General features: G+C 46.2%; 2 protein-coding genes and 2 pseudogenes across 2 annotated transcripts in view; 3 read left to right on the forward strand and 1 right to left on the reverse strand.

Annotated features, from left to right (window-relative positions):
• The first annotated feature begins 3,621 nt into the window (after nucleotides 1–3,621).
• Nucleotides 3,622–22,057, forward strand: CKAP2L (cytoskeleton associated protein 2L). The gene is made up of 9 exons (XM_016201822.2): nucleotides 3,622–3,677; nucleotides 5,055–5,121; nucleotides 6,741–6,792; nucleotides 9,377–10,617; nucleotides 12,558–12,765; nucleotides 16,655–16,810; nucleotides 18,430–18,493; nucleotides 19,866–20,058; nucleotides 20,806–22,057. The coding sequence occupies exons 1-9, from the start codon at nucleotides 3,647–3,649 to the stop codon at nucleotides 21,029–21,031; spliced, it is 2,238 nt and encodes a 745-aa protein (XP_016057308.2). The 5' UTR covers nucleotides 3,622–3,646; the 3' UTR covers nucleotides 21,032–22,057.
• A 3,095-nt stretch (nucleotides 22,058–25,152) lies between these two features.
• Nucleotides 25,153–28,688, forward strand: LOC107528632 (MYG1 exonuclease pseudogene; annotated as a pseudogene).
• A 9,197-nt stretch (nucleotides 28,689–37,885) lies between these two features.
• On the forward strand, nucleotides 37,886–40,473 carry LOC148091687 (U1 small nuclear ribonucleoprotein C pseudogene; annotated as a pseudogene).
• An 18,165-nt stretch (nucleotides 40,474–58,638) lies between these two features.
• The window catches only part of SLC20A1 (solute carrier family 20 member 1), a 13,907-nt gene continuing 1,329 nt past the window's right edge, over nucleotides 58,639–71,216 (reverse strand). Inside the window, exons 4-11 of the mRNA XM_016201823.2 lie at nucleotides 71,032–71,117; nucleotides 66,577–66,673; nucleotides 64,102–64,221; nucleotides 62,395–62,664; nucleotides 61,724–62,282; nucleotides 60,972–61,157; nucleotides 60,343–60,427; nucleotides 58,639–59,559 (exon numbers count right to left, since the gene is read on the reverse strand). Coding sequence (XP_016057309.1) covers nucleotides 59,404–59,559; nucleotides 60,343–60,427; nucleotides 60,972–61,157; nucleotides 61,724–62,282; nucleotides 62,395–62,664; nucleotides 64,102–64,221; nucleotides 66,577–66,673; nucleotides 71,032–71,117 — 1,559 coding nt within the window. The 3' untranslated portion in view covers nucleotides 58,639–59,403. The remainder of the gene's footprint in view (nucleotides 59,560–60,342; nucleotides 60,428–60,971; nucleotides 61,158–61,723; nucleotides 62,283–62,394; nucleotides 62,665–64,101; nucleotides 64,222–66,576; nucleotides 66,674–71,031; nucleotides 71,118–71,216) is intronic.

A 71,216-nucleotide genomic window follows, 5' to 3' on the forward strand; every position in this document is an offset into this window, starting at 1 on the left:
AGTCTTGGCACTGAACTTGTTGGACTCTTTCTCTTATGATGGTCTTTATACATCAGTTTCCAAATTAATTAGAGAGAAGCCAAATCTCCACCTTTAAGTCCAAGGTACAGAAGGAAAAAGCCAAAGGATATTTCCCTAGTCCTCTTCCCACTAAGTCATCCCCTTGACACTTAAAAATACCTACACTCAAACTTTTTGGGGTGACAAGTAGTTGGGATAGGAATAATTATTGTGGTAGATGTAAATATGCTTGCGTATCTAGATCTGTTCCTTGATTGCATGGTGGTTTTATGACTAGATAAAATTGCCAAAATTGTCCTCTTGAGTCTTGACTGACGTTGTCAATGTGTTTTTTTATAAAATTTGTTAGCCATGCCCTGGCCATGTGGCTCACTTGGTTGGGTGTTGTCCCATGCACCAAGAAGCCACCAGTTTGAGTCCCAGTCAAGGTACATGCTTGGGCTGTGGGCTCAATCCCTAGAGGAGGGTGTGCAGGAGACAGCCGATTGACATTTCTCTCCCTCATCAGTGTATCTCTCCCTCTCTCTTTCCCTTCTTCTCTCTCTAAAATCAATAAAAACATTTTGTTTTTAATTTTGTTGGCCAGAATTAAGTATAGTACTCAGGGTATGGTCAGAGCAGCAGAACCCAGAGTAAGAACTTGTCCTTCCTATTTTAGACACCATGCTTTTGTTAGAAAGTGACATTAGCTTTTTGAAAGCAAGCGACATTGTTGATTCAGATAGTCTTTGTAGGCAGTTAAGATCTAGACCAACTATGAACCTAAGTTCAAACTTTAAATGTATCCTTGTTAAATTTAATCTTGTTAATTCGGCCCCAGATCTTTTTAGCTTATTCCAGATTCTGATTTTTTTATATATACTGGCTTTTCCTCTCCTCAGCTTCTTGACATCTGTAATTGGGTAAGCATATTTTCATTTTGTTCACAGTATATTGTCCAGTATAAAGAATAGATTACAAACATTTCACCGTATGACCCTGTTTTTATTTAAAATACCTACATTTATCTTTAAATAATTATAGAAAGGTATACATCAAAATATTAACAGTCCTGACCTCTGAGTGATTGAATGATTTATAAGCATTTTGGGTATATATTTTTCTGAATTTTTAAATGAATGTATGATTGCACAACAAAATACGAATTTATACAGATTTTTTTATGAGTTTGACTTGTATTTAAATTCAACATATAAGTGATACCATGCAGTATTTATCTTTCTGTGTCTGGCTTATTTCTCTTAGCATAATGTCCTCAAGGTCCATCCATATTGTCAAAAACATCAGGATTTCTCTCTTTCTCGTGGCTGAATAATACTCCATTGTATATGCATATTTTATTACATATATATATATTTTATTTATCCATTCATCCACTCATGAACACTTAAGTTGTTTCCCTAGCTTGCCTATTGTAAGTAATGCTGCAATAAACATGAGCATGCAGGTATCTTTTCAATATCTTGTTTTCATCTCCTTTGGATGTATACCTAGAAGTGTAAATCCTGAGTTACATAGTAGTTCTATTATTAATTTTTTGAGGACTCTCCATACTATTTTCCATAGTTGCTTCACCAATTTACATTCCTACCTACAGTACATGAGGGTTCCCTTTTCCCCACATCCTCACCGACACTTGTTTTCCTTTGTCTTTCTTATGACAGCCATTCTAACAAGTGTGAGGTGATACCTCATTGCAGTTTTGATTTGCATTTCCCTGATGATTAGCGATGTTGAGCATCTTTACATGGACCTGTTGGCCATATGCATGGTTTTCTTTGAAAAATATCTATTCAGTTTCTCGGCCCATTTTTTAATTGGATTGGGTTTTTTTTATTTGTTTGGTTGGTTAATTGTGCTTTTTGTTTTGTTTTTGTTTTTTGTTTTTTGCTATTGAGATGTGTGAGTTCTCCCTATATTTTGGATATCAACCCTTTAACAGATAGATAGTTTGAAAAGATTTTCTCCCATTTCATTAGTTGCCCTTTTATTTTGTTAATGGTTTCTTTACCTATGAAGACATTTTTTTAGTGTGATGTGGTCTCACTTGTTTATTTTTGCTTGTTGCCTCCGTCTTAGTGCCAAATCCCCCAAAAAAATCATTTCCAAGACCAGTGTCAAGGAGCTTTACAGCTTCAGGTCTTAAGTTTAATTCATTTGAGTTGATTTTTGTATGCAGTGTAAGATAGGGGTAGAGCTTCATTCTTTTGCATGTGGCTGAGACTATCCTTTCTCCATTGTATCGTCTTGACTCCTGTGTCAAAAATTAATTGGCCATATATGCATGGGTTTATTTCTGCATTGATCTATGTGTCTTTTATGCCAATACCATAGTGTTTTAATTACTGTAGTTTTTAATATAGTCTAAAATTAGAAAGTGTGATGACTCCAGCTTTGTTCTTCTTTATCAAGAGTTCTTTGGCAAATTTATATGCATATATGCACAATCCAAAGACACGGACAATGGTGGGGAGAGGGGCTGAGGAGGGGGATGGGACGGGGTGGAACGGGTCATTGGGGATATAAAGGGACATCTGTAATATTTTAAACAAAAATAAAATTTAAAAATTATATTAAAAAAAAAAGAGTTCTTTGGCAATTTGGAGTCTTTTGTGTTTGCATACAAATTTTAGGGTTGTTTGTTCTACTTCTGTGAAAATGCCATTGGAATTTTGATGAGGATTGCATTGAATTGTGGATCACTTAGGGTCGTATGGACATTTTAACAATATTAATTCTTCCAATCGTTGAGCAAGATTATCTTTCCATTTATTTATGGTTTTCAGTGTACAGGTCTTTCATTTCCTTGGTTCACTTCATTCCTAAGTATTTTATTCTTTTTTGATGTAACTGTAAATGGAGTTCTTTTCTTAATTTTTTATTTCTGATAGTTTGTTGTTAGTGTATAAAATACAACTGATTTTTGAAAATTGTTTTCCTATTCTGCTAATTTACTGAAACTAATAGTGGGAGGGGCGCGTGTTTGTTTTGGGGGTCTTTAGAGTTTTCTATCTATAATATCATGACATCTGCAAATAGAGACAATTTTACTTTTTCCTTTGTATTTGGTTGCCTTTTATTTATGCGTTATTGCTCTGGCTAGAAGGTCCAGTGCTATGTTGGGTAAAAATGATGAGGCTGGACACCTTCGTCTTGCTCCTGACGGTAGAGGGAAAGCTTTTCGCTTTTCGCGGTTGAGCCGGTGTCGGCGGCGGGCTTGTCATTTATGGCCTCCATTAGGTTGGTGGACATGCCTTCTATACCCACTCCGTTGGGAGTTTTTGTCGTGAATAGATATTGAATTTTGTCAAATGCTGTTTCTGCCTCTACGTGGGGTTTATTTCCGTCTCCGCGGGGGTCGGAAGTCCCCCCGCGCTGCGGCTGCGGAGCTCGGGCAGCACCGCGCCCTCCACCCGCTGCCCGGAGCGGCGGCGCGCGGGCAGCCCCTCCTGTCAAAAGGAGCAGAGTCCGGCGCAAAGCTACTATTTCCTTTTGTCCCGCCCTCCCCCGCTTCCTATTGGCGGGTTTCAAACCCTTGCGAGCCAATGAGAGCTGGCGCCGGCGCGCAGCCGGTCCTCCACTGCGGGCGCGGCCTTTGAAGAGCAACTGTCGCGGAGGAGACGTTATGGTGGGGCCGGGGCTCTCCGCGGCTGCCGGTGAGTGCTCTGGGCGGCGGGGCGCGGCGGGCTGTCCCGCCCGCGGTCCTTGTCGCCTTCCTCGGTGTCAGCAGGGAGACTTCCGCGCGCGGGGAGTCCCGGGACCCCGCAGGCGCTTTCCCAGCGGGTCCCGCAGCAGCCCTGCCAGGGCCTCGCGGTCCCCCCGTGGGTTGGCCGGGGTTGCGCGTCCAGGAGGAGCCAGGCGCCCCCAACATCCCCTACCCCCGGCCAGAGCGGCCCCCGCGGGCCCCGAGCCTGCGCGGCGGGCACACAGGCCCGCACGGGCCCGCCTCCGCCTCGAGGGCGTGGGTTCTGGCCCCCACCTCCCGGGTGGGCCGGCGTTTGGATGGTGTCGGCGATGACACCTGGTGACCTGGGCGCTTCACTGAACGACCGGACCCGTAAGGTTGGGCACCTCTGTCCCCATGTTATGGCTCAGCAGAGGCATTTTTGTTAAAGCGCTGGACGACCCAGAACTGGGGTCCCAGCCGGCCTGTCAGACCCCACGGCCCCTCCCCCACTCACTACCTGGCGCGGCTCGGGCTCCCAGGGGTGCCTCGGAGTCGTAAGGGGACGCGGAGGTTAGGTGAGGCGAGAGTCGATTTGCGAGAGCAGATTTGCACCCCGCAGTGTTCTGTTTTGTTTGGTTAGCCATTACTGAATTTTAGCCTTTTCCAACCACTTTAGTCCTTGCCTCTGAACTCCCATAATTCTTTCTTGACACCCAGATTTTGCCTTGTGTTGTATGTAATTATTTTGTGTATTTTATCTCCACTACTACATTGGAATTTGAAAACAGAAATAGTGACTTTCATCCCCTCACAGATGCAGTGCTTAGAAAATCACCATGTGGATGTTTGCCATGAACCCCCTGACCTGGCCTATTTTGTCCTTAGTCCCAAAGGAAACCAGGAAGGGTTTGTAGGCAAAAATCATCATTCCTGTTGGAAAAAAATATAATAAGGCCAGGCCTGGCTCACCAGCTCTGGTGGGACAGTAACAGGATTTCTTCATGCAAAGCATATATTGTGGCCAACAACAGTGCCTGTGAGCAAGGGCTCTGGAGTTGGATAAAACTGCCTTCAGATCCTGGTGTTGCCACTTATTAGCTGGGTAACTTTGGGCATATCATTTGCCCTCTTTAAATTTCAGGCTGTAAAATACCTCATAGGCTTGGAGTGCAGATTAAAGTACATAATGTAAGTGTGGAGAGCTTAATATAGGGCCTGACATATAAATGATATAGTTAATGTTGCTATTAACTTGGAGGCATCGTCCAAAGCTAAGACCATTACTCAAAATGTCATCCTTTAGAATATAAATGAACTGGTTAAAATCCCAAGCTGAGGTTCTGTTGTTTGCTTGCCTGTTTTGCAGAAGAGCGGCAGAGAAAGCTCCAGGAGTACCTGGCAGCCAAGGGAAAACTGAAGTGCCAAAACAGCAAGTGAGTCCGTCTCCCACGGTTATAAGACTTGTTGGTGTGGTTGCTAATAGCAACTTAAAGCCCTTTCAAACATAGCCCTTTTGCTTGTGCTCTACTCTAACTGCATTGACATCCCAGGGTGACTCAAAAAGGGCGTTTCAGTTCAAGCATGACAAAAACCTCTGGGCGGTATCTAGTACATTGGCAAAGATTTAAGCATTGTTATTGTGACAGTCTCCAAAAGAAACGAGAGAAGGAGCTACGATATTACCTACCATGCTGGAAGCTTTCCCTGTCCCTGCTTTTTTCCTGGGAGAGTAACGCTTGTGACGGCAATGTTTGGCCAAGGAGTTGAATGACCCTGGTTCAGTCCTCCATGCTGCACATTAACATCCTTCTGCCTGATGGTGCTCTTTGGTCACTCTCTTGGCACAGCAATTTTCAATCTTCTTCATCTCATGCACGCATAAACTAATTACTAAAATTCTGCAGCACACCAAAAATATATATATTTTGCCCATCTGACAAAAAAATAGGTATAATTTTGATTCATTCACACGGATGGCTCTTGTGTTGGCTGTGGCACACCAATTGAAGTCCCAGTCTTAGCTCTTATTCTCGAGGTGGACATGATATGACTGATTCATTTTTATCTTTTGTCAACATCTTGCCATCTTAGTGATGTCATTGATCCCTTTTCTAAGCACTGATCAATTTTCTGCTTACTTCCTCTACTGTACTTTTTTTTTACAAAATGAATTTTTACAAAGTTAGCTTTCACACTTTATCTTAGTTTCTTTTTACTTTGGGTTTTTATTCAACTCTATTTCCTTGATTAAACCTAGTGCATTTATTCAACAGATATTTAATACTTGTGTGATGTATCCCTCTTGGTTCTGAAGACATGGTGCTTAACAAGACAGAGCAGTCTGGCCGTTCCAGGCCTTAAATTCAAGATGGGAGAAACAAATACCAAGTTACGATCAAAGTCCCTATTAGCCTAGCAATTGCTTTTGATCCATGGAGATTAAATCCTTCTAAATTCTCCTCTACTTTCCTATCCTTTTTTGCATTTTCTGTCTCACTAGCTAGATTTTATAGGCGCCTGTTTTTTTAATTGAATCACTTTTTCCCCTGAAAATGCACTATTTGAAGACACTTAAGTCTTTTTAAACTTGTTTGGCACTGTATCTCCAGTGCCTGTGTTCCTGGGACATTGTGGTGTTCCAGGGATGATGCTGGCATGAATAAGACTGTGCAACTACAAAGAAAAGACATAATTCGTTACTGTTGTTAGAATATTATGTGTATGCGTAGGACATCTCTGAAGGGATCACAGGTAAGTGGGCAACTTTGGGCATGTCATTTACCCTCTTTAAATTTCAGGCTGTAAAATACCTCATAGAATTGGTGTGCAGATTAAATGTGAAGAGCTTAATATAGGGCCTGGCATGTAAATGATATGGTTAATATTGATATTAATTTGGAAGCATGGTCCAAAGCCAAAATCATTACTGAAAGTGTCATCCTTTAGAATATAAATGAACTGGTTGAAATCCCAAGCTGCACACCAATGCCATACTTCCCAAGCCTTGTTGATCTTTCTGTACTAAGAATTAATTGTATTTTGTCTTTTATAGGCCTTATCTAAAAGCCAAGAATAATTGCCCAAATCCTCCACCTTCTAAATCTGTAAGTAGAAATTAGTCTTTTTAAAAAATATCCATTTTGAGTGATTAGTAATAAAAATAATAAAGATATGTTAGCAACCTAAAGAAAATGTTTCACACAAATATTTCTTTTTTTAAATATGTTTCTGTTGATTTTAGAGAGAGAGGAAGGGAGGGAGAGAGAGAAACACTGATGTGAGAGAGAAACATCAATTGATTACCTCCACCCGCACCCCGACCAGGGACCGAACCTGCAACCTGGTCATGTGATCTGACTGGGAATCGAACTGCAACCTCTTGGTGCATGGAACAGTGTTCAGCCAATTGAGCCACACCAGCCAGGGCCACAGAAATATTTCTCATAAATAAGGAACAGTTTATAAGGGACAGAATTGTTTTTGAAAAGTATAACATATTGTAGTTCAATTTTATTAACCAAAAAGAATCTTTAAGTGCACTTTGGTCTCTTCATAGCTAACATTTATTGAACACCTACTATGTGTTTGTACTTTTCTCACTTGCATTAGCTCATTGAGTCCTTACAGCCTCATGAGGTAGGTACTGTTATTATCCCCATTTTACAGATGAGGGAACTGAGTCACAGGACACCTATTAAATGACAGAGCTGAGAGCCTGTGGTCTCAAGCACTTTGGGATGCTGCTTAACTGGTGCTTAATCAGTTCCATTCAGCTAGATCGTGGATACAATGGAAAAGGATCCCAGCATACTTCGGGTTTAATGGAATATCTACTCGGCCATAAAAAATAATGAAGTGCAGTGAAGGCCTGGCAGGGGGAGGGGGTCAATGGGAAAAAAGGGGGACATCTAATACTTTCAACAATAAAGATAAATTTTAAAAAAATAATGAAATTTTAAAAATTATGTGGGCATAATGAGTCTATGGGGACTCTGTAGTTTTCACTCAATTTGGATTTGAACCTAAAACTGCTCTTAAAAATTAAAATTTATTAATTTAAAAAATGAAGTATTTATACATGCTACGACGTGAGTGAATCTCAAAAATGTAATGCTAAGTGAAAGAAGCCAGACACAAAAGAATCAGACACTGTATGATTCCATTTATATGAAATGTCTAGAATAGGCAACTATAGAAACAAAGTAGATTAGTCATTGCCAGGGTCTGAGGGGAGTGAGAAATAGGGAGTAACTTCTAACAATTATGACATTCTTTTTTTTTTAAACATATCTTTATTGATTTCAGAGAGAGGAAAGGAGGGGGAGAGAGAGAGATAGAAACATCAATGATGAGAGAGTCATTGATCGGCTGCCTAGCCTGCATCCTGGGCATGTGCCCTGACTGGGAATTGAACCCTGATCTGCTGGATCCTAGGTTGATGCTCAACCGCTGAGCCATGCCCAGCTGGGCGAGATTCTTTCTGGGGTGATGAAAATATTCTGGAGTTAGTGGCAATGGTTGTACAACTTTGTGAGTATGCTAAAACCCACTGAATTGTACGCTTTACATTTTTATGGGATGCAAATTATATTTCAATGTTTTTTAATGTACAAAAAAGAATAACTAAAGAACAGCACACTTTGATACCAACCTCCATGCCTCAGCAGTAAGCCATAATGGAGAGGTAAGGGGTGGATATAAATGTTGGGGCTCAAGGAGTAACCCAGCTGTAGCCATGTTGGTGCGCCATCTATCTCTGCCCCAACCCCAACAACACCATACATGCCCGTACAATGCTAAGAGTAGACATCGCCTCGCCCTTAATGCCAAGTGGCTCTGGTTACTGACTTCCTTACATACTCATAAAGTTTACATAGTAACTCTTGATAATATTATTAACTGAAAAAGAGTGGTAGCACTCCCAGATCTTCCCCTGAAAGCCTGTGCTTTACAAATCTCTGCCCAATTCACCTTTCTGAGTAATTGCTTTCAGTATTGATGCTCCTGTTCTCTACCATATCAATTCTAACTCCCCTCCCTACTTTCCAAAGTTCTCTCTAACCTAGTCCTACCTTATGCAAAATTAAATCACATGACTGAAACATTTACTTGTTAATAACATAGAATCTAACCTTAAAATCCATCCTGAGTTCATAAATATGACTAACTTCTGTGATGTTAGATGCTTATGGAGAGCTAGCTGTTCCAAAGTCTCAGGCCTCCCAGCACCTACCACCTGTCCTTGCAACTGGTTCTTGAGTGACACTGTGACCTTTACAAAGGCATTGTTGTCTTTAAAATCTTAATGTAGCTGTACAAAGGACTAGGAGGAACTTGGGTGGTACCCTAACATAAGTGTACCATGTATATATCTTTCCAGGGTCTCTTGAAGGGACACTTCAGTGGGACATAATGGACATTCAGCAAATACTCGTTCAGTTGAGGCAAATTTATTTTTTAAACAGCAAGTTTTGTATGGTTACTGTATCTCTGCTTAATTCTGTCAAGCTAAAAGATTCTAATGTATTTCTAATAAGAACTCATAAAAATCCTCTATTAGTGAGCCTTTATTTTCTTAGGTTTCAACTTAAATGAAATTCTAAATAAAATAACTAATCTTTTTTATTTTATAAACAGTGAGCTATTCTTATGAATTTACTTTTTTAATATTTTTCTTTGTTTTTTCAGACTATTAAACCAAAAAAAGATGTTACCAACCATGTTGCTTTGCCTGCCAAAGCTACAAGACCCATCAGCATTAAACTTCCACCCAGACCTGCCAACAGTATCCCAGGGCCCCAGAAGCCAAAGTTGGATCCACCAAAACTTCTGGGCAAAAGGCTGACTTCAGAATGTGTTTCTTCTAACCCAAACTGTAAGCCTTTCAGCAATCGTCAGCAACAGCACAAAGCTGGATCATCCACTGGAGAGCCGTCAAGGAAAACTGGGGGGTCATTTAATATACAGGAACAGGAAGCTGCAAAGCAGCAGGTGACAGATCAGGGAAATGCTGCCCATACAGACTCTATGAACGATGTCCGTGGTGAGGGTGAATCCTTACACAACTTTCTAAAAGAGATGAACAAAGAAAACTTTTCCCATACCATACTGGACTCTGAGAAGATGTCACATCCTCAATTATGGACCAAAAGTAAACCAAAGACTAGCTCTTATAATCAAACCAAGAGCAGTTTGGCCCCTAAACAAGCCTTGGGTAAAAGTTCATTGAATCGTGCTGTTCTGAAAGACAGAGCTAATAAACAGTCTGTTGGAGAAATACAAGCCAGGATTCCACCAGTAAAGTCACGGCAGCTCCCTAGGGGAGCAGCTCTTGCAAAACCAGGAGAAAAGCCCCCAAAGACAGTTTCCTCTCATTTTGTTCAGACCCTTAGTAGGACTCAAGCATCAAAGAAACCAGGGGTCAAGGACATGAAGGATATAAATGTTAATAGGGGTAAATATGAAAGACCAGGTGGAGCTAAGTTACAGTCACATGCTGTTACTAAACAAAAAGAACATACCAGACCCAGGACCTGCCCCAGTCTTCTTCAGGGAGGACCTGACCACATTAAGCAGGACCAGAAACCCACTCAGCCTTGTTCTAGACCTCAGATGTCATGTGTGCAGCAGAAATCCAAAGCTGTGAACCAAAGGCCTAACCTGGCAGTTGGCAGCTTTACTTCAGTCATTCCCAACACCCCAAGCATAAGAGCAAGTACAGCCAAGGGGAATAAACAAAGCAGCAGCTGTCAGCAGAAAGCACAGACCCTGGACTCCAAGTTGAAAGGGGCTCTTCTCCAGAACCGTTTTCTAAACAAGACAGCTCCCAAAAATCAAGCTGGTGGCACAGCCATAAATGGAAGAGGCGTCCCAAATGGGACCCAGACTAACCCAGATGTTAAAAAGAAGACCACAGCAGAGGATCGAAGGTACGTTGCTTTAATTCCAAAATTGCAATTTAAGATGATTAGGCAAATTGACCATCAGGCATACTTGGTCAGAAAATAGGCCATAAATAATGGTTCCTGAGTTATTTTTAGCTTCAACCCTGAAAAAAATATTTGAAGCAAATATAGCAAATATTCTCTAACTTTCTGTGTACTTGAAGCAGAATGGTTCAGTAAGGAGTTGGGGTTGCAGGTATAGACAACTTGAGAAGTCCCTGCAGGTTGAGCAGCAAGGGAAGAGGGCCAGGGGGAGGTGAGGAGATGCTAGTCCTTTGTCAAGCAGACCGGGGTTTAAATCCAGAAAAGTTATAAAGGAAGAAGGACTGGGAAACTTCCATGAGTCTGAGCAGGCAGTTTTGGAAAGTCGGTAGGCAGAGGAGAGCAGTCATAGTTACAGTTACATGACTTCTTGCATTTGTCAAAGCACAGGACTGCACTCTCAAAAAGGTGAGCTTTACTGCTTGTTATTGAACACTGTGTGTTTTAGGTATAGTGCTAGGACACTGAGGGTTTTTGCCTTCCTAGAGCTTTTGCATTCTAGTGGAGAAGACAAGAAATGAACACATTGGTTAAATAAGACAGGATAATTACAGATAACTTCCTAGTCAGGAAGGACTGAAGGCTGATAATGCCAGACCAGAAGGCAGGGACAAGCTTGGATCAGAAGATTGAAGAGGCCAGAGCTTCCGGAGGGTAGGGGTGACAGGGAGTGGTGCCGCATAATCTTGGAGAGACTTGCAGAACTCAAATTATACTGTCATTCGCCATAGAAAAACATTTTGAATTTTATTCCTGGGGGTGACTCAGTCTGGCTTACATTTTAAAGATTACTCTAGATACTTGCGCACAGGGTGAATTTGTTAAGGGTTAGAATAGAAGCCAGGAAGGAGATGAGTTAGGAGGGAGCTATAGCATTCAGGCAGAAAAGTGGCAGTGATGTAGTGTAGGATGGTGCTAGTGGAGATGGGAGCAGCACTGTCCATACAATGGTGTGTGGGATGTGGGGAAAGAAAGCACTGCTCAAAGACAACTCCTAGTTTTAGGCTCTCGCCATGGGGTGGATAGGAACACTATCACCGTTGCAGGGACAGATCTAAAGATGAAAATCAAGAGCACTGTTTCAGACAATATTAAATTTGAAATGCCTGCCAGACATCAAATAAAAGATACCAACCAGGCTGTGGGTTTTACAAAGGTTGAGCTGTAGGGAGAGAACTGGGCTGACATGTATATTTGTGAGTCATGAGCTAGTTGTAATTTAAAGAAGCTAGCAAGTCTACATCCACACTCAGGTCCACATGTCTTGGTGCCTCCTCCAGCAGCAGTCTATTGGCTGCTCAGAAGCAAGAGTGGAGATTGTGAAAAGTGGGGGAGAGCGAGGTTAGGACTTGTCACCATATTTTAAAAATGAACCCTGAACTTATTGGTCTTTTTAGAGTAAAGGAGGTCATGTGGTCAGGAATGGGCTAAGGAACTAGGAAAGTGGGTCACTTTGAGTGGCCAACACCATGTTGAGGGCTTAGTGTGGGTACGGTGGGGCTGATCAGTGGCAAATATAAAGTTTGTGGTAAGATAATTGGAGTGTTGAGTTACTGATCTCAGCAATGGAAGGCAAATGTCAGGGTTATCATAGAAGTGAAAGGAAAGTTTCAGAGAAAAATAATAAATAATCTTGAAGTCAGGGGATTTGAAGACTGAGATGCTAGCCACCTGTAATCCTAGTAATACCTCTGCTTTCTGAAGAGGGAGGCAACCACTTCTGCCATTGCCCATTTTTAAACTGTTTTTAATTCCAGCCTCCTGACTTGGTCTGCTGTTGAAGGTGTTCAGAGATAGTACTCAGTCTATGCATATCATACACTTTGAAGCTTGACCATTTCCCAAAATCCTAAAACCATTGCTCCTCTCCAATTACGTAACAGGAAACAGCTGGAAGAATGGCAGAAATCTAAGGGGAAAATGTATAAGCGGCCTCCAATGGAACTTAAAACAAAAAGAAAAGTAATAGAGGAAATGAATATTTCATTCTGGAAGAGCATGGAAAAAGAAGAGAAAGAAAGGGAAGCACAACTCGAACTGTCCAGTAAAATTAATAGCACTCTGACCGAGTGTCTGCAGCTCATCGAAGGGGTGAGTGAGGAGGGTAAATCTCCAAAGCTTTGACCCAGAGACATTTTTGTTAACTATAGTGTACGGGAAATAACCTCTGTCTAAACAGAAATTTAGTTACTCATTGTGAGGGGATAGTTTTGTGTGTATCCTTTCAGTTTTGTTTACGGTCATTTGTCTACTTAGGGTTTGTATTTCTTGGACCAATTTTAGTAATTTCATGCCTTTTATTTAAATCAAATTTGTTAAAGGGTTCTCTATTAACCTTTTTAAAAGGCTGTCTTTTGGTTCTTATTGACTATTTTTTCTCTTACATCAATGTCTGCAACTATTTTTATGTTTATTGTTCTTTTTCTAGTTTTTTCATTGAAAGCTTAGACCATTTATATTAGTTTTAATTTCTTAAAAATACATGTTAATGCAATAAATTTGCCTCTGAATTTAGCGTTGGTCATGTCCTTCAGGTTTGATAGGGAATGTTCTTTATCAGTCAGAGTCAAGTCAGAAAAACAGAAATCACACCAAGTATTGTAATAGATAGAATGTGGTGTTAGGATTGGTTTCACAGTGTCTTATGTGAGTTCCCTAGAAGCAGCCACTAAGAGGAGAATTTGTGTAAAAGTAATTTATTAGGAAGAGGCTCCCAGGAAAACAGAGGAGTGGGATATGGGGCCAGACAGGGAAGGAGGCCAAGCAGGGTGGGTATCCAGCAAAGTCCATGGAGGGCTACTGTGGTGCAGTCTCACAGGAAGCTCTGGGGATAAGGTCACACATCTCCAAGTTGGTCCTGATCAAGGGCACTGCACTGATTAATGGCTGCCTCTGCAGGACAAAAAGTCCCAGGCACTTGTGTCTCTGACACATACAAAGAAGTGCAGGTGCTGGCTGTTGGACGTGACAACACTTTGTGAGCATGTGTGCCCCCAAATGGTAAAGGGATCATCAGAGGAACATGGGTGCTGCACACAGGGCTGGCAGCCATAACTCTGGTTCCAGAAGAACAAGATGCTGGGGGTATCAGACCTAAAAGCTAGGAGAGACAAACCCTGGTGGGAATGGGACTCTAGCTCTAAAGAGGCATACTGCCTAGCAGAAGCTAGTGCCACAGAGCTGGAGGGATCGCTGCAGCACTGGGCTCAGACCTTGAGAAAAGGCTACTTCCCCCTGGTGTGGTCAGGGTCTGCGAATGCCAGGAAAAAACGGGGAGGTGGAACCGGTTGCTGCTGCCAGGGTGAAGGACCATTGCTGGGTGATGAGGGCAAAGAGGAAGAGGAGGTCCCCTCTCCTCTCCAGCCCTTCAATCTCCCTCAGTGTCCTACACTGGCAGAGCCCAGCAGGGAGTTGTTCTCAGCAGAATGTGGTTTAAAGAATTCTAGCCCAGGGTCACAAAGCAGAGGAGAAATGGAGAGTTTGAAGCTAAGAGACCATAGCTTAGTAACCAATATATGTTATCCTTGTTGCTCATTTCTAAAAAGTTTGAGGTTTCCATCTTTAGCACATCTTTAACTCCAAAGTTATCTTCAAAAAGTGTCCTTTAACTTCCAGATGTGTTGATTTTTTTTCTTGCCTATTTTCATTTTTAATATACTGTATAGAATTTGTTGACATTTTCTTTCTGGCCTTAATGTCTGGTCAGTCTTGGTAAGTGTTCCAAAAGTGTTTGAAAAGAGTATGTATTCTCTGTTGAATGGAAAATTCTACATGGGTATCCATTAGAACAGACTTAGAAATTTTAAATAGCACAATTATTTCTGTTTGTTAGTTTATCTGTTGCTTTCCAAAAGAAATATGCAGAAGCTCTCACTGGCACTGTGATTGATGATTTCTCTTTGTATTTCTGTCAGACTTTTACTTCCTAATTTTTAAGTTAAATTTATTGGGGTAACATTGGTTAATAACATTATATAAACTCCAAGTGTACAACTTTATAACATGATATCTATGTATTCTATTGTGTGCTCGCCACCTGAAGTCTAGTCTCCTTCCTTTGCCATATTTTCCAGTTCTCTTGTTAGGTAAATAAAGACTCATAACTTGCTTTGATTTCTCTTCTCTTATGTTAATCTTGCCACACCTGCTTTTTGTTTTTGTTAGATTTTGTAAAGTAAATCTTTTTTCATCCCTGTATTTCTAGAAGTATATCTCATGTGAATACATGCAGTTGAATTTTTTTAACCACATCTGGAATTCTCTGCTTTTGAAAAGCAAATTTAGCCCATACATATTTATTGTAATTACTCATATGCTTAAACTTACATCTGCCATTTTATAATTCAATTTATATGAATTCTTTTTATTTTCCTTCATTTCTGTGTTTGATTTAACTTACTTATTCCAAAAAGAAAACATATAAATTAAAATCACAAAAGATAGTGGTAGGTGTAGGTTCAAACTTGGTGTGCAAGTTACATGTCATATGTTTTTTGTAATTAATTCTGTGTCAAGTCTTCCACTCGAATTCTAAAGTTTATTCACTAGTCACTTGATGGTTTTTGAATGGTGAACTTTCTGAGTCCTTATGCTTATGAAAAATGTCATTGTTTCGCCCACATGCTGAAATCATAGTTTAGCTGGGGGAAATTTCTAAATTCAAATAGTTTCTCCTGGAAAATTTGAAGTTACTGTTTCTTTTTTTTTCTCCCCCATCTGGAGTTGTTCATTTATTAAAGTTCGTTTCAATTTAATCCTCACTCCTTTGTAAATAATCCTGGTTTCCCTCTCTAGAGGTGCTTAGGGTTTTCTTTTTTATCCTTGGTTTTCTTGGTGTGGTTTTCAGCCTGAACACTTGTTTCCTTGGTCAGTTCTTGGAAATTTTCTTCTACAACTGCTTTGAGTGTGTGTTGAGCTTTGTTCTCTCAGTTTTCCCTTCTAGAAATGCTATTAGGCGATACTGAAATTCTTACATAATAGACATATCCTCCAGAACTCTTACCTTTTCTTGTAGTACACTTTCCATTTCTTCGTTGTTGCATTGGATTCTGAGAGAAGCCCACACCTGGGTTTTCAGCTCACAGTTTATTCTTCAGCAGCATTCAAGCTACCATTCTGCTCTTGTGTTGATTCTCTGCCATAGCAGCCTGTTCTGGTTTCATGAGACCAGATACGATAGCAATATTCTCTTACCACCCTGGAGATACTGACTGCAGTACTCTTAAGCTTACTCCTCTTTGCCCCCTCAACTTTTTGCTGCAGTGTCTATTTTTCTGGGTGGTGAGTTTTAAGTCTCTTTATGGAAAGTTGGTGATTCTTGACTGAGCTGACCTCTGTGTCCACCCCATCTCGCAAGGAGTAGGAGGTGCTGCTTGGCTAAGTACAGCGGTACCTAGCCCATATTACTCCTGGTTCATTTCCCTGTTCTGCTCTGGGTACAAGCCAGGAGGGCAGCAAACCAGTGAGGCCACTTTAAAGTTCCTTTTTGTGGTATTTAACCCTCTTTCACATATACCTGCACAGATCCCCAACACAAACACACACACACATATACTCTATGACCTTGGCACACCTGTGCCATCCTTCATGCCTCTGTTAGTCATATGGAAATTCTGGTCACTATTCAGTATTCACATTGTTGTGAATGTTGATTACTCTGGGGTTGGGTTGGGTTGGGTTGGGTTTTATGCCACATAAAAATGTAGAACATATTCCTTCCTTCAGCTGTGATAAACATTTTCTTGTTTGCTTGGTCTCATGTAACTCTTAAAATTTAATAATCACTGTCAAAACTCATTGAGATGTTCTACTTAAATGGGTGCATTTTATTATATGTAAACTGTATCTTGGTAAAACTGAAATGTTTTTAAAGTTAAAAATAATTATTGATCAAACTGATTTCTTCATACCTGCTGTGTTAATGATAGGAGACATGAGTAACAATGAGATGGTAATAATTTCCCCTGGGTATTTTTTCCAGGGTGTACTTTCTAATGAAGTATTTACAATATTGTCCAGTATTCCTGAGGCTGAAAAATTTGCTAAATTCTGGATCTGCAAAGCAAAGTTCTTGGCAAGTAAAGGCACCTTTGATGTTATTGGACTGTACGAAGAGGCCATTAGAAATGGGGCAACAGTGAGTATCTGTCTTGGGTGGGTGATATTCTGAAAATTCTCTATCATGAGTTCTATTGTTTGCAATATAGCAGTTTATATTACATTACCTATGTAATGTAACTTCTTATTCACTTGATAAAGTTATACACAGAATGTGAAGCTCAGTGTGGCCTTTATGAACATTTCATTAAATATTTATGCCGTATAAACTAATAGAATCACTTTTCTTTGTCTCACTTAACACTTATTATATAAATATGCTCTTATGGAACGTAATAGCATAGCAAGTTATAACATCCATCAATATCCAATACTTATAAAGTCATAACTCACCATAAAGAACTTAAACATATATTAATCCCAACACATCAATATCTGTAAATCAATAATTCAGAACCATTGTATGAAATTCCTTTTCATTGTAAAACTACTATCACTGTATAATTTTTAACAAAAAATGAAATAGTTTTATAGCTCTTTTCACTTGCATGTTGCTTTCTGTGTTATATGTTCTACATACCTTTTTTATGATTGTTCAAAATCAAAGTTGTACATCCACATAGTTCAAACAGTCCAGTAGTTTGACAAGGTTCCTTCAATAAGGCCTCTGCTCCCACTCACCTTCCATTTCCGACTTCCCAGAACAAACTGATTATTTTTATATTTACCTCTATAGTTTCAGGTAGTATGCTTGTATTGCTATTTCCTGATTTTTCAATTTTAGACATGATTTGTGGACTTCCAAATATGCAAGATTAGGATTTAACCTCTTTCACACACACCTGCACAGACCCCAGACACACGCACACAGCTCTATGACCCTGGCATACCTGTGTCATCCCTCATGTTTCCATTAGAATCATGAAATTCTGGTCACTGTTGCATGTTCACATTGTTATGAATGTGTAAGAAATATATGAATATGTTGAGCCATGTAATATATACTATGATTACTTTGCCTTTCAAGCACAACTTTCTACTTTTTCTGAAATTGTTTAGTTTTCTGAGTGTTTATTATATAATTAATTCCCAAACTCTTCTCTTATTGTCTAAATTTCTTTATACTTTCAAAACATCAGACACTTGTATTGTTTTTTTTTTTCTTTGAGCTCTTTTTCCCAGTCCCTTCTGATCTGTCCCAGTCTCCACAGGTTAGCTTTACCCTAGTCCTCACTGGCTATCATGGGAGCTCCTCTCCCCTTCACCCTCAGATTTCCTTTATGTCCTTACATCTCAGTTCCTAGAACCCATATCAAGTTTATTCCTTCCTGCATTGTCTGTTTCTTCTCCAGTGCTTTCTCCTCTCTCCCTACCTCTTTCCCCCTCTCCCACCCTCTCTACCCGCCCTCCCTCTCTCTGGTGGTTTTAGAGAAATTTCATTATAGACTACTTTCCATCAACCCATCTCTCCATTAAAGTGGAGCAGGCCACCATTTACCAACATTTTCTTTGTTCCTCCATTTTTCCCATGAAGCTATAAGTCTGAAACTTTTTAAACATTATTTATATTTAGACAAATAAAAAAGAAAAAATTGTTTATATATATAAAGAAGTTCATCTGATGTTACATAGTGTTTCTTAGAGTATTTTTTCATGAATGTTTTAATACTGTTCATGTCTCTTCATCCCTCCTTCCAGCCAATACAAGAGTTGCGGGAAGTTGTCCTTCATATTTTGCAAGACCCAAACACAACCAGAGACGGTACTGCTATTTGTATTTAAGTTCATTTCTTTTAGCCCTACAAGTACAAGTCATTGAGCATCACTAGGGAGAAAAAGAAGTCCTCTGAAATGCCTCTCACCCTTGGTTTCCATGGTCTGTCCCTCAAAGCCAGTATCATTGGCTGACTTGCTTTTGTCATTACAAGTCAGTATACTTCTCAGCACTGAGCAGCCTAGATGAGAGTGTCCTGCCTCCCTAGATTCCTAGGTTAGAGAAGACAAGTGGCTCTTTTGAGGCAGAGGGGAGAGATGCCAGTCGGGGGAAATAGGGACATCTGTAATAGTGTCAACAATAAAAAAATAGAAAGAAAGGAGAAATACTTCAGCTCAAATCACATATTTAATCAAAACGAACCCACCAACATTTTACATGCAAATTCACGTTATCTCTTTAAAAATAGCTATGGCAGGACTCTGCACTTAGTAAAGCGTTATTGTCATTGGTCAGAACTCCAGAGGACTCTTCTGTGAGAAATATTGTACAGAAGCGTGTCATGCCTGTTACATGAATGGAGGCAGGTAGTCTAATGCATTCAGGTTGCCTTCAGAAGATAAACGGATTATTTTTATGAACTTGGAAGATGCAAGTGTTTTTCCTTTAAGAGAAGATTTAACTTTGGGGAACAGTCAGATCATGTGCATTACAGCTGCTAATGCAATACTCTGGGGAATGAGGTTACAGAGTAGATATGCTCAGTGGCACGCTTACTGGGAATGATACTAAAATTAAGATGTTTGTTTATGATATATGGTGGTATTCTTCCAAGGGGTGAAAAGAGACAGGAATCCACGTCTTATTACTTGTTCACCCCTATTGACCTCTCTTAGGGCCTCAGCCCCCAGTCACAGGATCTGCCTGTCTCAGCCCAATTTTCTTCTTTTCATTTTGGTGGTTGTGGTTGGGCTATCATGCAAATTGGGTTAACAAGACTTTTTTCCACCCACTGTCCAAGGCAATAGCCATATGGTCATCCTGGAAGGGAGTGGGTCAAGTGAGTTAACCCTGGTGAGTTAAGAAAATTTACCCAAGGTATGGATGGTGTAAGGGTAAAAGCCCAGCGATTAGTCCCTGAGAGAGCTCTCTGAAGAGTGAATGGGAGACTGGGGCTATGTTCGGAGTGACCCATCCTCAAGCGGCAGGGGCGTGTCAAAAGGCAGCCTGATGTACCTGGGCACTGCTACAGGGCTAAACAGCAAAACTGGCTGTAAGTCCCACTTCAAATCAGTTTCTTTTTTAGTATCTGAGATCCATGGGGAAATCATCATATATGGTACAATGATTTCATTGCATTGATTTGGGTTAAGTACTAAATTGCTAAATCTTGCTTTCCTTCTTGACCTTGCATACACAGGAATTACCTCTGCCTCTTTGGTTGCTGAGACTAATATGCCCTCCACAGAAGAGCTTGCCAGGGACATGGAATCGGGAAGAAAATCTTGCCTTCCTCCAAAAGAAACAGAACAGGTTCCAGCAACACCCCAAATAACCAAGGCAGAACATGATAATCACCCTGGTATCAAACTACAGGTCGCCCCCATCCCTAGGTAAGCACACCCTAAAGCAGGCTTCGTGCTCTATGTCTCCTCCACAGATTCAGGTACTGCCAGTGTTTGGTATCTTCTGCCTCAGGAGGATCAGGTGGTCTAATCCATTCTTGGCGTTAAGGGAAGGAGCTGAGGGTGAGGGGAGGGTTGGAACGGACCGGAGAGAACTGGCCTGCAGCAATTGGGATACTACTAGAGCCATGAGGACTTTGGAGTGGACTTCTCCTTCCTCTTCACCCTCACTGGTCCTATACTTGTAGACCCCACCTTCCTTTCCTGCCAGCCTGGCACAGGTTGGGGAGGCGGGGCACAAAATGCCATCAGGAGCAACCTCGGTAGCTATGTGGGGGAGGGGCAGTGAGCAGCCCCTAAAAACAGGGAAGGCAGCTGGATGTGTACTGGTTAGAGACCACTCAGAATATCAGTTAGTTTTTTAACAAGTGTAAGTTTAAGGCAGAATCCATAGTAATTTAAGGAACCATGTCAGGGTAATAGTGTCATTTTATAAAACATTAATGTAACATCAATCTCTGTTCATGATCTGAGAGCAGATGGACACCACCCAGTTCATTTTGACATTCAGAGAAAGGTCGTCTTAGGATGAGAGCCGCTCTGGCTATAACTCCTTTATCAACCTACACTGAAACATCTATCATGTCTTATTAATAGAATAAGAATAAAATAAAGGCTACGTGGAATTTCAAAAGAAGCAATAAAGTTCTGAATGCCTCTCTCGTTGTCCCTCAGAATAAGCGGAATGCCGGAAGTGCAGGACATGAAGCTGGTCACTCCTGTCCGGCGGTCGGCGAGGATCGAGCGAGCCGTGTCCCGCTACCCGGAGATGCTGCAGGACCACGACTTAGTGGTGGCTTCTCTTAACGAGCTGTTAGAGGTGGAAGAAACAGAGTGTTTTGTATTCCGTAAAAATGAGGCTTTGCCTGTAACATTAGGGTTTCAAATCCTTGAATCATAATTTCTTGATGCTGTTTGTTAAAAAGGTATTTCAGAGCCTCCATGAGACAAGAAATGCCCTCGTCCAGCTGACCTGGAACAGACTGTCATGGACGCAGACTCAGGACTTGGAAAGTAGCTTGCAAGACTCTCAAATTGTGTATCCCACAGGGAGGCCTTTGGCTTACTCATCTAAGGTTGTAGTTTGCCGGTTTTACAGCCTACAGAAATTTCACACTGTTCAGTATGAGCTTATTCCACAAGTGTGGTAAGGATCCTGGAAGGTTGGTGCCACAATATGATGGACCTTCCTTCCTGCACCCACCCTGGTCCTCCCAGCATGGACGGTCTGAGCTTAGATCACACGGGATGTGACAGGCCACCTGGTCAGATCCCCTCATTTTACAGATGAACCTATACTCATTACGCCTTTGCTCGGAGATCACAAATGACTACTTGTGACCTTCACCTTCTGTCATAGTGTCCTTGGGATGAAGGGTAATTCACGTCCTTTCTGCCAGGTCTCCTGGTGAAAGAGTCCTGAATTGGGATGGCCATCTCACTTTTTATATCCGGACCTAACTTTCACATTTCTTATTCAGAAGTGCTTCAAATAAAAGCAAAAAAGGGAGCAGGGGAGATAGGTGGGGTGGGACGCTTGCTTCTGCCCTCCAGTTCTTTGCTGTGCCTGGGAACCCCGTGCCTGAGAAGGCAGTGCGAGCCCCAGAGACTACAGGTTGCTTTTCCTTCTGGGCAATTGCTCTTGGGGGAGTAGGGTGTTAAATCAGCATAACTGTATATATAATGTAGAGAACCCAAGTCAACAAGGCTTTTTAATATTTAAGTGTTAACTAAGAAAAAACATTAAATTTTGTTTATTCCTGCTTCTCCATTTATCTTATTTATTAAAAAAACAAAACAGTGATTCTGGCTTGGCCTGGAGCATTAGGGGTTTGTCTGGGGAAACACCAGTAGGCCACTCCAGAGGCCTCATCAGACACTGATTTCCCTGGAGAGCTGACCTTGATCAGGGTCTGACCATCAGCCTCACCCAGGAACCAGACTTTTTCATTGTGAGAGAAGCAGATCTGTCTCTAGGTCAGACTTACAATAACAAGGTTCATGAAACAGCTATTAGACCATGGTGCAAATAGACTAACTTTCAGTAAGAAGTAAATTGTCACCACAACTAAAATCCAGGAATGTGCACAGCCAGCGCTTTCCTCCCTTTAGCCAGATGCACTTTACCTGTGACACCACCAAATGCTTAGAGATCACAAAATGTGAAAATGGGAGTTACAGAAATCAAATATTTAAGATCACCAGACAGGCTGGGGCAGGCCTCTCGGTGTTAAAAATATCCTCGCACCAGGCATCAGGCACTCCGCTCACTTCACTGACCGGGTCCTCAGGATGGCCCTGCAGCAGCATCCTTCACACTTTCACCCTTTCTTGGGCTTCCAAAATGGTCCATCCTTGCCACCCAGCACCCACCCCCCGCCCAGGCCTCTCTGATTTTACATATCTCCTCAGAACCACTGTCCTAATAGTTCAGTTCTCAAAGGGCGACCTCATCTTTATCGCCCCTTCATTGCAGGATGTCAGCAGTAACACCCAGGTGCTAGCAAGTGCAGGTTCAACTACTGGTGTCTAATAGGGTGTGGTTTTCAAAGCGACAGATGGGAGGCTTTGAGCAGCGTGATGTGTGGAAGTGATCGCAGGCGGCACAGCATTCGCAGAAAACCACCCTCACGGAGCTTTCTCATGACTCCTGTTCCGTAAAGAGCTGTTCCTAGAAATGGGGCAGGAAGAAGGCAGGCCCTTGTCACAGGATGAAGATTCGTTGGGGTTGTCATGGAGGTGGGGCCCTGGCAGAAATTGACTCTAATGTGTAGGGACGGCTTCTTAGGGGAGCGAGTGGAAGGACAGTCTTAAAGGAACGTAACTGGAGGCTGTACCGGCGTTGCTGTACAGACCGAGTGCACATTTATTACTGTTGCACTGCCATGTACTCACGCTGCACAGCACGCCTGTTTTTGCTCACCTGGCACATAGTCCTAATGAAACCACCCCAATTTTTGAGGGCCACACCCCCTCTCACAGTCTGCACGGTTTAAGGCGTGTGGACAGCACCCAGGTCAGGCCACCCAGAGCCCAGGGTCTCCTGGCGAGTGGCACTGGCTGGAGGATGGGGCCATGTCTCAGAACCAGACAGAATCATTTTCCAGGCATTTGTTGGAAAGAGACACTTCCTGGTAGAGTTGCTGAAAAGATGGAAATCAAGTGTGGGGTCAGCCACCTTATAACTATATAGAAAAAAACCCTGCCGGACAATGGTGCCGACAATTAACACGAGCTAGAGAGAGAACATGGCTACGTCCAATGGCATTCGATCCCCAAGCTAAACCCCGGAGCCGGTCAGGCCCTGGGCTCTCCAATTACGAGGCAGTGAGCTCCCTTTTCCTAAGCAGTGTAATTTAGGTTTCTGTCACTTACTGGAGGAAGCCCTGACCCGCACTCCCACAGTGGGGAAGGAAACTTTTTTAGTGTGAGCTCTGGCCACGTCCATGAATGTTTCTTCATTACGTCCCCACAGGAGCCTACGACAGGTGTGGAAGCAGAGTAGTTGACAGGAAATGTCAGGGCTGCTGGGCCCCAGATCCAGAGCTTTCAGTTCCTATCTCTAAAGTAAGAAATGAAAACTAGGGTGCTAATGGGGAAAGAGCAAACTGAGACATTCTTGAACTGTACAAATGGGCACCTGGGCACCTTTGTGCTATGAGGCCAGTACCCTGGGTGCCTCTCTGTTCTTTCCGACTGCTCAGGACCGGATTCACCTGCTGTAACTAGCCCCAAGCGCAGATGCACGTCCACCCCCAGTCCATGGTGTCAGGCCTAGCCATGTCTGTCACGGTTCTGCCATCCTAGTGGCCAAGGATGGCTGCCAGCCACCGCGACACTCCAGCCTGGGAGAAGAGAGGCAATTTCACCAGCTGACCCAGGGTGACAGGCTCACTCAAACACAGAACACAGATGCCAGAGATACACTGATGAGCCAAATGACCTGGCCCCAGGGAGCCAAGAATCCCTGGGGCCAGGATGCACCTTAAACAACCACAAAAGTGAAAGTGTGATCATCCTGAGAAAAGTCCGTGGGAGAGAGACCAAGAGAAGGAACCGGTGCCATCAAGGAGGTGGGGAGGCCCCTTGAGACCTGAGGAGGGGCAGGTTTAAGGAGAAGAGGCAGGGGGTGCTCAGGCAGAAGGAAAGCAGGAGAGCCTGGGAAAGACCCTGTGCCACCTCTCCCCTTTCCTGGCAGGCTCTTTCCCCCTCCATGTCCTGCTCCCCCTTGCCCACACTGCACCCTCTCTTCCTCAGAGCCCCTCAGGTTCCTTTGCCAGGCTCTTTGTCCCCAGGCCCTTTCTGCATTGTCTACCCCAGGAGGGAAGTCTAAGAGTTGCTTTTTGTAGCTTCAGCTACTGAACATATTACAGCACCTTTCCAGAGAAGAGGGACCTAAGATCTTTCCTGATAAAATCCTACCCTCTACCAATGCATAAGAATCCAGTGTTTAAAAACACACGCCAGGGACAGCTGGCCCTTGCCTGGGCTGGCCCAAAGCCCACCCAGGGAGAAGGAAAGGCCTTAGGCTCCAGGCCTGAAATGCAGATGTGAAAAATGACTGAGCGCTCAGAGCACATGGCCTGTTGCCCCTTACTTATCTTCAGATATTCCAAATGTGTCCCTTGTTTATCCACAGAAAATGCCACCAGTGAGCTGTGTCACAGGCCTATTCCTTCAAGAGTTCGTTCTGTCATTTCAAATACAGATACACTCACTCTAAGCCTCCATATAGCCCAGCTGACACTACTAACAAGCGACAGTGACATCAGAACAAGGACAGGCTGGGGCTGAGCACCACACAGAGCAGCTCCTACCAAAGTAATGATCACTTTTTAAATCATAAGTATGACTTCTCATACGTTTTAATGTATCAAGTTCCAGGACATCTGGGCTATCGCATCTGTTGTCTTCCTAATGGCCTGAAATGAGGTCAATTACAGCCAGCCAATCAGGTATTATTGTTACCACCAGTAACAGAATCCAGAATGCACAGAAATGCTATTTTTAAAAAGAAACTGCATGGGCCGCCACTTCCTGTGAGGTCTCCTTCCTCTGCTGTTGCCACCGCCACCCCTCCGTGTCCTGCACAGCGTGCTCAGCCTGGAGTTTGCCCGCCCTCCAAATTACCCTGAAGCAGCCTCATGGTATCCCCAGAATCCAGAGTCACAGCTACCCCCTCCACCGTGATGAGGCCTGGCACGCACTCCTACGCCTCCAGCCGAAATACTGGGGTGCAAAGGTTGTGCAGACCCAGGGCCCTGAAAAACTTGCTTCTTGCAATATCGTGGTAGACATGGGGGATGAGTAAGACCTTCAAAGACACCTATATGACCATCCCCAGAGGTCGTTCACAGGGACCATGAGCTCCCTGTTCCCTGGAAAGCTGCGGCCAGCCAAGCTGAGCAGTGTGGACTCATCTACTTGCATCAGCACAAGCCATGGGCCCAGGTGCTGGGCACTAGCCAAGAAGACAGCACGGTGGGGACCCCCTAGGACAAGATGAAGGAGAGCTTCGTGGAGGAGGCGGATGCAGTGGACAATGGGATCTCCCAGTGGGAGGAGGGAGCACCTTGAAGGAGGGTGGACTGACCACTCTGCCGACTGCGGGTGTTGCCCAGCTTAATCCCACCTGAAACCAGCCCAACCAACACACCGAGGCCGGGTTCAAGCGCGCAGTCAATCTGGTTCAGGAGGAGTTTCTGCAGAGACTAGACTTCTACCAGCCCAGCTGGCTGCCTGCACAGGCCTTGGTGGGGTGGGCCCACGTGGGGAGATTATAGAACTGGCAAAAGGTGGATGTCCCTGGTAGGAGCATCTCTGTCACCTGGAATCTGGGCTATCAGCCCCGGTGACCATCACCTTTGTTATCTACAGTGACCAGGCTGGACAGCGGCAGGCACAGTGTGTGCCCAAGGAGCCCTCCATTCATTCCAGAGCCGCCTCTGCCAGAGCCGTGGTGGAGTCTTCTGGATGAGGCCCAGGGCCAGGTCAGTGGTATTCCTGGCTCTGGCTGAATCTCTGTCCATGCCAGTGGCTTCATTAGTAGACACCACACCCGACAGGGTGCCACCTTGGCCCACCACCCAGGCCTCCCACAAATCCCCTCATCCAATAAAGTTTTTCCATTTCAAAAAAAGGAAAAGAAAGGAAGAAATGTGCAGAAATAAAACTGTATGTGCAGCATGATGCAGCTCAGGGAACTCATTGCACACAGTTCTAGGGGCTCGGAGGCCAGGGGGATATCTTCTAGGATAAGAGGAGCTTCCTCCCTAAAAGACGTGTTCTTGGCTCTAAATCTGTCACATTTGGGAGATGTCGATATGGTGCTTTTTCTGTCGTCCACTCTTTTCCTGTTATCTGAAAAATATCTGGAGTAGAAGACAACCCATGGTGCCAGCCCAGGCCCAGGACTCAGGCAGCCTCGGCGCAGCTCTCCTGGTCCTCGGCTCTCTGTGCCCCCAGCCCTGTCAGGAACAAAGAAAACTGGTTATGGAACCTTTCCTCCCAAGCGCACACAGTGACTCCCAGCCCAGGGGTAGAAAAAATGCCAAAATGCCCGTCTCTGGGCTGGGATGGAGATGAGGGGCAGAGAGGCCAAGCCACACATCCCCAGAGAAGCCACAGCTACTGATGGGAGTGTGCTCTGTGCTGCCCTCTGCTGGTTGGGACGGGAAAGTAGCTCAGTAAACAGCCTGGAACCACCAGCTAAAGGGAACCTATGAGAGGGACACTTTCAACAGGAGCCCCAGGAATGCCAAGGGAGCCACAGGAGCCAGCCTGCCACTTATGACAGTGGGGTCTCAGCTCGCAGGGGCTCAGGCAGGCAGCACAAGTGACAAAGGGGTAGAAGCAGGAGTCCTGCTCTCGTGGGTCTGCCACCTCTCCCAGAGCAGGGGTGGGTTTGTCAGATGGATCGGCCAAAATTAGGCTGGAGGGGGGCCAGGCACCAACACAGTCAGCTGGGCTGGGCTGGGCTGAGCGGAACTGTGGGTCTGACCTTAGCCTTGGTTCTTGGCCCTATCAGACCCAATGCCCAATTTAAAATATTTTAATTTCCCTTTTCCTATCCTGAATTGAAATTCATAGATAATGTAATTCTTGTCTCTATATTAATTTTAAAAAATAAATATAATATCCTCACTATAACATAGAAGAAATAAAAATTAAAAACCATTTTTAATAAAATAATATGTGTTTCTAGATAAATACTCAGGAATGACTACACTTGAAGACAAAAAAGCTCCCACAAATCCCCAAAATGCCCCCTAGGGTTGATAGCCTCCCCCTGGGGACCCTTGTTCTAGCCCACTGTAGCCCCAAGTGGCTGACTTCCTCCCAGATCTGCTGTGCAGAGAACTAACCTGCTGTTTCCAGACACTCACCCTCTGGGTTCAGGAAAGGAGGCGGGAGGCGGGGTCCATATGGGCCAGTTCTTGCTCCATGACCACCTCATGGGGCATCTGTAGGGACAGGTGGAGATGGAGAAACTCCATCAGTAAGGCCTCCCGAGGGTCCTCAGGAGGACCACCCCCCACTCCAGCCTCTGCCCACAGCTGCAGCTCCCAGCCCAGTGATACTACCGAAGAAGCCATGGCCACGGGGGGGAGGCGGGGAGGGCCAGAGAAGGAGGTCGGGACAGATAACTATGCCCCCACCTTTGGCTTTGCTCGGGAACTCTCCAGCTCTGCTCATCTGAAAGCCCAGAGGTAGATGAGGCTGCGCAGTGACAGCTCAGCCCCCAGCATGTGGCAGTGTGGTGCGGGGCACACAGCGAGTCCCTTGCGGTCAGTAGCACTGGGTCCAAATCCTGGCATTAGTCTGCAGCGGTGACTGAATTCCGTAGGTCCTCTGCGCTCCCTGTCGCCGGGGGTAAACTTTGCAGGGTTATATTGAGCACAAAGCGGACTAAGTCACGGGGCCCAGCGCGGGAAGCACGGGGTCACTCAGACACACCTCTCCCCATCCATATGGGCAGCTGAGAGGAGCAAGGGAAGCAGGCAGGGGACCCCGAGCTCCAGCTTCATGTCCAGGCCCTGACCTCAGACGCCACACCCTGTAAGATGGGGCCACTCGGCTGGGAGGACTGCCCGCCTGTCCAGGGCGCTCTGTGTTAACCACTGCCCTCTCCTGAGGGGTCTTCCCGAGGAAGACTGGCCGCAGCAGGCAGGGGCCCCTGCTGCCCCAGGCACCCTCCACTGTCCCTGTGTGTGGACCGAGCGTAGAGGGACCGTCGCTTTCCTCCTTGCAGCTGCCATCATGTCCACTACAGAAATAACAAGATGACTGTCTCGGTTTAAAGCAGGGATGAGGCTGGCATGAGGAAACCTTCCCCATCAGAGGCTGGGGACCAGAGGGTCCTTCTGGGGCAAGGGCAGGACGCGGGGAGGTTCTGCAGGGACCCACCGGCTCTGGGGCCTCCCGGCACAGCACAGCCAGCTGGGCCCAGAGGTCAGGAAGACCAGGCAGGTGGCCCTGTCAAGGTCCTCATAGCAGTCAGCTGGCTGGAGAAGAGCCTGGCGGGAACCACGGAGAACAGGCTGCAGGTGGCGCTGTAGCACCTGGACCTGCGTCACCCACAGGCAAGCCCACCTCCTGGGGCCAGGGTCTGTCACCAGGAGACACTGAGGCTTTGCCCACCTAGGGAAGGAGCCGAGCCCCCTAAGTCCAGAGGCCACACTCGTGATGGGCCAGCACGGTGCTCTGGGAGGTGGGCAGCTTTGCACTTTGCCACGGGGCCCACTCCCTGTTTTCCTCAGTCACCTGCCTGGCCCTGGAGAGTGACCACCCCCGAAGCACCCACAGAGGGCTTGCAGGGGCCCACACCCAGGCTCACTCCTGCCCCCTCCCCTCCCCTCCTTGGTGCTACTCCCTGCTTCTAGATAACTGGTCCGACGTTTACTTCTCACTGAGCCTCAGTTTCCTCATCTGTAAAATAAAGGTGACAAGCCCACTCAGCCCACCCCCTGGGGCTGTGGCAGGATCGCATGGCCCACAGCACTTTGTCCCTTTTGCTGTTAGCCCCAGTTGGCCCGGCTGCCGTGTGCCCTGAATCCCCTTGGTGGCTGGGCAGTAAGTCACAGGGGATGTTTTCCTGCTTCCTTTTCCCAGGACCCACCACCTCAGGCGCCTTGTCCGCCTGACCCCAGACACTGGTCAGAGCTGCGTCACTCACAGAAGGACCCAACCCAGCAGGCAGGTGCTGCTCAAGGAGCGGTAATGGGGGAAACTGGAGGACGGGGCCACGCTGCGCAAATCACCCCAACTGCAGAGCACACTGCTGTCATTGGGAACATGGGTCAGCAGAGGGCGCTGCCTGACAAGGACACGGCTCTTGGGAGAATCAGATGACCCGCCTGCGAACCTCAGACCCGGAGCTGGGAGGCCCAGGCTCCCACCTCAGCCCCCCTGGGCCTGTTCCCTCCTCTCTGGGCACCTGCTCTTAGTCGAATCTCCCTCTCGGTTGGAGCTGATGACTTGCAGCCCATGATGGCTCCCATCCATGTGACCATGTGACCCAGGAGGCAGCCAGACCTCCAAGCTCCAGGCATAGCCTCCCTGGCCCCGAGCGGGTGGAGGGCACCCAGTGGGGATGCTGGGCTGGGCGTGTGCACCTGTGTGAGAGGTAGGTGCCCTGAGTCCGTGGGGGGTGGCTTAGGAGGAAGGGCTTAGAAGTCACAGTGTGGGTAGTCCCAAGGGGGGGAGAGGGGCCCCAAGGTTCAGTTCACTAGGGGAAGCCCACCATGAAACAGATCCTGACCACCTGACCACCTTGGCAGGACCTAGCTGCCAAGCCTGCACATGGGCCACCACCCTCATCCCTCTCCGCTCTCCGTGGGGCTGCAGGCTTCCCAACAGCTCTTCAGCAGGTGCAAGTCCAGCCTCTTCAGCTCCCCCATCAGCTCCAAAAATGGGTGGGAGACAGCGGGGTGAGCAACAGCCCCGGCCCCCTTCGTCTGCCCAGGCCCAGCTCATTCGTGTGGTGAGGGTGGAGAGGTCACGAGGGGCCAAGCACCCACTGTGTGCGTCATGTCCTTGACCCCTTCCTCGCATCAGTAGAGGTGTAAACGTCAAGAGGAAATCTGCGCCACCGCACCCTCCAGGGACCAGAGGAGCTGCTCTGGGGGCTCAGGAGAGGGTGGGAGTGGAAGAGAGAGCTCCAGGACCCTCCCATGAGGCCCTGGGGACACAGACCCTCTCATTAAAAATTGTTCAAATTAGGAATTAATTTCAAGTTTATGAGAAGTTGTGAGGACAGTAGAAAGGACATGTATTCTTACACCCTAGACCAGATTTATGTCTTGCTAATTAACACTTCACTCCACATCTCGTCATTTATCCCAGCCCAGTGGCGGGTGCGTGCTCATTAAATACAAGCATTTACTTTGCCTGAAGGTAAGTTGCACACATCGTGACCTTTATCGTAAATACTGGAGCATTTTCCAAGAACAGGGGCCTCCTCACACACACAAGCCAGCAGGTACAGGGGGATTGAGGCGGGCATGGGAGCTACGCACCACGAAGGCTTTTTAACAGAGCGGAGTGTTGGACAAGGTCTTTAAAGAAATGTAGGATTTTTATTAGTTTAGAGGAGGAGTTTCATGCAGCAACAATGAGCCCAGTGCTGAGGGAGGAATGGAAATGGCCACAGGGGGGCAGCAGATGCTGGGGACTAGCTCAGGGGCAGTGGCCTTCAGAGCCCAGCTGGGTCCTGGCCCAGAGGTCGCCTGCCCTTGGATGTGGCCACGCGGCCAAGGGCATATTCTGGGTGTGGATCGGGAGGGACTGAGACCAGAGGTTGGACTCCACTTGCTGGGAAGGGCCTGGCACTGAGTGAGACACAACCATCGGGCACCATGGGTCAGGTACAATTCTGCCCCACCCAGGGCAATAGCCCTCCATGGGCGGGGGACAGAGAAAGGATAGATTAGGGGTGAGAGGTTAGGAAAATGTCCAAGAACCTGTCTCTTCTTCCATCAAAATAATGGAAGTTGCTGGGGTTGTGTGTGTACGAGAGCATGTGAGTGTGAGTGGTGTGAGTGTGTGTGGGGGGGGGGCAGGAAGGTGAGAGTGCTGGGACCTAGGCCTGACCCCTGAGATCAGACTGGAGCCCCTGGGAGCCTGCAGCTCCTGCTGCCCACACAGCCTGTCCTGACCATCCTGCAGGAGCCCAGGCTGGGGACCGGGGCTCCAGGGTCCAAGGGCCCCCCAAGTGACAACATGCAAGGCTTTTCCAGATCCTTGTTTAGGTAAATTGGCCCCTGAGGAGGTGAGAGCTCATTTATCCTTAAACTGGGAAACCAGGGCTCCCCACTGAGCAGCTGAGCCACCCTGGTGGGCCTGGGTCCTGTGGAAGAATCTAAGGGTGGCGGGGGGTGGGGGGGTACAAGAAGCATAGGGTAGTCCTGCCCTGCCCTGCCCTGCCCTGCCCTGCCCTGCCCTGCCCTGCCCTGCCCTGCCCTGCCCTGCCCTTGAGGACTGTGTCCAGGCAGGTGGGGAAGGTGATCCAGGTGGACACAGGGCAGGTCTCGGCAGGGAGGAAGGCATCCAGCCAGCTCTGGAACCCGGCCAGGGGCGGGCAGGTACCTCCCCCCACAGAGACCTACGAATTCCACTGCTGCACCCCTGAGCCGGAGGAACAGGCCGGTGCTTACCTGGGTCTGGGCAAGCTGAGGGCAGGCCAGAGCAGAGAGGCTGCGAGGGGGTCGGAAATGGTGTGTATTTCAGGCTCCTCCTGCACATACATAAATCACCTAGTCAGACGCCGAGCATTTACTAAGCATCGCTTCGTGCCAAGACTATGCTGTGTGCCGGGTTTAAAAACTATGAAGAAGACGTGTTACCTACCTTCCCTTAAGTCAGTCACAGTCCAAGAAGACAGACAATACGCATCAAAAGGAAACAGTGAGAAGAGAAATCTAAGCCCCTGAGAATGGTTTCCCCATTTAAGGATAAATCAGCTCTCACCTCCTCAGGGGCCAATTTACCTAAAAGAGGATCAGGGAGAACTTCCTGGAGGAGGAAGCCTTGGAGGGCGTGTCAGAAGCAGCCAGGCTGGAGTCTCGGGCATGTGGCTGGGAGGGAGGGAAGGACCGTGTTGACGGCCAAGAGGTCCTCTTGGAGGTGACAGTCACATGGGAAGGGTTGTGAGAATGACCTGGTCCCACAGGAGGTCACTCTCCCTCGCCCAGGGGGAAGGAGGACACCCTGGAAGGGAAGCTGGACAGCAGAGGCTGGTTCGGAGGCCGGTGTAAGTGACTCTGACAAGGGACAGGAGAAAAGGGCCTCAGGCCAGGGCTGGAGCTCAGAGCCCCGCGTGGTCGGTGTGAGTTCGGATGAGAAGGTGGGACAGAGCTTGGGACACTGTGCTGCGGCGAAGTTCGATTACTGATTCCGGGACAGTGACAGTCATGAAGACAGTGTGACTCACCCCAGGGCACTGGCAGCTTCGGGGGTGGCGGGGGAGGTGTGGAGGGCAGGAAGATGGCCTGAGGGAGCACACGCGCAGGGCGTCCAGCTCCTACTAGAATATTCCATCACAGACCTGGGACTTTGGGGGCAGCATTTAGAAGCAGGACAGCAGGAGAGTTGTGTTTCACAAAAGCAGGCCTTTGTGGGGCAGGACTGGGCTTGCCCTCAGTCCCATGGCAGAGAAAGCCCCAGTCACACACACAGGAACTGTGACACCAAACAGGATGGCAGCCCCACCCTGTGCCGGCTGCACAGAGGGAACCAGCGGAGCCCAGGCAGCATCCCCGCCCCCGTGACCTTGGCTGGGGGCTTCCCGGTGGCTCCTCACCCAGAGGACTGTGGTTCCTCAGTGCACTCTCCTGGGGACACCACGGGTGGACTAATGCCACATCAGGCCTGAGGCCTAGGCAGGGGCTTCTCAGAGGCCACAGCTGTGAGGCCTCCAAACCCCCTGCAGGCTCCTGAAGGGCCCTGGGACCTGAATTCCAGCGGGGTAGGACCTTTCACCTACTTGGGATCCGTACCTCCCAGACCCACAAAGGATCCTGCAAGTGTCCTCATGGGTGCTTCTGACCTCGGTGCTTCTGACCTCAGTGCCTCTGACTTCAGCGGGCACGTGCATCTCCCGAGGGCTGGTTAAAATGTAGCTTCTGACTCAGAGGGCCTGGGGCGGGGCCCGGCTTCCGCATTCCCGACGTGCCCCCAGCATCACCTGTGTGGCACCGACCTTTGAGGGACAAGGGTGGAGCCCTTCTGGCACAGGTTTGAATCACCTGGGGAGCAATACAGCCTCTGACAAGTGAGAGCCAGCCAGGCAAGGACAGGGAGGGAGGAGGCTGTTCGGACCAAGGAGGGCCAGACCAGTGCAAGTGACAGCTTGGCAGGGGGCCCCCTCCCTCCTGAGAGTCCTGAGTGGGGCCCAGGAATGAGCACCTTCTGTTCCCTGGGTGATTCTCATGTACAACCAGGTTTCAGGACCTCAGCTTTAAAAAGACATTTGACAGGCCCAGCCGGTCGGCATAGCTCAGGGGTTGAGCTTCAGCCAATGAACCTGAGGTCACAGGTCACAGTTCGATTCCTGTTCAGGGCACATGCCCGGGTTTCAGGCTCGATCCCCAGTAGGGGGCGTGCAGGAGGCAGCCGATCAATGACTCTCTCATTGATGTTTCTCTCTCTCTCCCTCTCCCTTCTCTCTGAAATCAATAAAAACATTAAAAAAAAAAAAAAAGACATTTGACACACCAAGCGCACAATGCTGGGCCCCGTCTCAGGCCCTGGGGATCTCATCCCCGAGGGAAGCATCAGTGTGTTCTGTGCGCAGGCTGCATCCTCAGTCTTTCTCTCCGGCTTCTCCCCTCGGCCCTGGGGTGTAGATATTATTACTATTATTATCACCTCTCCTCTCCCTGGATCGGGAAAGGAAGGACTCGCCCTTGAAACCTCGCTCACTCCTGGGGCAGCTCCTCTCACTGCCCTTGGTCCCGAATCCCTGCCCCCCACAAACAGGGCACTATGGGGAAGGTGGGGGGGACGGCTAGGCCTAAAGTCACGGAAGTGGTGAGGCTCGAGGGCGGGTTCCCTCGGGGTGACAGTTCTCACAGTTTTCAACCTGCAGGCTGAGCTAAATGCAGGCGGGAGCACAGCACCTGCAGGCCCCGAGCCGCGCCCAGGCGCCTGCTCCGGGAAGGGGGCAGCACAAGCTCAGCCCTGTGCAGAGATTCTAGGTCGGCAGGGGAGTGACCTAATTAAACACACAGGCTTATTCTTAGACCAGGAGCCCAATTAAGGTCCCTGGGCAGCCGCAACGCAAAGGCACAGCCCTAGAAGTGACCGAAATAATTCTTATTTTGAAGTAGCAGTTATTTACTTCTGATTATAAAAGTAGTACCTATTCATCACAGAATGTTGGCACTATAGAGAGCACAGAAAAGGAAATGCTACCCAGCGAGAACTATTATTTTTGCTTATTTCTTCTCGGGCCTTTTTTATACATATTTACATGTTTGACGCTGGGAGAAAATGCTTATTCACGTAATATAAGTGAGAAAAGCACGAAATTTATCAACAGCACGATCCTAATTTTGTTATTTAAATTAGGATCGTCATACAGATATTGTTCTGAATCCTGTTTATTTCACTCACTATTAAAACACTAACATTTCCCCCATCCCATGAATTATTCAACTACTTGATTTTTTGGCTGCACAGTATTCATCGTATAGGATAATGCGTGTACACTGTTCCCCCGCGATGGGGCATTTATGTTGTCTCTAATTTTTCAAGTAACTCCACAACAGCGTCCCTGTGGGTCTGATTATTTTCTTGGGCTAGGTTTTCAGAAGTAAAAATTATTAGTTCTCTTGTTACACATTGCCAAACGTCTTTCCAGCTATTCAAAGCGATTGGCACTGCCATTAGCAAGTACGGGATGTCGTCGTGCCCGTGGCGTGTCTTGATTCCTGAGATAATAACCAGGACTTTTTAATCGGTTGGCGATAGATCCAGATCAAACACAGAGGCCACCGTTCGCAGGCACCAGTTCCTCGGAGCCATCTGGGACTTCGTGCCTGAGCACAGCCCGGCGTTAGTCAGCTTCCCTTAGGCTACGCTGCTGTAACAACCACCCTGGAATTTTAGGACTTACAATAGGCAAGTTTTATCTCTCACCCACGTTACTCGTAAGATGTGGGTCAACTGTGCCTTTATTCCCTATGTCTTCTTGTTCTGGGACCCAGCCTGAAGGAACAGCCCCCATCTCCACTCTCATGGTCATGGACAAAGGGACAGAGCAGACTCCAGCAGGTCGTTCAGGCTTTGACATGACGTCACTCCTACTGTGTGACTGCAGGCCTCACTCCCGCCAGCCCAGGGAGGTGACGTGGCCAATGAGAGGAAGGAGTCCATGCCTCCCACAGGGACACATGCAGGTCACATCCAGGGGGTGCAGAGGGGTTGTCACAGGGTGGACAGAAGATAACTGGAAACAATCAACCGCAGCTGTGAGCCCTCAGGAACAGACCCTAGGGTCTGTCATCACCTTGGCTCCTGGCCGTGCCATCAGGAGGGTGGCATGAAAGCCCCCTGCCCTCAAAGCCTTCCCTGTGGCTTATGAAGGGGTCACCTAGATTTGCATTGGGAGCAAATACAAGAAAAAAATGTATTTGTATGTGTGTTTACATACATATATTTATAAGTAGCTCCATTAAAAATAGTAAAGATGTATTGCCAAATTTTGAAAAAGTGAAAGAAAAGCCTTATGTAGAACATGCTACTGTTTATTTTTTAAAAGTGGAGAATACATATACGTACACATAAAACAAATAACTTATGCTTACATGTGTATAAAATATTTCCGAAAAAATCGATAAGAAGCTGGCGACAGTGGCTTTTAGGAAAGTGAACTACAGGACTGAGGGTGGGGCAGGGGCTTGTTTTTCACTATATTCTCCTTTTTACAGTTTGATTTTTCCCCCCCTTTGTGTTTATATTGCCTTTTCCAGAAAAAAATTTTAATTAAAAAATTTTAAACACTGCCCTTTCCCAATCGTTTCTCTCTCATGTCACAGTGTGTCGGCCTGTCCCTCCACTGCTCCACACTGGGACATGCCCTGATTCCCACAGAGAGCCTTAGAAAGCAGACTTTCCAGAAATCCCCAGAAACCCCAGAAGAACAAATAGCAACAGCCACAAAGCAACCATGCTCCGTATGCCTCCCAGGTGAGCCCCTCGGAGGGAAGTGGGATCCAAAGGCAGGGCTGAGCCAGGAGCCCACCCCTGTGAGGGAGCCGGGGAGCCAGGGAGCAAAGGAGGAGACACCCGGAAAGCAGCCACGCGGGCAAAGGCAGCTGGCGGTGCCCCTGGACCAGGGCCCTCGGACAATGGGGCTGCCTCTGTGCCCCCGGCGCCCGAGGCCCCTCTGCTTCCTCACACCCCCCACGTTCGCTCCAGGTCTTCAGAAAAAAGTTTCTGAGAGCGGGTCCCTTTATAGAAACCTGGAGGGCCAGGTTCACCATCCGGATGCAGGGAACAGGGACGGCCCCCGTGGGAACCAGAGCTAAAGTCAAAGTTAGCACCAGAGCACAGCCACCAGGGGGAAGGGGGGAATCCTGGGGAGCTCTTTGGATTTCTAGGTGCCATGGAACCTGGAGAGCCAACCAAGCCCGCATCTGCATAAGCCTGGAGCCCTCGGGGATCCCTGGGTTGCACAAGCGAAGGTGCAGAGTGTAGAATGTCTCCGAGTGAGTGGCGGTGGTGAGGGTGTCACAGCTGAAATGTGTGAGCGGCAAAATAAAAACAACAGTATTGGTTTAGACCCCAAAGAATAAAGTAAATAGCCACGAATTTCTATTGAATAAATGACAATAAATAAACAAATGGGGGCATAAGGACAGCTTTTCCCTGCAGAGGGATTCCAGTAAATAATTGTAGAAGTAATGAGGGAAAGAGAAAATCCCACTGTGGTAACTAAAGTCCAGTGCTTGGTTTAATGTTCCACTTCACTGTCTTGTAATTCTTAATGTTTGAAAAGGAGCCCTGCGTTTTCATTTTGCTCTGGACCCCACAAATTATGCAGCTAGTCCTGGCTGTAAGCAGGATCCACAGATAAATGCTGAAATTAGTCGGTAAAAGTTTAAGGAAAAACAGGATACTTGAAGAGGCTTAAAGCATCTCCCCTAAACACTTGTCAATTACAGGGGGGGGGGGGGATAGAACTTTACATGCAGACATCAGGCAAACAACATATTAACCAAAAGATCAACATTAATAACAGGTGCCCCATATGATGGGCAGAGAAAGCAAATCATCTCTGTGTTATGCTTCCCCAAACGCATGACTTTAATATAATCATGAGAAAACATTAGACACACTCACATTGAGGAACTTTCCATAAAATAAATACCTGACCATGACTGTGAAAAACTGTCAAGGTCGTGAGAACAAGAAAAGACTAAGAAAGACTAAGACTATGCTCACCAGTGAAAGAAAAGAAAGACTGCGTGGCAAACCAAATGCTAAATGGGATCCCAAATTTGATCCTGGGGCAGAAGAAGATTCTCTGAGAAACCAGGGAAGCCTAAATATAATCTATAGCTTTGTTAACAGTACTCAGTCAACCTTAGCGTTCTGGTTTCAGGAATTCTACTGTGTTATGAAAGGTGTTAACAGTAGGGAAGCTGGGAGAAGGGCACAAGGGAAAGTCTGAAATTATTTCAAAAATTTTTTTTTTAATTTGAAAGCAGTGACAATTAGGCGGAACAGAGCGGTCAACCGTCTGCAGAGCAACATGCTCACGTTTTATTGGGTCTACTGCGATAACGTAGCTCACCCGTGACTCTCCACCTATGAGAAAGACATGCTGCGGTGATAGGAAACACAAACAGAATGTGAAAGACGACCACCCGAGATGGCTGGAGGCAGGCTCTCCCTCCCGGAGCACACCCCCACCTTTCCCTTCCCCCTCTTCTTCCCCCACGGGCATGCATCTCCAAAACTCTAAGGGTCCCCACAAGACTTGCAACCAGGGGAGCAGTGGGCAGTGGCAGCTCATCCCGGGCTAACCCCCTGAACCTGTCCCCAAGGCCCCCTTTTCTCTGACTCTCCAGTGAGCTGACAGCAGCCCTGCCTTGGCTCACTTCCTTCACATAACATTTCTTGAGAGCCAAAGCAGCCCCGCCTAGGCTCTCTCCTGTCACTTCTATCCTAAGCCCTTCCTTGTCTCACCATCCCCAGCTTTAATAAACATACTCTCAAAATCACCTGGACTCGTATTGTGAAATCTTTCCTGCATGAAGTCAAGAACCTGACTCGCATTGTGAAATCTTTCCTGCACATGAAGAACCCACACACTCCTGGCCAGCCCTAGGCAGACCCACCCTGGTCCCCTTTCCCAGTGGCATTCTCTGACGACCCAGATGGGACCTTGTTTCCTGAGCCTACATAACCCATCTGGCTTCCTTCTGCTACTCTGTAATTTTGAATTTCGCTGGTAACAACTGGTGCCTTTTCTCCATCAGCATGGCCGATAGCATATGGTGCCGTGACTCAGATCACCTTACCACCCTTCTCGGACACATAAAGCCAGTTTCCAACTGTGGTTTTATTAACCAAGACTTTGACTGGAATATTATGATGTAGAGAGACATGACTAGACTCTGGATGTCACTCGAAAGCTTTAAGAAATGAAGACTGAGTTTGAGGCCAATTAGAGCCCCTGGGAGAAGGGGCCTGGTATCTTGTTTGTTCACATGGTTCATGGCAGTCTTTCCAGGTCTCGCTCTGGGAGCACGTCCGCGTCACTGCCTCCTGAAATGAGACTCAACAATTTAATGGAACTGACTTATTTTCAGGACTAAATAACTGAGTCAATGAAATATGGAGCAATCTACCAACTTGGCTTCTGGATACAACAAATCCATATCAAGACGATGATGCCTCAGGGGTTCCGACCCATCCTGCTTTAGAAGAATCAGCTAACAACCTCCCTCTTCCAGCCTCGGATCCCATTTCCTTGTCTCCCTTAGATCAGGCAGGAAGAGACTTCCATACCCCATGTGGGCAGGAACCTCGACCCTCGTCAGCAAAGAGCAGTTACTGAAGACATACCCTCCTTCCCTCATCACCCCTAAAAGATTTCGGGGATGAAAGTCTCTGAGGAAGGAATGAAGCAGGACAGTAAGAAGCTAGGAAAATTCCTTGGCAAGTGGAATGGGGAAACTAAGACAGCTAAACAAACTGGCGGATACAGTTTAATTTACAGCTAGATACAGAAGGTCACCAGAGCAGAAAGCTCCGGGAGCCTCGCAACGGGCAAAACTGGAGCTGCACCTCGCCCCCAGGGTGGCCTTTTCTCCTCTGGTATATCAGCTGGGCATGTGGTTTGGACCCCTGACCTTTCCTCCCTGGAGATAACATCTAGGCCTCGTTGTAGTTCAGCTCCAGGCCCAGAAAAGCTGCAAAACCAGGCAGGCGAGGCCAGGACCAGCTGCAATGACTAGTGACTCCCTTGCCCCGGCGCTGACCCATCACTAGAGGCCACGACCCTGAAAGGATACACCTGGAAAAGCTGAGGAATATTCTACTGAGATCCTTCCCTAAGACCTCCCCTAAACTCCCAGCCTTCAAAACCCTCAAGACCAAGGACGCAGTGTGCTCTCTCCCTCCCAGGAGCACGCCCGCACTTTCTCTTCCCACCCTTCTCCGCTGCGGGCATGCATCTCCTGAACGCTAAGGAGATCCATGAGACTGGCCGCCAGGGGAGCAAGGGCAGGGCTGACCCTCTGAACCCGTCCCCGGGGCCCCCTTTTCTCTGGCTCTCCAGTGAGCAGACAGCACCCTGCCTGGGCTCACTTCTTTCCCATAACGTTTCTAGACGCATCTCCGCCTCGTTTCCTGTCGCTTCTCCCATCCCAGGCCCTTCCCTTTGCTTCACTGTGCCCGGCTTTAATAAACGCGCTCTCCAAACCACGCACGCAAAGAGGCAAAAGAACAAGAAATGGACGGACGAGCAGGCTCAGAGCCTGTTTGACGAAACCACGGCAGCGTTTCAACAAGGAAAGGTACCTCCTGCTCCACTCTGCTCCTCCCGCAGCGGCAACGACCCCACCTCCCCCAGCCTCCCGGGTCCTCCTCGCCCTGGCGCGATGCGAGCACCCATACGAGGGGGCCTTCCCGCCACGCCAGAGATGGGCCTCCTCTTCCTGGGGTCATGCCAGTGGGACCTGCTCCTGGAATGAGGCCGCCTGGGGGGGCCGCACGCCAGTGATGAGAAGACCTCCCACCCATCCCATGAGGTTGCCCACTGGGCCAGGAATGACTCGACCAGACAGACAAGGAGAGAGGGAAAGATCTTTCTTTTCTTTTCTTGTTTTTTAATTGATTTTTGAGAGAGAGGAAGGGGGCAGGGAGAGAGAACAACATCGATTTGTTGTTCCACTCATTGATGCAGTGATTGGTTGCTTCTTGGATGATCCCCTGACGGGGGGTCGAACCTGCAACCCTGGCGTATCGGGAGGACACTCCCACCAACTGAGCTACCCGGCCGGGGGGACCTTCTTTCTCTCAGGTTTAAAAATCGCACACGTATTTGGGCCCTTCTCACATGTATAAATAAATAAAGGAGTTTTGCAGAGGTACCCTAGAAGGCAATTTCATCCCTTTGGGCTGTCCAGCCCCTGATCCTCTGTCTCTGTTAGGGGAACCCCCCTCTAAGAGGGCACAATCCCCTTCCCAACAGAATCGAAGATCTGGAAGCTGGCTTTCCAGGTCACCTGGCAGGTAGGATATAGACACAGGGTTCCACCAGCAGATGGACTCAGCGGATGGACTCACCCAGTGTTTGCATCAGAAAGTGGTGACGTGAAGCCCTCTATAAAAGCTACCCATCGGTGACGTGGTTTGGGGGATTGTCTCTTCTGCAGAGCCTCCCAGCCGTGCGCTCTGCAGAAACCGTATGAGCACCTGATAGTGTCTAACAGAGACCAGAGCAGCCTGACAGAGACCCACGTGTGCAGAGGCCCTGTCTCCTTATCACTCCCAGACCTTCCTTGCAGACCAAGCAAAGACCTAGACTGTTGTCTAAGGTGCAGCCAGATGTGTGTTTCTTCGGACTTATCACCGAGCCAAGGCGAGGACGTGGAGGCCCGGTTCCGGTGGGATCTGAACAGCATGCACATTGGACGTTGAAACGTCGGAGTCCACTCTCACCAACCTGCTCGCAGTGGCTGCCTGAGAAATGAGAAGGGCAGGGCAGGAAGATGTCTCCTTCCGTTTTACATTCTTCTGTACTGTTCAGATCTTTACCATATTCATATATTATTTTTAAATGTTTTTAAAGTTTAAAATAATTATTTTTTTTTAAATGTGGTACATCTACAAATACCACAGAGTGCCTACATGAGGGAAATAGAAAGTAAAATATGCATCTGGCACTGGCGCAGCGTTTCGAAGAGCAGGTGGTGAGGAGTGGCCGTCTGCTGACGTGGGCTCTGGATCCTAACTACTGCTGTCAGGACCGCACACAGTTTTGTTTTGCTTTTTTCCCTTGGGTGTTTTGGGTTTTTTTTAGACTTTAGTTGGCACCTCTTGATGTTACTTTATATTACTTGTGCAATAAGTGATTATTTTTAACATAATCTTAAACCACCAGCAGAAGAGCAGCTCTGCTTTGCAGAAGACCTAAGGCAAAGGAGGGGCAGGGGTGGGGAGGAAGGGCCTAGTTTCAAAGGAAGGGGTAGGAGGTAAACCTCAGTACACAGACACCTCCAGCGGCCCAGTGGGTCACCCCCATTGGGAGGGGAGACTGAAAAGACCACCTCTTGCAAAGTCAAAAATAAAAGAGCACTTAAGAAATTGTGGTGTAAGTGTCCACTGACAGAGGAATGGATAAAGAGGATGTGGCACATATATACAATGGAATATTACTCAGCCATTAAAAAAGAATGAAATCTTGCAACTGTGACAGCATGGGTGGCCTTAGAGGGTATTACGCTAAGTGAAATAAGTCAGACAGAGAAAGACAAATACTATGTGATTTCGCTTACATGTGGAATTTAGAGAACAAAACAAACAAACAGAACTGAAACAAAGTCATAGATACAGAGAACAAACCGATGGTTGCCAAGTGGGAGGGGAATTGGGGGGGCTGGGTGAAAAAGGTGAAGGAATTAAGAAGTACAAATTGGTTGTTACAAAGTAGTCCCAGGGATGTAAAGTACAGCATAAGGAATATGGTCAATAACATTGTAGTAACTATGTATGGGGCCAGGTGGGTACTGGAAATATTGGAGGGTAACACTGTGTAAAGTATATGATTGTCTAACCACGATAGTGTACACCTGAAACTCATACAAAATAATATTCGATGTAAACTGTAACTGAAAAATTTAAAAATTGTGATATATCCATACAGTGGAATATTACTCAGCAGAGAAAAGGAAAACACTATTGGTACCCACTGCGAAGTATGAGAATAACAGACACTATGTTGACTGAAAAAGCCAGACACGAAGCAACACACGCCACTGGATCAAATCTACACGAAGTTTTAGAAAAGGCAGAACTACAGTGACAGAAGAGGATGCGGGAGAGACTGCATTTTTGGATGTGATAGAAATTTTTGATAATTGATTATGCTGATGTTTACGCTGCTGTACACACATTTTCAAATCACATCATACTGTCTACTTTCAACGGTGCTTTTTATTGTATGCAAAGTATGTCTCAATAAAGTGGATCTTTAAAAGGTGGAGGAGGGGACTTGGGAGAGAGCCTGAAATGCTGGCACATTTACGCTGCGTGTACGCTTGGTGATGTTTACGGATGAACGATGGAGGGGGCGGCCCCGCTGCTGTCCATTTAGACTCAGGACGGGACTACGCGGAGGCAACAGAGCCTCCCTCTGTCTCCCCGCGTCTTCGGCCCAGGCACCCAGGGATACCAGGCAAAGGTGATCAGGCCGGGTGGCCGTCCTCTCCCTGCCCCCTGCAGCAAAGGAAGGGGACATTCGCCCACCACTCAGCAGGGCCAGCTGCCCGACGCAGGACTATGGCCTCTCCCCTAGGACAGCACCACACCTGGGGCCTGGCCGGAGTCTCCAGTTTAGTTTCAAGATTTGAAATCTTGAAATATCCTTACAGGGAAGAGACAAGCACCGTGGTGAAAGCAATAACCCCGAAGGCTGCAGTCAGCTGCACGGCCATCTCCCTGTGAGGCTCCGCCCGGTGCAATTAGAGGCCCCACCACCGGCTCCGTGGGTGGGGACAGAGGCCATGGGGGGCCCTGGCGCCTGCCGGAGACTCAGTTGCTCCCTTTTTCCTTGAGAGCAGGAGTCCCCACCCAGTCCCTACCCATCCTTGATTATAGGGCAACCCAGGGACTGTCATTAACACCTGCCTTCCGAAGGCAGGACGGGTGTGAGGGACGCCTTTCTTATCAGGTCATAAAAAGAGGAGCGGTCAGGGGGAGAGGTGGATAGACTGCCAGCTCCAGCCAGCTCCTGGCCACCGGACGGGTGGATTTATATCTCAATGAGCAGGTGGGCCGCAGGCTGAGGGCAAATTCATGTTCTTATCCAGGGAGTTTAAGGCCACGGGGGCTGATGAGAAGATTCTCAGAAGCGCCAAGATTAGTACCAGTTGTAGCTAGATTAAGAGAATTAATAACGATTACTCCGTGTATTTGTAGCCGTCAGGTTCACAGGGTGCTTTCATTTAAACTGTTAACTTGATCTTCACAGCAACCTTCAAGGCAGGACACATAGTATCTGGGCTCTTCAGCAAGGTCATGCTGTGAAATTTTATATCAATTCAGAAAAGGGGTCTGAAGCTCTAATTCATCCACGGAGTAGCATTCAAAGGGCACTTGACGTGGTTAGACGGAACTGTTTGTGTCATTGAAATCACCTGGCACATATCTGCATCTTTGTGATGTTCATGGAGACATCTGGAAGGTCTCCATGGCAAGCGGCAGGGCCAGGCTGACGTGGTCTTTTCATGTCATCCACCCTCGCTCACCCGGCGTCTCAGCCCCTTCCTGGGTCACCCATGCCCTTCTCTGTCTCCTACTTAAATTTTTTGCCTACAGAGCTAGGAGCTCACAATTGGTAGGTAGTTGCTTTTATTGTAGTAAAGTTTCCAGGAGAAAAGTCACCTAAATTCATAGATCACACTGAATAATCTCTTGGTTGGCCACACCCAGGGAAAAGCAGCCTGCAGACCCCGGCTGGACAGCAGGACCCTGGTGTGAGGACAGTCCCTCCGCAGGCCAGCACTGGGCTTGAGAATGGGGAGGGGGGACAAGGCCTCCAACAGGGGAAGGCTGTGCACCCAGCCTGCCTCCCAGGGGTGCTGGGGACACTGATCTGCCAGGTGCAGAGAACTTCACCCTGGGCAGAGGCCGTCTTCAAGCAATATGATATAGGCCCCATCGTATCGAAGTGCACACGTACTATCATGCTATAATATTAATAATAGCATCACTATATTTGTGCGTGACTCCTTTCTATGGGGCATTTGAAGCCTCTCTGGGGGACACCAAACCTCATGGAAACCCGAAACGCTGTGCACAGATGAACACAGGTCATGGGAGGCTGGCAGGTGGGTCCTTAAGAAGGGCTCCTGGAATCTGCTGTCTGGGCAGCTTGTCGGGGAAACCTGCCCACAGCACAGGCCACCCTGCGGCTCAGAGATAACTTGACCTCCTCCCGCCCTCACGGCCCCTCCCTGCTCTGAACCGCACTGAACCGTCTGCCGTGGTGTCGAGAACTGGGTTTGGACGTGCTCTAAGTAAGTGTAAAACACACAGCAGACATCAAAGACTTAATACCAAAATCAAATATAAAACCCATCAATAGCTGTTATGCTCACTACGTCTTGAAATCATATTTTTGATATTTGGGTTAAATCAAATCCATTATTAAGATTAATTTCACCTGTTTCTTTTTACTTTTCAAAATGTGGCTACGAGGAAAATAATAATTACATGTGGGCTGTGTTGCATTTCCACTGTGCTGATTTAGAAATAAGAAGAGCGCGAAAAGAGCTGGGCCGATGACAGTCGTCGCTGCCCAAACGTGTGCACACCAGGCGGGCTTGCAAATCCCTGTCAAACTAACCGTTCTGGAGTTTTCAGCATAAGGATCAGCTGAAACGATTCTGGGATCTTTGCCCCAGAATTGCCACCCACAGTGGGATAAAGAAGCCGGACCTGGAACATGTTAAGTCATGGTCAACCAACCGATAATCCTGTCCTTGGGAGTTTAGGGACCTCTGTCCCAGCAGCCAGTTCCAAACATCTTAAAATTAGCTTCTACTTTGATGAAACTGTGTTTCTATCAGATTCTCCCTCCCTTTCAGACTCCTGCCCAGCTTTCCTCAGGGACCTCGTGGAAAGGAGCTCTGGGTCCCCTCCATCCAAGGGCCTGGGGTCGGCGGAGTCCGGTTAAAGGTCCCTGGGCGGGAGCACCAATCCCCGGGCCCCCCTCTCCCTGGACCCAGCCTGCTGGGCTCCTTCCCTTGTGTTGACCTGGGGACAAAGGCCCAGTTGAGGGACAGACATACGTGTCAAAGTCTCTTGAAGGTAAACGATCTGCCAAAAACCGAGACTCACACTGCCAGCTGTGGATGGATTAGAAAAAGGAGCCAAGTTTAGGCTTAAACCTTCACAGGGCTGTCGGCCCAGCAGTAGCTGGGAGCTGCGGGCAGCCGAAAGTCCAAGCTCATCCATCCACCTCTCACAGCTTGCACCACAGTAAATCCTTTCATTTAATATTTTCTTTTCATTGATTTTTAGAGAGAGAGGAAGGGACAGGGAGAGAGGGAGAGAAACATCGATGTAAGAGCGAAACCTCGATCGGCTGCCTCCGGCACACCCCCTACCGAGGACTGCGCCCCAAACCCAGGCATGTGCTCTGACCGGGAATCGAACCGGCGACCTTTGCGTGCGTGGGGAGACGCCCAAGCAACGAGCCACACGGGCCAGGGCACCACACAGTAAATTCTTATGTATCCTTTATACGTGAGTCTGTTCAGTCCCCACGACTTGATATCCATTCTTGGACTATATGGAAAATACCACCAAACTATTTTCACTGTTGTAGTTTAACAGAGTTTTAGCCTTAAACTGAGTATTAACTTTTAATCAGTGTATGTTCTTGCTCTCCCGGTCTCTTTTTTTAATCATTCACAGAAGATACTTAACCTTAATGATTAATTAGGAGGGAAAGGAATGAAAGAGGCCCAAACAGGCTCTGGGGCGAGGGAGGCCCCACCTTCATGTCAGGGAGCCCACACTGGGTGGGATGGGCAGGCTCATAGCTGCCCGGGGCTGATAGGAGAAAAGGCGCCTGATAGGACCTGGAAGCCACATCCCCAGGATCACCTGGTGAGACCCAAAGGGAAGGCACTACAGAAAACAGACATAGGAAGAAGGGGCTGTGTTTTGAACTGCTGGTATGATTACGTAGGGGAAAGGAAGTCATGAATATTTACAAGGCATCCAGGCTCCGCATGGGGGGTTAGCCCTCGAAACCCAGTGGATGGGCCATAGTTGCATGGACGTGACTGTTTGACAGTAAATTCCCTGAGGACAGGGAACTTAGTTCCCCCTCACCTCTGGGAAGGCGGGTCCACCTCTGCCAGGACGATTAGGATAAATAGGTTAGAGCTGCCTCCCCCAGAGCCCACAGCCCAGGGTCCTAGGATTCTCAGAAGTAATTCCAAGTTATCTCTACACATCAGGGACCACAGCTCAGATCAAAGTAGTAACTGGCATCCCAAGGGTAGGGATGGTTTCAGTTACGAGGAACAGGAAACCTGACTTAAACTGGCTTAAACAATAAAATAAATGTATAGGCCCAGGTAACAGAGAAGTCCACAGGGAGGCTTGCCCCAGCAGCTCAATGATGTGCGAGGACCTTTCTTCCCTTGGCTCTGCACTGTCTTCCCCGTTGCTAGCGGCATCCTTAGTAAAGAGCCTCGGTTGAGGTGCTTCGCCTGGGGTTGGAGAGTAAACCTCCAACCCTCAGCCACGGCTGGCACCGGTGCTGGCCGTCTGCAGGGGAACCCCGGTTCCTCTCCGTAAGTCCACGTGGACTGACTCACCACACAGCCGAGTGAAGGTGGTCAGACTTCTTACATGGCAACTACCTCCTCCCCAGACCCAGCGTTGAAAGAGACACGAGGAGGAAGCTGCCAGGCTGGTCAGACCTGCACCTGGAACTGGGCGGTCACTTCTGCTAAAGTTTATGCTTAAAGCAGAGAGAGCCCACCCAGGTTTAAAGAGAAGGACATAGGCCCCATCTCTATAGGAAAGAGGGTCAAATTATCTGTGGCCCTTCCTCAACCACCAGTTGTCCTTTCCTTGTGCCAGCTTCAGGTGCTGGTCCACAGACAAGCTATTACCATTTCACACCTTACAGCGGCCCATCACCTCAGCCTCTCTTGCTCCCTCCTAATCCAGTCCCTCTGCCCGCCGTCATCTCTCACACCTGCTGACGCTCGTCTGTGGGTTACAGAGTCAGGGCTCCACTGTGTTGCGATGACTTCATATTAATCAAGAGCTTTGGCGTCTGGTAGGCTCGGGTTGGCATCAGCTGTATCCACTACTCGCTGTGACCCTGGACGAACGACTTAATATTTAACACTTGATTTCTTCACCTGAAATAAGAAGTCTACATCATAGGATTGTTGGGAGGATTAATAAATAATGTAAATGGCACAAGTTTTTAGGTCCGACAATACTAAGTGTTGGCAAAGGCATAGAACTGGAACTCTGATACACTAGCGATGAGAGTATAAACTGGTTCCAGTTTGGCGGCCAATTTGGCAGGATCTCACAAGATTAAAGATGAATATATATAGGTCAATGCAGCAACTCTAGTTTTTGACCTAGACGCCAGAGAAACTCCTGTACCGGTGCCCAAGGAAATCCCAGTGAGAAGGCAAATGGCAGCACTGTTTTTATTTGCCAAAAATTGGAAACCGCCTAAGTGTTGGCCAGGAAAACAGATAAATCGTGTGGTCATGAATGAGCCACAAGCAAGCGTGGAGGGATCGCACAACAACTGCGCTAAACAACAAACAGTAATTTGCGTGAGAACACAGACACTGTGAGGTCATTTATACAGAGCTTGAGAACATGCAAAACTTTGACATGTGGCACCCAGGGGCGCATACGTGTATAGTAAAACTAAAAGAGACAATGAGCACTGGATTCAGTCAGCAGCCAGTCACCCTGAATGGAACCAGGGGAGAGCAAACCCGGGCCCTGGGACCTGACGCCACATAGTGGGTACACGTGTTCATTATTTTATTCCTTAGCTAACCGTTTCTACGCCTGAAATAGTTCACATCACATTTTAGAAGTTTTAAGGGCCCACGTTATATTAAGTGTGTAGCACGTGCTGCCGGGGGGTGGGGAGGTTGCCGAGGCTCACATGGAGCAGCAGCCTCCGCCACCGTCACCCGGATAGCCCACCCCGAGTATGTCTCACCTTCAGATTCTCCCCTGCGCTCCACCTTAAGGAGGAAACACACGCTCCCATTTTTACAGGCGTTCCAGTGAGTCTGTGACCGAAGTCACAAGATGCGCTCCAAACCCGGCTGCCCGAGTCTGGACCAGCACTTTGAGAACAGTCAACTTACTTTTTTTTTTTTGGAAAGGGAGAAATCAAATGTACAAAAGTGCCATGTGGTCAAACACTAACAAACACTAACAGTGGGCAGTTTCGAAAATGCTGATTTGAAAGCAAGGCACGCCGGGAAAGCTCATTCGGTTCCTCCACCCACCCGATGCCAATGCAACAGAGCGAAGGGCGTCCACTGACCCCGTGTGAGCAGGCTGGCTCCTGGTTCCAGGCTTCTCAAGCCGGGAAGCCTGCTGGAGTCCTCCAGGGAGCTTCCAAAGGTCCTGATGCCCAGGTCCCTCCCAGACCAGTTAACCCCAGTGCTCTGCCTGGAGCCCAGACCCGCCCTCTGCAGGTGAGGCCGAAGTGCAGCCGAGGCGAGGACCCCAGGCCTATGCGGTCTTCTCAGAAGGATGGCCCTGAGACATACGCCCCCTGTGAAATCAGGCCGTGCTCCCTCCTGCTTTCCTGTGTAAAACACTAATTCATTCCTTCTCGTTCCTTCTGGAGCTTTTACAGTTCAGGCCAATCGGGGATTCAGCTGCAGTGGTAGGACGGCTTGGGCTGGAGCTGAGGTGGGGGGCCAGCGCCTCGCCCGCATTGTTCTCAGCGGTACAGCTCCATCTGGGCATGGGGTCACCCAACCGAAAACCGCATTTCCCAGGGCAAGGGGAGGGGGGGAGGGAAAGCTCTCCTTCACCGAGAAATGCCGACTAATAAACGCCGACAAGGATTGAGAAAAATAGAAAATCACCATTTTAGAGCCACCAGATTCATCGGTGGACACTGAGACCACCGGACGAAAGACTGTTGGGCGTTCACACCATCTGAAGGTTTTGCCCCAAGATCGGGTACGAATTCCAAAGATGCTTTAAAGTGGAGAGATCTGGCAGACACAGTGCCGCGGTGGAGCCTCCGTGCTCTGTGGTGACGCTGGGCCAGCTGCTCCCTGCTGTGGTCTGAGTCAGGGGAGTTGAGAGGAAACTGCGGAGAGAGAGCGTCCTGCTTATCCGCCTCCTGTCCCTGTGAAGTCACCTCACATTTCTTCTCTGCGAGGCAGCTGTTCCCTCTTCTGTAGCAGTTGAACCTGTTTGCAGATTTGCCAACCTCGCAGCCAGCCTCTCGAAGTCGCCAGCCGCCACCGTGACCTCCTCAAGGTATGGGTGCCAGGCCCACCGGCCCTTCCAGGCTGAGACGCCAGCACCAGCCAAGCGGTGCCCCTTCCCTCGAGCTCTATCGCCTCCCCAAGCTCCTGAAGTTTCAGTGACTCCAACCTCTTGTCTGTTTCCCCAGCCTCTGTACTTGCCGCCTCCGTGACACCTTAGTGTTCGCTTTGGGCCATTTGTTATGCGCTTAATACTTTCCCCCTAGTTGACAACTCTTTGATTAAATTCTGTTAAACACCTATGATTCCTGTCTTCTCACTGGATTCTGATGCAGAGGTTGGTACCAAGAGTGAGGCTCACGTCGCACCCTCTGGTGTGTACCTTTATTTCACCAGGCATCAGGACTCTGAGTGATCAAACTTAACGTTACCAATAATGGCAGCTGACAGCTTTGGGTCCTGGGGTCTTGAGGCCGTCATCACATGTTGAACGTGGAACCCGCCTCCCTACCCTGGTGACCATCGCACCACTATAACAGCACCGGGCTCCTTACCCTTGGGGGAGAATTAAACTTTCCTCTCTGTTCTTGATATTTTCTGCCACTAGATTGAACCTAATCCTAATTTATAGTGTCTTATAGACTTGTCTTCAAAGGCAATCCATTAAATTAAATCCTTTATTTCAGATTTAAGAAATAAAGGTACCATTAAGGAAAATTACCTGTCACACCACAGTCAAAGAAGGTATCTAGGGAATCAGTGTCGAGTTGAACATGACCATATCAAGAAAATTTACCGAGCCCTGGCCGGTTTGGCTCAGTGGTTGGAGCATTGGCCAGCAGACTGAAGGGTCCAGGGTTCGATTCTGGCCAGGGGCAAATGCCTGGGCTGCAGGCTCGATTGGGGTGCATGCAGGAGGCAACCAACCGATGTGTCTGTCTCACATCCATGTTTCTCCTCTCTCTCTCTCTCTTCTACTCTCTAGGAAAAGCAATGGAAAAAATATCCTCAGGTGAGGATTTAAAAAAAAAAAAAAGAAAAGTTACCTGTATTTATTTGCATGATGAGATTAGTTAATAAAGACTATGAAGTACCAGGCACTGCACACTTTACTTGCATTATATTACTTAATTCTCATGAAAATCCGGTGACATAAGTGCAATTATTATCACCAATATTTAGACAAGGGCACTGAGGCTTAGAGAGATTAAGTAACCAGGATACACAGCTAGCAAGTGGTGGAGCTAGAATTAGCACCCAGACAGGTCTGGCCCCAAAGCTCATGTTCCTGACTAACCACCACACCCTCCTGTACACAGGAGGCAACCAGCTGCCTTTAAGACGTCTGATTCCAATGGAAACTCTGAGTTTAAAGCCTTTCTCTATGCCAGACAGTGATTCTCTGTGGACACGATGGAGTCACTTTAAGGAAAACCGAGTGTCACACCAACTTTATACTCACAAGCTGGCAAGGCCAAGCACATTGAGGCTGATGGAAAGCCTGCCAGAAGCCAAGATCGTAGCCCAAAGACAATTACCTCCCTTCCAAATCAATAAGGAACACACAAGGCCCATCACAGCACTCAACTAATGGGCAGTATTGACTACCATTCCCAGAAGTTGGCCCCCTAAAATTCATCATTGAAATTTAATTTAATAAAAGAGCCCAGAAAAAGACACCAAATCAATAGGCACTTGGTTCTCATAGGCTGAATTTTGGCCTCTAATGGTCCTTGCACACAGCACAGGTCTCCCCGGGATTGCCAAAGGTCCATTATCCTGAGCACTAAACTAAAAAGCACTGTTTCCCTTTAGGAACCAAATTGGCAACTCAGCTGCCAACTATTATTTTGCAAAGCAGGACACAGTGAGTTGAAAATTATATTTTTCCAATTAGCGCAGCGAGAAACACTGCTGAGGCGTTCAGCCCAAGCCTGCAATTAGAGAGCATTTGCTTGCTTCTAGAAATAGAATGAATAGGAGGTAGACGCCTGCTATCTAGGTCTTCGGCAGCGCTACTCTGGGAGGGGAGGCCGTGCTGAAACTTCAGCAGTCCCCAGGAAATCTGTCTTGCTTCTCTGCAGCAGCAGCTCTTTGCCGTGCACCATGGTCTGTTCAGGTGAGGGGAGGAAACCCACATCCTGTCCTAACAGAACAAGAGGCGTTTGTACAAGAGCCTGCTTATTAGGACTACTGCCAGTCAGCAGCTCTAGTGTTCCATTTTCATTGTGTTTTTTAAAATATGTTTTTATTGATTTTTAGAGAGGAAGGGAGGGAAAGAGATAGAAACATTGATGAGAGAGAAACATCGACCTCGATCGGCTGCCTCCTGCACACCCCTCCGCTGGGGATCAAGCCTGCAACCTGGACACAGGCCCCAATCGGGAACCGAACCAGCTACCTCCTGGTACGTGGGTCGATGCTCAGCCACTGAGCCACACTGGCTGGGCTTATAGTTATTTTAAACATCGGTTAATAGTCTTCAAGTCTCCATCTGTCACAAAAGCAAGTTTGGGAGGGGCACCTCAGCAATCTCTAGCTAGCTGACCCTTCCCAGCTTTTCAGACATCTCAGGGTCCCAGGCAAAAAAGTGGATGTTTAAAGGATTAGAATTTAGGTCTCTCACGTAGAGGCTAGAGAACAGTGCTAAAGAGACATGACTTTTACACCTTGGGATAGGAGTTCAGTAGCCTTATTGCAATGTGGAGCGATGGACAAGATTTAGGCGAGCAGCAAGAGAAAACCATCGACATTTAAGATACCTGAGAATCGTATGTGCTGCACAAACACAGCAGAGGGGGGTTAGGAGACCAGGTGTCCCCATGCCAGTGGATTTCATAGGAAACACCACAGCCCAGTTTTTAGTGAGCAGGTTACTATTGCCTTTGGTCTCTAAGCAGCTTTAAGTTGCCTGAGGTCAAGAGTGCCCTAGGGTGAGAACAAATCCTTTCATTTCCTTGCCAATCAGGAAATGAACTGTTGAAAGCACCAGCTTAGCCTAAAGCTTAGCCCAGCTTGCACAGGCAGGGCAGCTTGCAAGTAAACAAGTGCGGGATTGTGTAACACTTACCTAGTTCTCATCCACTGCAGTGGGTTAACCAGGTGACTCAACACCAACCTGTTTATTCTGTGAGCGACACCAGTGAACTTTTGGACATAAGGGGGCTTTACCAAGGAAGCAGCAGCTCCATCTCTCAGGGAGATTCTCAGTGTGTGTGTGTGTGCGCGCACGCACGCAGGCACACTGACATGCACACGTACACATGCACACATGGACATGCAAAGTGCCTAAGAAGATATGCAAGCTATTCACAGTTACCCTTGGGTCATAGGACTGGGAAATGGAAAAGCACACAAGGTTCTTTCATTCTCTACCTTATACGCTTAATTGTTCACAAAATTTTCAATTTAAACATTCCAATAAATTTCTCACTTTAAAAAAAAATGACTAAAAAATCAATTAGTCAAGAATTCCTCGGTAAAGACACATTGAAACATTTATCTTAAACTCCCTCTGAAACACCAAACTGGCAATAAGGGACTGTTGTAGAGACACAGTTGTTACCAGATCAAGTGGGGGGCTCTTCCCCACTGGGTGCTGCTGGGCATGGGCTTCTTGTGATATCCCAAGAAAAGGAATTTTCTGAGACTCACACAGGACATGCAATATGGTAGAAAGCTTTATTCCATGGAATTACACCCCTGGGTTTCCAAAGTCCCATTTCTTTTAGTCCACTCATAGGAGAAGGGTAGCCTGGGTTTTGGTAAAGCTGGAAGCAAAGCCGGTGTCCAGAGTCTCCTCTCCACGGTGCAGCCGGGTCCCGTCCAGCATCAGGCCAGCCGCAGTCCATTAGTCCCTTGTGTGTGGGGTTTGCATGGCCGTGGGCTACACAGAAAACGCCTGGAAGCCAGGCGTGAGCCACAGCCAAGCATAAGCCATGAGCCAAGTGTGCCAAGAGGAACCGAGAACGAGCTTCTCTGTTTAAGGGATTATATACCCCAAATCTTCATGCCCTGGCAGTGGCCACACCCAATCTAGCCAATGACCTGTCCCCAGGTGTGCCTGACGAGCAAGTTCTTTTCCCTTTGTCATCTCGGCTTTCCTGGGCATGCGTCTGTCTTCCTCGTGTGGTTCCCTCGCCTAGTGTTTTGCGGGGAACATGCCTAGAATGTCTGGCCTTCTCTTTGTTCCTTTTCTATTACTAACAACTAGTTCATTACCATGGTGTCACGGTCACGGGCTAGGAGACTATACCACTGAGCTGTGGCTGCTGGGTAGCGCGGGGGAACAGGTGGCCGGCCCTGCAAGGCTCTGAAAGCAGGGACGGTACCTCCAGGAGAGACGGGGAGGTAAACCAGAACGGGTGCAAGCCCAGGAAGCAGGGCACCTCGTGGTGACATTTAAAAACAAAACACTGTCTTTTCATATCCTCAGGTAATGTACAGGTGAGATGACGTTTGGTTTAAAAGACTCCAGTGAACAATGTCAGCGTGTGAAGAAGGGGAGCGGACGCGAGCAGAACGCCGACTGTTCTCGGAGCCGGATGGTGGGCACGGGGCCCATGGGGTTCATTATACTGTTTCTATGTATCTTTGAAACCTCTGTGATTAAACTTTCTTAAGCAGCAGCAGGGAAGCCCCTAGATCCTGTACTCCAGGCCCTGTCTTCCGTGTGGCATCAGACTGGAAGTTGATTTTATAAAGGGCATAATGGAGGGTCCATGGAATGGGAAACAGCGGGCAGAGTTGAGGGCAAGTAACACAAAGGCCGCCCTTGCTCTGCACAGTAGCCGTGGGGCCACAAACATGACCCTGCAAAGTAATCTAATAACCAACAGGTAGCATGGTTGTCCCATGAGCTTTAACATTTTTTGTCAAAACATGAAAAAATGAGTTATAAATGTATATGGCAATCAAAAAATAGTTAAACTACTATTTATTTAGCATGCTGTCTTTTAAAATCATTAGAAATATTGGGATTAAAGTGTTCAGGGGTTGGCTTCCAGCATCATATCTTTTCCTCACTGCTGGGAACCATTTTCGAGAAGTCCCTGCATGTGAAGTTCCTTCAGTCACTTCGTCTGGGACATCTGCACCCTTCTCATCACTTTCCTCCCTCATGCTGACAGGGCCACCCTCACTAATTTCCTCTCACAGCAGCAGTGCGGGCCGTCCCATGGTCAAATACAAGTCAGCTTATGTTCAGTTTCAATTCGCCACACTGTCACTTTTGGCTGTGATGTTTTCAACTTTTTCCAAAGAAATTGCAAAATCTCCAGTTATAGCAGCACTAGCCTGTCCAAAAGTCCGTAAAAAGTTGAAATAATCTCTGTCCACTGGCCAAACCGATGAGTTGTTTGATGGTAAAAAGCAAGTTTTTGCACTTTTTCGTCAAGCCCCTGAGAGAAGGTGGAGCTCACCCATCAGTGGCACTAAGAGCATTATCTCTGCGGCATCTCTACTGCTAGGAGCCTAGGAGGCGACACCACAAAAGCTCTGTCATCTGTGAGTGAACAGAGTAACATGCACAGCAGCCAGTCACCAACAGACTTTGAGAGAGGTGACCTAGTAGGTTACTGATGCTGACGTGCGTCTGTTCTGTAAATGTGCTTTCTGGACTGAAGAGCTAGCATTCGAGCCAGTACGTCATGCACGTGCTTATTGTTAATGTCCCGCAGCAACTGACATCAGCCATGCTGCGGGGGGACTGGGGCATGTACCCTAATGGTGGTACAGAATTCGTGCATGTTGGAGCCACAAAGCAGGAACTACCTGTGCTGAAAACAGGGCGATAGAAATACAGGGTGGGGCAAATACAGGTTTACAGTTGTGAGCGTGCAAAACAGTTTATTCTTCTATTATTATTAATTGTATTATTTTCTATATAAGCAACTATAAGTCTATTTTTGCCCCACCCTGCACAGTGACCTCTTCCCTGCCAGCCTCACAGCTTTGAGTCACACTTAGACCTGACTTTTTTCTGGGATTCCCCCAAGAAACAGTCAACCAGATCACCCTAGCCCAGGGTTTCTCCACCTCAACTTTTGACATTTTAGACCGGATAATTCTCTGTTGGGGCTCCTGCATAGCAACACCTCTGGCCAGTAGCATGCCCCAATTATGACAACCAAAAGTCTCAATATTGCCACATACATATTCTGGGGTGCAGGGAACAAAAGGCAGGGAACTCGGTGAGCAGCACTGCCTGAGATAAAGGCCCCAACAGTGCCCCAGTGCCACCCCGCCCCCCCCCCCCCCCCCGTACACTGAGCTTCTCACCAGCATTTCGGTCTGCCCTTAAATGAGATGGTCAAAGAGCACCGAGCAGCCAAGGAAAGCCTCTGGCACAACCAAAGCAAAAAGCCAGAGCGAAAAATAGGAAGTATTTTAACAAATTAGAATTATCATTAATATTTTCAAAAAAGAGCTATTGATTGCACCCATGGAACAGGACATAAAGGATGAGGTCAGAGAAACATGTATTGAGCAAAAAACTGGGAAATTAGAGGACTAGTTCAATAGTTTAGGAAGCTAAAAAAATGAGGGAGGGAGGGAGGGAGGGAGGGAGGGAGGGAGGGAGGGAGGGAGGGAGGGAGGGAGGGAGGGGATAACGAAGTAATTTAGGAAGTTCCTAAATATAGATGTGGATTTCTGGGCTTCAAAGGAGTGAATTACTCAGTCCACTGAAAAATAAACTAACCTCACTGTCAAGTTTCCAACACTAAGGAGTAAATATCCAACGAGCTTCGGGCAAGGCAGGTGGGTCACTCGTGCAAAGTCGCCAGAAAGGATCCAGCTTTCACAGCAGCACTTAACGCAGTGCCACCAACACTCTAAAGGGGAATTATTTCGAGCCTTGACTCTATATTCAGGTTATCAGTTACGTGTGAAGAAGAAATCATGTTCAGACACGCAAGGTCTCAAAAGGCTCCTCCCCAACACTCTTTCTCAGGGGGCTGCAGGAGGGATTCTCCCTAAACATCGGAACAAAGAAGGAAGGAAAGATGGGCCACAGGAGATGGGAAGCCTAACAAAGGAGCTGAGAGAAATCCCCAGAATGATGGGATGAGGAGGAAGATTTCAGGACGCAGACGTGCAGCTTGTCTAGACTGGGGCAGGTTAGAAGCTGTGAGGCTCCTTTTAAGAGATGGGGACCATTCCTGTCACTTGTGATGGTCCCAAGACAAAATCAGACAGCTGGTGGAGTTTTGAGATGAGTTAGTGACAAGAACCAAAAAAAACACACAAAACACAACAAAATGTCAGGGAAAGTGATCACAGTCTAGTTGCTGTATGACTCAGCAGCTCAGCACTACTTCTTAAATACTCAGACTATTGATCTTACCAAAATCAAGACCCAATTACACAGCGGTGGTGGGAGGTTAGGGTCTACGTATGTAAAAGGGAAGATTGAACTAAACATCACTGAGATACAGGAGGAACCAGGGCTGAAAGCCGATGCCTTAGGAAAGCCAAAAACGGGTGGCAGACCTGCTGTGACCAGCCTATCGAATCACCTGACTCCTGTACACCCACACATACAACCTTGATTTAAAAACAAATATTTTTGTTTTTATTTTGCATTATAAAAAGGGAGCACCTGTACCCAAAGAAAATAGGTGAAGGTTCCCACCAGCATGTGTCCCTGGCTATGACAGATAACATTCAATGTGGAAACACTTCCTCTGGTCTCTTCCTCATTCCTGGGGCGCCCCTTCCCCAGATCTAGGTGCCCTTCATATCCTTGGTTTTTTCCCAACTGTCCTTTCCTGAGCCATAGGAACTGTTGAGAATTACTACTCTCTATTTAATCCCAGGGCAGACAGGGTCTGGATATGTAAGGTCACAGGGCTCCAGGAGAGGAGGCCAGTACCAAACTCAGAGCATCTCCTCCAGAAGCCTCAGTTCAGGGCGTAGCACCCGGTTCCCCTTTACCACAGTCCCGCCTCCTTCCTCAGATAAAGCCACAAGGCCACTTCCAGCCAGCCCCAAAGGCTAAAACTCCTCTTTGTTAACATGAATTGTGAAAGACATAGACGTTTTCTAGGCCCCTTTCATCATCTGTAAAGTAAGGGTGAGACCTGCTGCAGGTCTCAAGGGCTAAATGTGCATCAAGAGCTCAGTGCAGGGCCTGCCGAGTTCTCAGTGACTATGGCGAGCACCCAACCAGTAGTCTAATCCCTCAGGCACAAGTCAGACAGAGCCTTATCCTTGTGTTACAGTCTGGTTGCCAAAAATTATCTTCCAAAAACTAGCTCTGGGGCAGAAAACATCAACCTAAGTGTTGCTTTGCAAACTTTCCATTAACTATTCTGGCCAAGGGTAAAAGAGAGAATGGTCAGGAACCCAACACTGAAGATTTTTAAATGAAGTTGAGCTCACCACACACACACACACATACACACGCCCACTCATCTGCGCATTCTTTGTAATAACAAAGCTAGAAACAATCATAAAATACTCCATTCAAACAGGAAATTTTGTGGGTGTTAAAAACAGTGAATAGACCTGTATGTGCCAATGTGAAAACGTCTAGGCTATGCTGTTAAAAGAAAAAACCGCATACACCAAAAATTAATACAATATTGACTGTTAACTGTAGTTGCAAATTTTTTTTCTTGATTTTTTAAAGGAAAAATGTCTACACTTCCAATAGTCCCCGTGGACGACATTGTGTATAGTGAGATCACAGGAACCATACAGGGAGGAGGAGGAACCTGACACTGGGTGTACATGTCACTTGTTAATGGTGTAAGGTCAACCAATCAGGAGTCCCGATGCTTCACATATAAACAAAAACCAGGAGAACAAATTTTCTAAAAACTGTAGGCTTTTTTATTCAGTTAAGAGGTAGACAGATGAACATGGAAGGCTGTCCCATCTAACTTGCCCATAGCTCACACTCCACTTCATTCATCCATCCCACACTGTCAGAAATCTTAATGAAACGACTGCCAGAGAGAGGCATTTCTTCCTACTTCTTCAGAGCAGTAAGTCAGCCAATTGCTTGCAGAGAAGTTACTAATTTAAACTCTCACTGTGCCCAAGAACCTCTTCCCTTCACAAGTCCCCACAAATGCCAGCAGAACCTGCCAGTGCCAACAGGAGGGCAGAGTGCAAATGACTATTTGTCTAAGAGACTATAAGGGAAGCTTCAGATACGTTTTTGTTAAGTCCCTGTGCGTGTTCAGGCAGAAGCTGGTGATATCACCAAGCAGAGCACACTCTGTCAAATGGCTCTGAATGGTGTTTAAAAAAAAAAAAAAAAAAAAATCACAAGTTATCTTCAGAGACATTAAAACATAATGGAATTGAAGCCGGGTACAAAAAGTAGATAAATATGTACATGAAGTCACAGCCAATAGGAACCAGTGGAAACCTGGCTATTTAAATAGCTAATTTTGAGACAAGTCATATTTAGCACAAAAGCAATTGTAGCACAAGTAATACTTCCTCCCACAGCTCCCAAACTTTAAGATTGTCCTGGGTCTTCTGTAACACTGTAATCATTCAGAGGAGCAGGGATGCTACGGTGGCCCAAATACTGGCATGATTCTCATCTCAAATAGCTTCCTGCTCAGAGGATGACATATTTGAAGAACGCCATGATAGCTGCGCTGATTACGCCAGAAATGGGGACTGTGACAAACCAGGCCATGAAAATGTTGCGAAAAAGTCGCCAGTCAACAGCCTTTTTAGATCGGAGCCAGCCAACGGACACAACAGAGCCCACCTAGGAGAGAAACAGGCAGCGGAACTGGTTACTCAGTGCCAATGGGACTCTGGTAAAGAGACACATGAGCTAAAGTAGGTAAGGAGCCCCAGACTGCTGAACTAGACAGCCCGTGAAAGCTGGTGTGTAACAGGCTGAAATTACTCGTGGGAGAATGAAGGCAATATAAAAACCCAACCATTAAGTTTGTTAACTAGGCTAAAATATGATAGGAAAAGAACACTTCTTTTCCATTCTAGGCTACAGGAATCTAATAACTGCACTAATAATAATTAGCCGCTTTATAAGTTACTTTTAAGTTGCAGGTTTTCCAAAGATCGCTCTCTAGAGGGAGGCTATTAGACCTAACATCTGATCACATGGTGAGATTCTGAAGAAAAGGGTGACTCACAGGCTCCATGATGAGCCAACTACACTCCTCCCTTAGGGAATCGATTCTCCTTTTCCCTGCAGTTACTACATGTTCACCAAGCAACCTTAGGGCTCAAAAGGTTTCTTAGAGGTTCAGTCCTGACAGGCTCTAAACTGCCCTTCAACCTTCCAGCAGGCCTCTCAGAGTCAGGTCTACACTCGGGGAGAATACATATTATCTGGTTAAATAAGAGTAACAGGCACAAGAAGTTATAAAATGGTAAGCCTTTACATTCTTGACATATGTCCTAAACCTGCAACTCTTCAAGATTCCATTGCATAAAACTTTCTAAACCAAAGTACGGAAGGAAAAAAAAAGCCTACATACTACCCAAATCATTCAAATGACACAGCACGTGACATTATACTTACTTTACAATGCGTTGTACTGATGGGAAGGCCAATGTTGGATGCAATTACCACAGTGAGGGCAGATGCCAGTTCAATACTGAAGCCACTGTGGACACATGAAGATAAGGTGCCTTGTCAAGAATGAAGCTTATTTTTGATAAGCTAACACTACCTCAAAGTTAATGCCATCTTGCTGTGCCCCACTCAGTGACAAAGCCTCCATGGACCTCTTTAATTGGCAAGAACTCTTAAAATCTACTTTCAATCAGGCCATGGGAATTCTCTCTCTTCTAACATTTGAGGTTATAAGGTTTTCTGGAAGCTGGGTAACAACATTTATACTTTTGAGAATTTGGTAGATGTCGGTCTTGGGTCCCAAATAAAACAAAGGCTGAGTATACACAGCAATTCACTCTTAGCACACCTATCTTCCTCAGAAAAAGTTATTCTGTTGTGAGACCACTGGAACTGAATAAACATTTTACCAAAATTAAGTTTAAGGGCCAGACAATAAGTAAAATCTAAAAAGTTCACAGCAACAGTGAGAACAAGAACTTATACAAACTAGGTTACTTTAGCTAATGAGTGATTCATGTGGCAACACCACAGCTCTGTGTACCTCAGGAAAGAGACCCGCCTTTTCAGCTTACCTGGAGGGTGTGATGGGCGTCAGATCTTTGCCCATGGTCTGGATGACTCTCCTTCCCCAGACCCACAGACCAATACAGATCCCAACACCACCATACAGCAGAAGCCATAATGGGGTTGCTACTTTTGAAGACACATCTCCTGTTTCATAAACCAGATACAGGGCAACCAGAGGGCCAATGGCGTTGCTAAAAAAAAAAATGAAGGCAAAGATAACTTTTCAGGCAGAATTGACAAGCTGAAGTTTATGAGTAACTTACTAGTTGTCTTGAGTGAAGCTTGAAGCTCACTGAGCAAACAGGTCTGTTTCACAGGAAATGAAAGGAACCCACAAACACAAGAAAAGGAGAGAGCTGATCTGAGGGGCACCATGTATGTGGGGCCTATCTTCCCATAAGGAGCCTACAACTCTGGGCTCCAAGTTTATGAACCACAGAATTAAAGCCAATGGCCTACAAACTAATCCCACAAAGCAATGATAATAAATCTTATATCCCAAAATTTATTATCAAAGGGTCCCATCTCCATAAACAAAAATGCTTCTGTGAACAGTACCTGTGTTTATCATCCACAGAAATCTCTCCAAAGGAAAGAATTTCCTGCTTGTTTTATTATATCAACAACTATTACCTCATTCTACCTAGATATTTAGAGTCCCACAGATGGTATGAGCACCACAGCCACAGCACAGCCTTATAAAAATCTAAGCAGTTTAAAAAAAGAATGAGCCATGCTAAGATTCAAAGTCACCAACCTGACATCGTTGCCACCATGGGCAAATGAGCCAAAGCAGGCCGTGAGGATCTGCAGGAACTGGAAGAGGAGAGACACTTCTGGCTTATCCTGGTCATTCCATTCTTCTAGAGAGCTACTACTTCCTTTTCTGTCACCCAGACCCATCTCTGCCTTGACGCTCATGTCCATCTCGGAGGCCGAGTGAATGTCAGACACAGCATTGCAGTAGCTGGTGTAACTGTCCATTCGAATTCGCTTCTTGCTGTCCGCATTCGGCCACGTCAGCTTCTCCATCTCCTCACCTTTCTGCTCACCTTCTTTGGCACGGAATGAATCCAGAGGCATGCCACAGATTGCCATGGTATAGGAAGTGTAGCTATTGTTGCGCCTAAGGGGTTTGTCACCAGAGTCGCCCATGCAGTCGCCCACCTTGGCAAGATGCAGCTTGTGCAGCAGCTCTTTGTACAAGCCGGAGTCTTTGTGCACGGTGTGATACTGGTAGTGGCCACTGGAGTTGATCTGGTTACTGACGGCCTGGCTGAACTGAACAAGGTTCCCGTTAGGCAGCTGCACTGCACCTGGCCAAGACCAAAAGGTAACACTCAATACAAAGAGCATCAGGATGCAACAGTGAGCCTCGGCACCAGCAGAAAAGTGAAACTATTTCCTCACCGAAGAAATTCCACTCACCGTTCATGGCACCATCCAGGCTGGTTTCCTCTTTCAAGTCCACACTGGGAAGGCGCTCTCGCTCAGGTGCTTCCTCCAGGTCTCCCAGCTTGAAGGAGACGGTCCTCTCTTCCACCACAGCCCTCAGGGGCGCGGTGGCAGGCCCCACCTCAGAAATGGGACCCCTGATTTCAATGTCACCGAGAGACAACTTTGCTTCTTCATGGTCTTCTTTCAAGCTATTCTTTTTTTCCATTAAGGGGCTTTCCGAAGGACTAGACTTTATTTCTCCTAGAAGAGGAGGAGTTTTTGTTTGGTTGTGACCAAACCAATTTCTTCCACATCTCCCTTTTCCCCACCTCAAAAAAATCCATCTCAAAGTAACATGTAAACTTCAGTAAAAATTCAGAATAATCTTCCTGTCTGTTGTATCTGCCATATCCCATCTATTTCTTGGGAGGAAGCCAGCAATGCAGGACACTCAGTATCAGGGGTTGCAAAGTCTTCGGTAAAGGATCAGACAGCGAAGGCTTTGTGGGCTCTGCTGTGTCTTGTTCTTTAACATCCTTTACACGTAAACCATACTTAGCTCCCTGTCGACCTGTTCTGTAGTGAAAGGTAACTCAAGCCAAGGCTGGCAAAGGATTGAAATTTGGATTGCATCTAGTTCGTGTTTTTAAAGAACAAATTCCCCCAAAATTCCCTCCATGAGTTCAAGCAAAGCAACACAGCTCAGTGCAGGTAACTAAAGATGACAACTTTAATTTCCACTTCTATAAAACAGAGATGTGCCTAAGATTCTAAATTCCACAACCAGGTAGGGATATTTTCTGCCTATCCTGCCCAGAGTTTACATGCTCATTTAGGCATCAGTCAAGCTACAGGCTAGGACATAAAACAATAGTGAGACTTGTATCATCATCTCCCAGACTGAGGGGAAACGAGGTCAGCAAGTACCAAGAGCCTTGCTCCCACTGTGCGCAGGCGCCTCAGTGCAGCCGCATGACACAGCACTGCTTCTCAAGGCCACTGCAGCCTGAGCTGCCTCCCTTCCAGAGAACAAGCTACATCACTAAGCAAGCATTTGCAACTGAAAAGGGCAGAGGAGGACTACAGAGCTCCACCAATAAAGAAAGGAATACAAGACTTAAGACTGATACCAAAATTTATTTAGCGTTTAATTACAACACTCGTGTAGTAATGGCCTAAATGATGCCTAAATGACACTTGGAAATGTTCACCTCCACAATTTGTGCTACAATTCTGAGAACCGTAAAGTCAGACATATACGTTAGCCATAGCTTTGAATGTCTAAATATGAAATTATATACAGAAGTAATTAGGGTAAATGTTTCCTCTATGAAAGCATTTTGTACCTGACGGTTATTTTTCATTAAAACACTTAAGTGTCCTTAAGTATTCTCAATGTGGGCTACGATGTTTGTATTTGTCTATCATCACTGATAACTGGTCAAAGTACAGTAGTAAAATAATAGATTAAATTCCCAGCTTGTGTCCAGAGCATAGGTCCAACATTCCTTCTGACCAGTCTCATGTCATTTTAGGTCAGTAAGAACATACTTTGGATGATAAACCCACATCCTCAAGTATTTATTTAAAATTTCTGACTGTCAATCTATCCAAACAGTGGATTTTTATAGGTGGCCAAACAAAAAGAAATAAGCACAACATTACAAATTAAATTTTCTGCTACAATGTGTTACTTACGGTCAATTTTCCTCTTCATCCTGGGACATACAAAGAACCAGACGATAAGGGCACAGAGAACTGCACAACCCACCGAGATGAGGATGGTGCCCCACAGAGGAAGTTTGTCAAAGCCCAGCACTAGGAGATAAAATGGTGCATCTTGAAAACCCCAGGGCTACAGCCCTTGCAACAGTGTGTAACCCTCCTGCGGGAACTCGGGTTCCCCAAGCCAGCCCATCACCCTCACAGCAGCTGCCAGCTTTAGGTCCACAGGATCTACTGTGCTCGTGGCTGTACAGACTTGGAAAGAAAATCCAGTTGTCATCTGAAACCCACACCAGCCCGGCCCACTTTAAATGCCTGCTAGACTGACGTCTCCCAAGCGCCTTCACAAACTAGCCTTTTCCCTTTCTTTGCCTTAGGCAATGATGGAGAGTACTATACTCTGAGAATCTAAAGCTCGTTATGAAAAAAAACTGAATCACCCTACTCCCCAGCCTCCAGATGGTGGCTGTGCACATTCCATAGGAAGGTGCCTGTAATCACATGTACATTGATATAACTCTCTGTGGAGTTATCACAGCCATTGTACTGCCTTCCTGCAAACCCCTTTAACACAAGGTTCTCTCTTAAATTCATCAAACTAAGATATAGAAGACAGGGGTCCCTCACAAAAGGAAAATAGTTCAGTGGGAGTTTCACTCTCAACTTGTCTACTTTTTCGTAAGGCTCAGGGATCATTAATATTAGTCACCATCTGCTTATCACTGAACTGTCAAAAGGCTCCAAGCCTCTAGTATATTATTGATGACAGAAGCAGAACACCATAGAACCTAATTTAAGCATAAAAAGACGTTATGATTTCGTTTGTCCAAGAAGAGCCTAGTTACTTATGGTTGTTCTGCTTTCTTTTGCTTATTAGGAATTAAATTACTTATAAAGTGAAAATTCTACTGCCGCCTCAAAAACAATTACTATTTAAAAAATCATATATAAATTGAGGACCCTTCAAAACGCAAGTTTTATAGTGACTATAAATCTTTTCATTTTAATTCCTACTATCAAGCTCGATGTGTAGTTAAGTCACACAAACTAAAATATACATGAAATTCAATCAATCTCCATCACAATTTAAATCTGCTCACATTCCAAGTCAAAAAGTGGAAATGAGACTTTTTTGTTAATGATCCAAAAATGTCAGAACAAAAATATCCAAGTTCCCTTTTCAAAAATGACTGAAACTGTAAGTTTCTAAATTTCACTGAACTACGAGCTCTGCTGCTGCTACATAAAGCACCAGTGCATAGAGCCTCTTGGAAACTTCTTAGGTTAGCATGAAGCACCCAACTTAAAACAATGAAAATAATATATGCAATCTTTTCTTTGCCTGCAGCATTTGGCTAAGGGGTTTCGTATGCTCTAAGGAAGATCAATATTCTCATGAAGTTGTCCATTTCCTCCCAACTATTACAAGAATAAAGACAACTGTTAAAAATACTTAGCTAACTCTACTTTTGAATACTGACATTACTTCAGTGAGGTAATTACATTAGTCAGAAATGAAATCAACTAAATGGGCCACAAGTATTTTTAAAAAAAGAATATTTGAAAATATGAGTGCACAGCACACAGTAAGGTCACATACTACTCCAAATACTATTCCAGTTCCCTTTCCTCTCTCCTCGCTATATGCACGTGTGTTCTGGGCAATACCGTACATGTATTTCTTCCAGTGCATCAGTCAAAAGATCAAGAGCACTGACTTAATGGTCAAAGACCCTCATGCAGAATGAACCTAGACAGCACAACTAAGCTGATCAAGGCAGGTACAGCCCTGCCCGACAAGTTACAAGTTGTTAATCTTTTTCAGTTGCTAAATTAAACATGCATAATTTAATCCATAATTGCCCTACCCCAACATAAAGTAACATTTCAATTTTTACATTCTCACAAATTACTTTTCCTCTTAGCTGCATGACTTCTTCTTCCACGTGCACTTAGACCAGGTGTTAAACATCCCAACTCTTCTCATTCAAGCAGGTTCAGGGGAGTAAATTTAGTACTTAGAAACCAAAGTAGCTCCATTTGGGAGAGAAAAATGAGAATATCCAGCAAACCAGTGCTAATGGCTGATTACTGAAGACCAGACATAACTAAGGCCTCTTTAGCAGCCAGCAGCTGTGGCCAGTACCAATGCCAGTATTTTTAGCATAGACAGGAGAAAGGGAGGGAGAAGACCATATTATCTTGGGTCCTGTGAAGACTAAAGAGTAAAGGTCTGTAGTGATTTAAAATCTGAGCAGGTCTCTCTGGTTGAAAAACTATCTAGGTTAACTCAGCATACACTAGCCTGCAGCCTTCTGAAATGGGTGCAGGCCAGCCACCTTCTAGGAGATTTCAGCCCTGTAAAGCAAAAAGGGGTAAATTGGGCATTTAATGCAAGTTTTGTAAACAACTTTAAATTCACATCTAAATATTTTGATATGTACTTACAAGGTGCTCCAGTATACATGATGGAAAACAGGTTTATTCCAATCGTGCAAGCATAGAAAACTGGCAAAGCTCGCAAACCATTAGGAACTGGATCTGCCTGTAAAACATTTAGATCAATACCTTAAAAGCTGAAAAGTAACCCATGTCTACAGGGCAGGTTAAGGAATTCCAGTGCCAGTAACTGTTTGTTCACAGTAGTTCCCAAGCCCAGTTGGGCTTTTCCTACGTCTGTTCCTGGAAGTTAGTTCATCAAGGCTGATCTACATCTACCTGAATTTAAGTTCGTTTGTTTTTTTGTTTTTGTTTGTTGTGTTTGTTTGTTTTCCCAGTTTTTAACAAGACTACCTATATCAGTGACTGGTAGGTAATGTCCTGAAAAATCAGTTCCAAGGTACCTCTTTCCAGACGTAAATCTGAGCATACACCTGAAGGTGTACTAGACATTTGTCAGAGGGGTCAAGAAACAGACCTTGAGATGTTAGGACTTTTCTTACCTGACTTGATACCTGCAAATATTCCTTAAAAATATAATATGTAGTATAATATACCTATAACCACCGCCTTATCTAGACATCTGATAAATACACCATTATTAATGATTTACCCAAGTGCTAACATAAAAACCAATCAAGCACTAGATTACACCTCATCCAACACTGTGCCAAGCATTATTCTGGGCACTGAAATACAGAAATGAATGAGACAAAGTTCCTGCCCTCACAAAACTGACATTTATATTCTAGCACAGAAAAATGTCAAGTACTAACAAATGCTATGAACAAAAATAAAGAAGGGTAAGGGAGCAGTGATGGAAGGAGGAGTACATTTTAATTTGGGGAGGGGGGTGGGAGTAAGAATCAGCAGAGCAAAGACACATATGTGAGTCAACAACCATGTATACACCTAGGGGTACAGAAGGATCCGGCTACCTGGCTGGGGGGGGGGGAGGGGAGGGAGGGAGGCAGAGAACATTCCAGACACCAATGTCAGCAAGTACAAAGGCCCTGAGGCAAAAAACTTAAAATGTTTAAGAACAGCAGAGAGGCCAGTGTTACTGGACACAAGAGGAGTTCCACTTCCAACAAATGTGTATTAGTTCTACAGTAAAACACCAAAGTCAAACACTTAAAGAATGAGAGCATTAATTTGAATACGTGGGAAAGCACACCTATGAAAATGTTAGCCTGAAGGTTTACTGCTATCTTGATCACAATCCAATGAAAAATCTTGGGAAGAGACAGAGGGTAAAACCCAAAAGTAATCCTAAAGCTTCCAGAATAACCAGTACACTGGGAAGGGGGAGGCAGTGGCTTAAAATCAACGAAACAAGAGAAAGCAAAGGTGCCACTCCAGATCAGTAGAAACAGGCCCTCACTGAGAAGCACTCTTGAGTTTCCCTATGTACAGAGAGCCAAAATAAAAACAATAAATAACCTAAAGAACCTAGGGACTGTTGAGCAACTCAACAAGGTGGGACACACCCCAAGGGCAGTCAATAGGTTATGAACTTGAGGCATATGTACATTTTTCTTTTAAGAACTATCCATGGTTTGAAAAAAACATACCACCCCCCTCCCAATCAAAACCCATAGGGTCCTAGAGACTTAAGTAGGGACTTCTCTTAACAGATTTTCAAATAATATTTGGTATTTTGGTATCAAAGCAAACTGTATTGGTCAAAGAGGAAGTAGCCCATGTATTTATTTTTCTGTATAGCTCAATTACATATTCCAAGTTAAACAATTACATGTTATCTAGGAATCAAATAGAGAACGAAAGACACTACTAATAATAGTTTATTATGAAATAGCAGGCTCATGGTTTTAAAAAGTCAAGGTTCACAGAGTCCAGGAAAAAGGAAAAAACCTGAGCAATCTATTTCTCCCTTCTACTCCAGACCTTTCAATCACTCCCAAGAACTAACCAGGGCTAACAATTTTATGAAATGCTTATTACCATATGACCCATCTAACATTCCCTTAAAACTTTACCTGGAAATAATGTGGCTTATCATCCATTTACACGGGATGAGAAAGGTGTCTCCATAACCCGTCTTCAACCAAAAGAGTTCATGTTTTACATACTGAATGTTCCAGTAAGCTCTTGTCTAAAGATAAAAGGTTCCTCTGAGTTTGAAAAGATGTCCTAGATATATTCAATGTGATTCCTAATAGAAGGGAGAATGCTGAAAGACCCATTTTCTTTAACTAGAATTTACTCAACAGGAAAAACCCCTTTCCCTTCCCCTGTTCCAGTTTACTGCCCCAGTCCTTAACAGAAGTACCTCACCTCCATTCTGCTTTTTCCTACTAGACTATTCAATGCTCTTGGAACAGACATTCAGAAAACAGAAACTTTTTAAAAAGTAATTTCAATGTCAATTCCCAAAACTACAACTTAAGTTGGAAGATTCAACAGCCAGGACCCCCAAAAGTTACTTGTGTAAGGATGCTTTCTTGAGATTTAAAACCTAACTAACCAGAAATATTCACTCATTACCTGAAAACTCATGTTAGTGAGAGACTAGACACAGAGTGTATGTGTAAGAGCTAGTGTTCCCCCCCAAGGGGGGGGGGGTAAGAAAGATCCTCAAAGTAACATTGTTTTAAACACTGTTTCACTCATTCTTGATCATATCTACCCTCATACCCATACAAGGAATATAGAGTTAAAATGTTAATATAGCCCTGGCCGGTGTGGCTCAGTTGGTTGAGTATCATCCCATGCACTGAGAGGTCCCTCCTGGTTCCATTCCCAGTCAGGAAACATGCCCGGGTTGCAGGCTCAATCCCCAGTAGGGGGAGTGCAGGAGTCACCCAATCAATGTTTCTCATCATTGATGTTTCTTTCTTTCTCTCTTTCTCTCTCTCTCTCTCTCTCTCTTTCTCTCTCTCCCCCTCCCTCCCTCCCTCCCTTTCCCTTCCTCTCAAAAATAAATAAAAACTATTTTTTTTCAAAAGCAGTTATTATATCTAATTAATTAAAGCTCTCAATAACTGGGATAAAACTACCTGGCATGCATTCCTCAAATGAGTTCTGACACCTCAAAAATCTCTCTCTGCACCTCAGAGCACCACCACTTCCCATAGAGAAAACAAGTTTGTTTTGTCCAGAGACCCACAAAACCCCTCCAGAATCAGATACATCTGCTTCCCAATTATCAACAGACACCCAGTGTAAACCTTTACATAAGGAGGAATCCCCAATGAAGGATTCTATCAATTCTGGTTCCTCTGTTGTAAAGAATATGTGTGACTCTAATAATGCTACTAAAACATCTGGTCTGGGACTACTGGTAAGCCTCCAATCTAAGCATCACATTGTCAGATGAGACAGTTAAGGGAAGTGGACGGTGGGTGTAGTCATACCAGCTTGCTGTATAAACAATACCAAACTCTGAGACAGTTAATATCAATGAACTGTTTACTCTCAAATTATTCCAGGCTACAAATGTTTCAAGTTTTCAAAGTACTAAACTGCTTTATTCTGCATACTAATGCCATGGGAAACAGCAATCAGGAATTACTTTACCAGAGTTTCTTTAGAGAAGGGGTACAAATCCTTCCCTAGTGAAGCCTAGAACTAGACCAAACAAGCAGGTCTGAACATATTCTTACCCCTGGGGACTAAGCTACCTATCTCCCTTCACTCAGATTTCTACAGTTTAGAAGCATTTTTAAGAATTGACAATGGACAGTTAAGAGCCATTCACCTCAGAAAAAAGACAACTTTGTTTCCTTGGAAAAATGCATTTATTCTTACTGTAACTCAGTCCAATGACAACACCCCTTGTTGTCCACTTTAGAGCCAGCATCAGACTTCTTGATAAAAGAAATGCTATCAGGTCCCTGAAAAGGGATTTTCAAGTGGACAGGAAATTAAATGGCTCTTTGGATTTTTTTTCTGGACAAGAAAAACAAAACAAAAACTCTTTACTGGTTCTTTTTAACTACTCTAAGAAATTAGAATTTAGTCACTGTGAGAAGTACAGTCTCCATCAAGAAGCTTATATACAGGTTATGATAATCAGCTCTACTGAATTAACTACATAGACCCAAACTACTCCATTAAAGTGGCGCTAAGAAAAAGACACAGGGAACACTGCGACTTGTTAAACCCCAAGCTCACAATTCAAAACAGTCTACATAATGATGCTTTAAAGTTGTAATCTGTATACAGTTAGACAAAGCCACCCTAAATATATTTCCCTAATTTTCCACTCCCAGTCTCTCCTATTTCTTGGCACATCACAGCGCTCATTCAATTTTCCCTCCTGAACACCTTCTTTGGTATTAAAAGCTTGCTTCTCTCAGAGAACTTAGCAACATACAAAAGGTGTACAGAAAAAAGAATTTTTCAACTTTCCTACACACCAACCACATCTGCAAGAATGCTACTGGTTTGAGTACCACTGAGTGTGACCCATTAAAGGTCAAAAAAGGAGAGAAAAATTACCTTACGGAGGATGAATGTCCGAACAAGGAAGAATAAAATTCCAGACATGATACCAGAAAGCAGCGGAGAAACAAACCAAGACATCACTAGAATAGAACACATTAAGAACAAATGTCAACTAATGAAAATCAGGAACCAAAACACACTTTAAATTTTAGTATTGTTTTCAGAACTTTAGTCTGACC

This window comes from Miniopterus natalensis, chromosome 13 (genome assembly GCF_054644295.1).
Source record: "Miniopterus natalensis isolate mMinNat1 chromosome 13, mMinNat1.hap1, whole genome shotgun sequence".
In the NCBI taxonomy this organism is placed as follows: domain Eukaryota; kingdom Metazoa; phylum Chordata; class Mammalia; order Chiroptera; family Miniopteridae; genus Miniopterus; species Miniopterus natalensis.

Excerpts from the sequence above, each read along its gene's own strand:
- CKAP2L (XM_016201822.2), top strand. The coding sequence starts at position 3,647 with ATGGTGGGGCCGGGGCTCTCCGCGGCTGCCG. Across the intron at positions 6,793-9,376 it reads ATCCTCCACCTTCTAAATCT|ACTATTAAACCAAAAAAAGA; the intron begins GTAAGTAGAAAT and ends TTGTTTTTTCAG. Across the intron at positions 20,059-20,805 it reads CAGGTCGCCCCCATCCCTAG|AATAAGCGGAATGCCGGAAG; the intron begins GTAAGCACACCC and ends GTTGTCCCTCAG.